Source organism: Gekko japonicus, unplaced genomic scaffold, assembly GCF_001447785.1.
Source record: "Gekko japonicus isolate JY-2015 unplaced genomic scaffold, Gekko_japonicus_V1.1 scaffold428, whole genome shotgun sequence".
Classification (NCBI taxonomy): Eukaryota; Metazoa; Chordata; class Lepidosauria; order Squamata; family Gekkonidae; genus Gekko; species Gekko japonicus.
In genome coordinates, this window is record NW_015165842.1 from 435473 (window position 1) to 506119 (window position 70647).

The 70647-nt window shown below is 47.5% G+C and overlaps 3 protein-coding genes across 3 annotated transcripts in view; 2 read left to right on the top strand and 1 right to left on the bottom strand.

The window, feature by feature from the left end:
- Positions 1–3905: 3905 nt before the first annotated feature.
- LHFP (lipoma HMGIC fusion partner) lies at positions 3906–36755 on the top strand. Its single transcript, XM_015411012.1, has 4 exons — positions 3906–4067; positions 6979–7596; positions 28531–28629; positions 35231–36755. Exons 2-4 carry the CDS (start codon positions 7200–7202, stop codon positions 35347–35349), a joined length of 615 nt encoding a protein of 204 aa, XP_015266498.1. The 5' UTR covers positions 3906–4067; positions 6979–7199; the 3' UTR covers positions 35350–36755.
- Positions 36756–44990: 8235 nt separating this feature from the next.
- Positions 44991–66530, bottom strand: NHLRC3 (NHL repeat containing 3). The gene is made up of 7 exons (XM_015411013.1): positions 66385–66530; positions 63256–63402; positions 59608–59755; positions 57216–57416; positions 54079–54170; positions 47810–47922; positions 44991–46339 (listed from the first exon to the last, which is right to left on the bottom strand). Exons 1-7 carry the CDS (start codon positions 66484–66486, stop codon positions 46111–46113), a joined length of 1032 nt encoding a protein of 343 aa, XP_015266499.1. The 5' UTR covers positions 66487–66530; the 3' UTR covers positions 44991–46110.
- Positions 66531–66728: 198 nt separating this feature from the next.
- The window catches only part of ESD (esterase D), a 16723-nt gene continuing 12804 nt past the window's right edge, over positions 66729–70647 (top strand). Inside the window, exon 1 of the mRNA XM_015411014.1 lies at positions 66729–66828. The gene's annotated coding sequence lies outside the window, so the exon portion shown is untranslated. The remainder of the gene's footprint in view (positions 66829–70647) is intronic.

Sequence of the window (70647 nt, forward strand, 5' to 3'; positions counted from 1 at the left end):
AAAATCGCGCGCAGCGGCCCCAGCCTGCCGCAGCAGCAGCAGGCAGGCTGTCTGCCCTCCCCTTTCCCAGATCCTTTCCTCCTGGAGTATTTCACAAATTCCTCCTTTGCCAACAGTTCAACAATCAATGGGAAATTTTCACTTTGAGGTTTGCCAGAGTTGTCTCTGCGGCTTCTAAATGACAAATTACTCCAAGCGAAATTAAAACCAACATTTGGTCTGCAAACTTATCTCTGGTTTTTGTTTTTCAGTCCCCGCCTGGACTGTGTCACTGGTGAAATTGGAAAGAATATCAGAACGATAATATTAATCAGTGCACTCTAAAATACATTTTAAGCACTTTTACTGAATTTGGTATGTTACCATGTTTTTATGGACTGAAGAAGGAAAGGAAGAAAACAGCATTGTTCCACAATAAACTTTTTTCCGTAGAAAGTAACACAATAATAATCAGCATTATTTGAAAGGCTAGTTTTGCAATTCTGGTATGGTGTTTTTCAGATAAGTATATCTTGCCGTTTGTTGGCACCATTTATATCCCCCCTTTCTTCCCAATGGTGACAAAAGGCAGCTTACATTGTTCTCCTCTCCTCCAATTTATAATAAATCTGTAAGGTAGGTTTGGCTGAGAGTGTGTGACGGGCCCAAGGTCACCCAGCAAGTTTCCATGGCAGGATAGGGATTTGAATCTGGGTCTCCCAGATGCTAGGGGTCGTGTTGGGTACCTTGGCAGTTTGAGACCCGAGTGCCGTGTGACGGAGTGAGCTCCCGTCTCTGGCCCCAGCTCCTGCCAACCTAGCAGTTCGAAAGCAAGAAATTGCTAGTAGATAAATGGGTACCACTTCGGTGGGAAGGTAACAGCATTCCGTGCGCCTTGGTGTTTAATCATGCCGGCCACATGACCACAGAGAAGTCTACGGACAGCGCCGGCAATCCGGCTTGGAAATGGAGATGAGCACTGCCCCCTAGAGTCGGATTTGAGTGGCTTTTGACCAAGGAAAACCTTTACCTTTACCTCTCAGATGCTACTCTGATACCGTAACTACACCACCGTCCTGGCTCTTACCTGTTTTCTTGCTTTTCATTCTGAAGGAAGGAACCTTTGCTCAGTACAACTCATTTTGATCTGGGAAACATGTAAGGAAGCATCGCATACAAGCCCATCAAAACTGATACAATCCATTGTGTGTGACTGCAGCCTTAAAGAATCAAAAAGGCAAATTGTGCCAGGGGAACTAAAATGCTGGCTGAGTTCTCAGGAGGGGAAGGATTCTCTTGGAAGTATGGGAACCCCTGTAGGGCATGTGTGGCTTGCCTTTCTGGTTTTAGAGAGGCTTGGGAAAGTAGAGATGACGAGTCTCTTGTGACCAGGCAGCCAGATAGTGGCAAGGTTGGCAGCTGTAGGGAGGTGTTCACCACCAATGCTCCCTCTAAGCTGTGGAGTCCTGTGAGCCAAAATTCTACTTTCTGAGCTAGGGGCATTAAAATCGTGAGCGCGTGATTTGGCTACTGCATAAATTAGTTTGCTCTGGAGCCATCCTTCCTGAGCTAAGACAAAAATTGTGAGCCCGAGGCTAAAAAAAACTGTGAGCTGGCTCACACTAACTCAGCTTAGAGGGGACACTGGACCACCCAGATTCACCGCCTGAGATGACCACGGCACCTCCCCTTGTGGATGACGTGACCCAATCACTGGCCGACAGACTTGTTCTTGGGCAAGGTGCTTGAGCAGGTGTAGCACAAGATCCCCCTGGATGTAATTGATTGTCTAGACCTATTTCAGTCTGACAAAACGGCTTCCGTCACTCTGATGGGTGATCTGTACCAAGAGAAGGAGGGGAGAGAGATCTTGAATCGCTTGGACCGTTCAATGCTGTCAACCATGGACTGACTACCAAGTCTTACTGCTTATTTACTACCATTCTGCAGGGCCTGTAAAACGGAGCTGTTCTGCCAGGTTTTTGGCTGAGGTGATGGGCATCCAATAAAATCTTTCTCCTCCTCCCCCACCCCCGCGCTGAAGTTCACCATCTCTATGTGGCCCGGATTAAGCAGAAGAAAATGGCACCGGCTTGAAATCGATGCCTATGAACAGTGTGACCGGTTTCAATCCATGCTGGTTTAAACTGTTTTAATTGTTTTGTAAATTATATTTGATATGGATGGAAATTTTTTATGATGTCTTAGATTTTGCTTTGTGATCCGCCCTGAGCCCGCTTGTGGGGAGGGTGGAATATACATTGCAATAAATAAATAAAATAAATAAACTGGAGGTTTCATGCTGCCTTACCCAGAAAGTGGTACTGGAGGACTGATTTGTCCCCCCTGACATTTATTCTATGGGGTTCCTCAAAGATCAGTTCTGTCCCCTGTACCATTAAATGTCTACACAAAACTGCTTAGGTGACTGAGTCCAGGGCTTTGGATTTCAGTGATACACTAATGACAACCAGCTCTCTGTTGATGCTGCTGCCGTCAAGTCACAGCTGACTTATGGCAATCCTGTAGCGTTTTCAAGGCAAGAGACTTCAGAGGCAGTTTGCCATTGTCCGGCTCCGCATCCCGACCCTGGACTTCCTTGATGGTCTCCCATCCAAATACTAACCAGGGCCGACCCTGCTTAGCTTCTGATGACATTGGGCTAGTCTGGGCTACCCAGGTCAGGACAACCAGCTCTAGTTGCACCGTAATCAGTTGAAGCATAGCCTTTGAGTTGCTTATGGGATGGATAAAGTGAATCTTAGTCCTGCAAGACGGAGAGATGCTCTCTGTTAAGTGATCAATCAACCCACAATAATGCTATTTCTCCTATTCTAGAGGGGGATCTGGTCACTGTCAGTTTGGAGATCCAGCTTTACAGCAGGATTGTCATATAGTATTTGTCGCCTTTCCCCACCTTTGGCAAGTACACCAGTGGCGTCCCCTTAAGAGTGCAGACTAATCTGGAAGAAGCGGGTTTGATTCCCCACTCCTCCACATGCAGCTGCTGCTGTGACCTTGGGTCAGTTATACATTCTTTCAGAGGTGTTCTCTCAAGGGCAGTTCTCTCAGAGCTCTCTCAGTGCCACCTACCTCACAGGGTGTCTGTTGTGGGGAGGGGGAAGGGAAAGGGATTGTAAGCCACTCCGAGACTCCTTTGGGTAGTGAAGGGCGAGGTATAAATAATAAATCCAGTCTCCTCCTCTTAAAACCAACGAAGCGTAATTCTGGGTATAAGCATGCACACAAAAGCTTATACCCAGAATTAAACTTTGTTGGTCTTAAAGGTGCCACTGGACTCCAACTTAGTTCAAGTGTTTCAGGGTATAAGCTTTCAAGAGTCATAGCTCCCTTGGTCAGACACAATAGAGTAGAAATGCAGATGTCAGAAGGCAGGAGGGTGTTGTACAGAATGCTCGTAAAAAATGCAAAGGTGCCAGGCACATTGTAATCAGCTTGGTCAGAGCAGAGGGGAAATGCCTGAGGGCAGAAAATTGGTCTCTGCAGCCAGATTTTTTTTTTTTAATGACGGCTAGTTTCCTCATTTTGGGGTTTTTTAAAATATATAATCTTAAAATCACACAATCGAAGGGTGAACATTATCTATTGGATGCTCACCCTTTGATTTGTGTACTTTTAAAGTGAAACAAAAGGAAAAGGCGGGCTATTCTTTTAAAAATGATTTCCCTTATCGTAAGAGACCCCTCAAAGCAAACCATCCCCCCCTCCCCCCTCGGCCGCGGCCCTGCGCGTCGAAGATGCGCTCCCCTCTGTTGTGTCTGCGCCTCTCCTTTCTTGCCTTACAAGGCTTCGCGCGAGGCGCCCCCTCCTCTCTCTCCCGGTCCGGCAGGGGGCGGAGCTCCCCACGCTGGGATTTTGGGACCCGCCTGGCCCTTCCCCCTTTTCTCTTCCTCCGGGTTAGAGAGCTGAGCGCCACGGCGGAGCAGCCCCGGCGGTGGCTGCAAAGGGGCGGGTAGCTGCTGGTGCTGCTGCTTCCCCGGGCAAGCCGCTGCCTCGCTTTGCCCAGCAGCTGGAGAAAGGCCGCTTCGCAGCTTCCATGCGTGGCCGGGCCGGATCCGAGACGGGAGGTGAGTAGGCGCCGGCAAGGGGGGGGCGTGCAGGGCGGATCCCGATCCCGGGCGCCGGTTTCCCGGGCCCCAGGAAAGCCAGGCTGCATGGCAGGGAGGGGCTGCGCTGCCCGCCTGAAGCGGGGAAAGGGGATGGGCTCGCTCCGTCCCCCCCTTCCTGCCAGGCTCCTCCAGCTTCACCCCCCCCTTTGTAGGATGGGGTGTGGGGGGACAGGCGGGGAGCAAACTTCCCACCAAGTCCGGCATGGCAGGCACGGCAGGTTGGCACCGCGTGTTGGCATCGGAGCGCGCCGGAGAAAGGCTGTGACTCATCGCTTTGGGGGTGTCTCTCCCCCCCCCCCCAACTCCGCGCATTGACAGCGCGCCCGCAAGACTTGCACTTGGGTTTCCTTACCGAGCGTTTCTTACAAATACGCTTTTCCCATTCTTCAGATCGCTTTGAAACGAGGGAGGAGGCGCTCAGAATCGGGGGTGGGGACTCGCAACCGACACCCCCTGACTGTGCGAGAGAGATTCTTCTTCATGGGATGGGCCCTTTGGCTTCATTTTAGGAGGAAAGCACTTAGCTTGGAGCAGTCACATTTTCCTACCAGTTTTGCCAGGCTCTGTCCTCTCAACTTCCTCACCGGGCTTTGGGTGAGGATCAATACATTGGACCCGTTTAATTGGTTTCCTGTTTGTGAAGAAATGCAGGAGCGTCTAAGACCTTTCTTTCCTGAATCGGCCTGCAAGACCAGGGCACCGCTTATTCCCCTGCCCATGATCCAGAGCAGCGCAACAAGGTGCATTACCAGCTGCCCAGACCATCTCTCTCTCCACTTCATTGTTTCCTAATTGTGCCAGCCGTGAGAAATACCCCTTAGCCATTAGCCTTTTATTTACATACAACCCAGAAATGTCTTTGTCTCTATAGCAGGCAGGCTCTCTGGAAGGTTCCCAACTTCTCGTGCTTGGTGTAGTAGTGGTTAAGGGTGGGGACTCTAACCTGGAGAACCAGGTTGATCCCCCATCCACATAAATGCCAGCTAGGTGACCTTGGGTCAGTCACAGTTCTCTCAGAGCTGTTCTCTTAAGAGCAGTTCTCTCAGAGCTCTCTCAGCCCCACCAACCTCACAGGGTGTCTGTTGTGGGGAGAGGAAGGGAAGGCAATTGTAAGCCGCTCCTTTGGGTAGTGAAGAGCCGGTGTATAAAACCAACTTTTCTTCTTCAACCGGCCACTTCACTTCTGCCTTTAACAGCCGCACAACGCACAGATGGGAGTAGGTGAGCTTGCTCATCATCTCTGTACTATGAAGGGCTTCACTGGCTGATTTCTGCACATCAGGCAGCTGCTAAAGACACAGGAACAGGCCAGTCTGGTTTTTGGGGTTATGTTTCCAGGTCAGTGGGCAGACCGCAGTGGGGGTATGCGGCAGCGGAGGGGGAGAGAGACTGTTCTGACTAATATTTCCCTGTCCCACTATTGGGACAGCAACATGCTGGATTTGGTTGGATTTGGTAACCCTGGCCTAACTCAGTCCGCAGTCTTCTTTCCTCCTGCCCTCGTCTTCATGTGAAGCTGCTTTTTACTGAGTCAGACCACTGGACTATCTGTCAAGGTCAGTGTTGTCTGCTCCAGCTGACAGCAGCCCCCCAGGGTCTCTGGAAGGTCTTCCGTACATGTCACCTTTTAACTGGAGATGGTGGGCCTTGAACCTGGAACCTTCTGCATGCAAAGCAGAAGCTTTACCACAGAGTCATGGCCTCTTCCTCAGCTCGGTGTGTGTGTGTGTGTGTGTGAGAAGTGCTGTCAAGTCGCTTCTGGCGGCCCTGCGAATTAATGTCCTCCAAGACGTCCTGTCATTAACAGGTTTGCTCAGGTCTTGCAAACTGAGGGCCGGGGCTTCCTTTACGGAGTCAATCCATCTCATGTTGGGTCTTCCTCTTTTCCTGCTACCTTCAGATTTTCCTAGTGTTATGGTCTTTTTCTAGTGACCCTTGCCTTCTCATAATGTGAGTACAATAGCCTCAGTTGAGTCATTTTAGCTTCTAGGGAGAGTTCAGCCTTGATTTGATCTAGGACCAGAGGTCATTTCGGGGGGGAACGCGGGGGAACGCAGTTCCCTCGGGTGAGGTGCAGGGGGGCGGGGCACATGATGAAGCCCCTCCCCCTGCTTCCGGCCGCCCCGCTTCCAGCCCTCATTCAGCCAGAAGGAGGCAGGAAAAGAGGGAGGGTAAGTTGCTTCCTCCCCATCTCTCCCCACCCCTGCCTGCCTGGGTCCAGGGAGGGCCTTGGCGGGGCTTCCTCGCACTCCCGCTGGCCTTGCAGGTCCACCACCGGGCCCCTGATATCAGGGGGTGTGGCATATGCTAATGAGTTATGCTAATGAGTTCCCCTAGCTCTTTTTCTACGAAATGACCCCTGTCTAGGACCCATTTATTTGTGTTTTTTTGGGCCAGTCCATGGTATCTGTAATACTGTCCTCCAGCGCCACATTTCAAATGGATTAACAATGCTCTCTCTAAGCTGTGGAGTCTTATGAGCAAAACCTCTATTTTGTGAGCCACTGGCATTAAAGCTGTGAGTGAGCCATTTGGCTATTGCAGAAATAAATTTGCGCTGGAGCCATCCTTCCTGAGCTAAGAAAAAAAATGTGTGAGCCAGAGGCTAAAAAACTGTGAGCTAGCTGACACTAACTCAGCTTAGGGGAAACAGTCAGCCCCCTTTGCTGGATTCTCTGCCCTACTGTATTCTGTACCTTACTGTAGAAGGTGCAGGTTGCATGTTTTTATTTTGTCGTGCTGCATTGTTGGCTAAACGGCTTTGTTTGCTGGGTTTGGGCCTCTGTGGAAAACTGTTTATGAGAGATCCTAAATAAAATGTAATGTGTTCTGCTCCCCCCCCCCCCCAATTCCTTCTGAATCTCTGCAGCTACCTTTCGGAAGGGACAAAAGACCGAGGAGAGCGAGAGAACTTTCTGCCACATTTTTAAGATCAATGATACAAGAATCAAACACAGTGGCTCTTAGGGAAGATTCTGTCGGACTGCGGCGTTATTGGGACTAAAGACCTCACCAGTCTTCTTCTAATCCAAGCAGCACACCAAGAATTAGGTCCCCCCCTCAGGCACCTCTTCACTGCCGTTAATAGCTATGACTGGGAAGATGGCCTCTAGTCTCACTTGTGCTGGAGTGATCTGGGCATTTTTTTCCTTCCTCTGCGCCGGTGTTTCCTGCGTGGGGTTCTTCATGCCTTACTGGCTGCTGGGATCTCAGCTGGAGAAGTCGGTGTCGTTCGGCACTTTCCGCAGATGCTCCTACCCGGTGCGAGACGAGAGCCGCCAGATCACCGTGATGGTGGAGCAGTGCGGACGCTACGCCTCTTTCCAGGCCATTCCAAGCGTGGAGTGGAGGATCTGCACGGTGGTGACGGGCTTGGGCTGTGGTCTTCTCCTCCTGGTGGCCCTGACTGCCCTCATGGGATGCTGTGTGACCGAGCTTATCTCCAGGGCTGTGGGCAGGGTTGCCGGAGGCATCCAATTCTTGGGAGGTGAGTAACTGCAAACTTTTGACCCTGTGGGGCCACTTCCTGCCCGCCTGGATGCACAGTACGTCTGTTGTTCTCTGTACACTTGCTCGCTTGTTTTTTTTTAGGGTCAAATTATACGCTCACGTTAATTTTTCTGCTAGATCTTGCACTTGCTGCACGTTAACAATGTTCCCTCTAAGCTGTGAAGTCCTGTGAGCAAGAATTCTACTTTGTGAGCTCCTGGCGTTAAAGTTATGAGCAGGTGATTTGGCTACTGCATAAACTTGTTTGCTCTGGAGCCATCCTTCCTGAGCTAAGACAAAATTGTGTGAGCCAGAGGCTAAAAAACTGTGAGCTAGCTCACACTAACTCAGCTTACAGGGAACAATGGTTACGAATATATTTAGGGAGGAAGATAACAGCGGAGGGGAAATGACTAGTCATGTCTAGAACAGTCAGTTTTGGTGTCAGCTTCATAAAGTGCTGGGATTTGATTTCTGAAAGTCCAAATGAACAAGTTTCTCCCGTTCCAGTACTCTCTTGCAGTGGTCATCACTTGGGCTGGGGCCCTCAGGTGGGCCATGAACCCCTGTCGAACTGCCACCTTTTTTTTTGCTTTTTGGGGGGGAGAAGGGGGAAGGTCTGTGTTGCTAGTGTCTGTGCACAGAGAGCCAGAGCGCGCCACATCTCCCGCTTCTCTTTGCATGCGCACTCAGAAGAGCAGCAGGACAGTGAGACAAGGTCACTCCGTAGAACAGAAGATTCTGCCATGGCTCTGACCTTTGGCTTGTTCCTCACCATGATACGCCTCCTGGTCTTCAGTTTTTGTTTCCTGTCCCCAGTTCTTTCTGTATTCTGCCCACAGTCCCAGCTTTGAAACCACTGAGGTCATAATCTCGGCTGGTTCTCTTCCTGTCACATGACTCTGGTGTTGTATACTTGCAGCTCCTTGTGTCTTGAAGGGCTTAAAAACTACTAGTCTGTTGTATGTTCCGTTGATAGTGTGGGAGGAAAAACTACTTCAGAGTTATAGCGTCCAGCTCTGTCGTATCCCCCCCCCCCCATTACATGCAGGGGAAAGCATTTGAGTCCCCATCCAGTTCTAATGTTTACCTGGAAGTAAGTCCAAATGATTTGGGTGAGACTCGTCCACTAATCAGTATATTCGGGACTGCAGTCCTTATACTTTGAGAGTGAATCCCACACAAATGGTTTCCCCCTCCTTTAAATTGCCACAAAGGCCTGTTAAGTCTTTTCAGCTCTGTACTCGTTTTACCATCCCTGACCATATGGTTTTAATTGTAGCTTTTCCAGTGTTGTGGCAGCAGTCCTCACTTCTTTGTGTTCTTCTCCCTTAAGTGCTCTCTTTTTTCACCCTCTGCAGCTGCTATTGAGGGAAGAAACACCAGATCTGTGAAAATGTCCATATTGTCTGTTCTTATGAAAGCGGGTCTTGTGCAGAAATCTTGAGGTGCATTAGGGATCATAGAACAGAGGAAATTGGCATTGGGTTGTCAAGAGTTGTGTTGTTGCCTGCTTTCTCAGGACACTTAAAATATACACACACACACCCAAGATCTCTGTATGGCAGCTTTGGTGGCGGCATAGCTAGCCACAGAGTTCTGGTAAATAAAGCTTCCATTCAGGAAGTATAGGTGCGTGTGCCTGTCTGTCACTGAAAATCCCCTCCCCAGCTGATTAAAGTGTGTGGGGAGGCCCTGTTGCTTCATTAGTTTTTTTCTTTGCTCTGTGCTTGAGTACTTCCCTCAGTTGTGCAGTAGATTTCATTACTGTTGGTAGATTTCATTACCGTTAGATGTAAAAGGGTACCATTTTGAGAGTTTCCTCTGGACTGCGTGTGTGTCAGATTTCAACTCTTTAGTTCACAGAAAGGTGCCCTAACATTTTTTTCTGCATCTGTGATTGACAGTCATTACAGTTATTAAAATTAGAGGTTAGAGTCAAGTTCTTACGGGACAGCAGCAGTGGCGTTGTAGTCTAATCCTACACTGTTGTACCAGTGGATCAGTATGTTGTGCCAGTATGACAGTTCTGAAGTTATGTTTTCTGGACAAACAGGAAGCCTCGGGACATGCTCTTTGGAAAGGCGCTGAAATTCAAAGGAAGTGGACTTTGTTAATGCAGCTGCGACCATATCACTAAATCATCCATTTTATTTTATTTTTATTTTTTTGAATTTTTATTTATTTATTATTGAAGCTTATATACATTATCTTACATTAAATCATTATACAATCATTTTACCCCCCCCTCCTTGTAGTATCTTCATATTTTTAACCATGTGTACAGATTTTTCATTCATATTTGGATATTTGGATTGGCTTCCCCCCCTTTCCACCCATTCCTTATATCCCACCCATTTATTTAATCATCCATTTTATTGCCTAATTCGTTTTGTTTCACAAGAATTAAGGGACTTGCAATTCTGGTTGGTCGATATAGTAGCTCATATATGAATCTAGCTTGTGGTTTGTTTCCTTTATGTGGACTTACACATTGTGGTAGGCATCCCCCCCCCCCCAGTTGCCCTGTTCACTAAATAGATGGGCAGCCCAGCCTTACGGCCCAGTTAAGATGGCTGCTGTTAAGTGCAATTATGCAAATTAGTCAGTATCCTGTGCTCTCTCTTTGGCAGGCTAACGGTGTCACAAGAATAACAAGTGCATCAGCTGTGACTGCTGGTCCCACTGAGATGCAGTTAAATGTACAGGTGCCCTCTGCTTGAGACACTGCCCACAGACCACACCAATAACGACAGTAGAATGAAAAGCACCAATCAGCACACAGCGTTGTAAAGATCCTGGCAAGATGATGCTTTATCCTTCACTCCCCTATGCATTAGGCAGAAGGAACAAAAAGCCCTATGGTAGTATTTGGGAAACACAGCTTTGAACCATGAGTCATTTTTCTGGCTTCACAACATGGAAAAGCGCAAAGAAATGAACATCGGTACAAAATGTATGCAAGTGTGATACACAAGATATGCACAGTCCCCAGTTGCATTGTACAAGTGGGAACTTGCAGAGAATTGTGCACAGTGTGGGGAAAGGAAGGGGATTTCTTCAGCATCTTGTGGAAGTGCTAACTAATTTTTTTTTTTAAAGGGGGAGGGATGGCACTAAAATAGCAGAATGTGTTGGTTTCCTGCTCTTTCATTTCCACTGATGCTGATGTATAAAGTACACTTTATATAGTTTTTTTCACAGTCATTCTGGAGAGAGAGAGAGGTGTGATTGAAATCAGGAAACTTGTATTGATGCTACTGATCTTTTATAATTTAAACGGGGTTGTTTAATCTAATCTAGGCGTAGCTTAATCGTTAGTGCATTCTAAAAGTAACCAGTCAAGATCCAGATTGAGTCCCTCTATCGTATAGTTAATATAACTAAAGAAGTTACTAAAAAGTACAGTCAATAATCTTTAGAAGTGAGCATTGTTCTGGTGCCTCCCTCTCTGCTTTTGATGATTGCTTGAGGCAGCGGCAGCAGGTAGGGACCATGGGAGCAGATCTGACGGTGACGTCTGTCAACCAGAAGAGTTAGCAGGTATTCCCACTAAAGGGGATTGTCCCTGTAGGTGTTTTCATGCATGGCGATTCCACTATTTTCCACCAATTACTGTACTTGTTTGATTCTGTATTAGCAAAAGCAGATCCTGTTTACTTTCTAGTGTGTCCTCTGCTCTGCTGCTGCATTGCTTGCCTGCCAGGGACAAAGGTTTGGGCTTACTCTAAGAAGGCAGGGACTGCAGACTGGGATAGAGGCAAAGGATACATTTTGCCCTCCTCCCCCCCTGTAGTAGGCAGCATGCCTGTAGGAAACATTAGGATGAATCCTGCTCCTCCGCTGAGCAAAGTTTGAGCCCTTGCCCCAGCAGGCTAATAAGCCTTTCTTCAGCTTAGAATCATAGAATGTTAGAGTTGGAAGGGACCTTGCAGGTCATCTAGTCCAAACCCCTGCACTCTGCAGGAGCATAGCCGAAAGATAGCCCTACAACATACCCAAAAGATGGTCGTCCAGCCTCCGCTTGAAAACGTCCAGTGAAAGAGCATCCACCACCTCCCGAGGCAGTCTGTTTCACTGCTCAACCACTCTTACAGTTAAGAAAGGTCTCCTGATATTTAGCCGGTATCGATTCCCTTGTAATTTCCACCCATTAGATCTAGTCTTGCAATTTGGATCAAGAGCAGAGGTCATTTCGGGGGGGAACGCGGGGGATCGCAGTTCCCCGGGTGAGGTGCGAGGGGGCGGGGCACACGATGAAGCCCCGCCCCCTGCTTCCGGCTGCCCGGCTTCCAGCCCTCATTCAGCCAGGAGGAGGCAGGAGAAGAGGGAGGGTAAGTTGCTTCCTCCCCACCTCTCCCCACCCCTGCCTGCCTGGGGCCAGGGAGGGCCTTGGCGGGGCTTCCTCGCACTCCCGCCGGCCTTGCAGGTCCACCACCGGGCCCTTGATGTCAGGGGGTGTGGCATATGCTAATGAGTTATGCTAATGAGTTCCCCTAGCTCTTTTTCTATGAAATGACCCCTGATCAAGAGAGAATAGACCTGCTCCATCTTATATATGACAGCTCTTCAAATACTTGAAGACTGCCATCATGTCTCCTCTAAGCCTTCTCTTTCCCAGGCTAAACATACCCAACTCTTTCAGCCTTTCCTCATAAGACTTGGATTCCAACCCTCTCACCATCTTGGTTGCCCTCTTCTGGACACGCTCGAGCTTGTCAACATGCTTCCTAAAGTGTGGTGCCCAAAAAGTGTGGTGATCAACCAGAACACCTAGATCCCTTTCACATGTGCTGCTGTCAAGCCAAGTCCCTCCCATTCTGTATCTTAAGCAGCTCTCCTTCCACGTGGGGTTGGATGCATGCCATTTTGTTCGTATTCCCTGGAAGGCAGGCACTGCAGGGATAGAGGCACAGAGGAGTCTGTGCTATGTTGCCCCTTCTCCTCTGCATGACTGGACATGCAGTTGTAGCAAAGAAAGGCAAATATTGCTTGGGATCTCTGGAAGGCAGGCAGACATGCTGCAGCGGGGCAAATTGGGAGGGATAATAGAACGGAGGCAAATACTTTCCAGCTGCTCCTCACCCATGAGAGGCAGGACCAAACCAGATAAAAAGTAAGAGATCTGGGATAAGGATGGATCTGTGTGGGAGAGATCAGAGATCTCTCTGTGTCTTTAATCCATGTAAGAGCGGTACATCGTTTCTCCAATACAGATCACCCACACCCACTGCTCCCACTGCTCCTGTTAGTCCCAGCAAAGAGAAACATGGCAAGTGGTTTCCCATTCACATGTAAAGAAAGCTGAAGGATTTGGGGGGGGGGGGGTAATATTAAAACAGTTGCATGAAGTTCAAAGAAACTAAATCCTTCTCTTTTCCATATCATACTCTGGTGCTTAAAGCATTTTTTTGGTGTGTGTGATACCAGAAGTCATCTGGGCAGAGAGGAAATAGTGAAATCAGCTGAGTGTAATGAGTCAAGACAGGAGTTTAGCTTTCTTTGCTTTTTTGCTTTCTGTTTTATTTAAAAACTAGGAAAAAGGCTCGTTGTGCAAATAAATACAACGAGCTCTAGAAAGAGGCTCTGGGCGGTTGCCCCGGCCTTGGACACTCAGTGTCAGTTTGCTGTGGCGACCTCAGCAGGGTATAATGACACTGAGTCTACCATTTTCTCCAGAGGAACTGATCTCTGCTATCTAAAGAACAGTCGTAATTTTGAGTGATCTCCAGCCCTCACCTGGAAATTGGCAGCGATGGTTCCCCAGAAGGGAATGGTTGGTTTGGAGGGTGGAGTCTATGGCTTTGTACTTGTCCGAGGTCCCACGCCTCCTGAAACCTCACCCTCTCCAGGCTCCATCCCTCACATCTCTAGGAATTTCCCACCTGGAGTTGGCAACCCTATCTCCTTCCCAGCCAATCATCAACCTACCTTTATTTCCCCCTCACTCTTCAGCTTTCCACCCCCCCCACACACACCTGCAGCCTCTCCCATGCTCTGAAGCCCTGACTGCTACGTCACATTGGCTGTCATACAGGGGCCACCTCAGCAGCATATAAGTATACAGAGCCCACCATTTTCTCCAGGGGGAGTGATCTCTGCCATCTGGAAAGCAGTTGTAATTCTGAGTGATCTCCACCCCTCACCTAGAGATTGGATACATTTTACCTCAGAACAGCAAACTGTTTAGAATGTTAGGGGCAAAAGCCAATCAAGTCGCATATGCAAACAACCTCTGTGTTCCGAGGCAAAGGCCATTGAGGCTGCATATGCAAATAACCTGTGTTCTGACTGGCTATGGGGGGGAGAGAAACAGCAAACTGTTTAGAATGTTGGAGGCGAGACTCAAGCAATGCAGCCAGTGGATAGGGACAGATTCTGAGTGACACACCAGGGCGCCAACCAATTCTGGAGCGTGTGGAATGTTTTAGAGAAGTGCCACCACCATTCGGCTTTTATATATAAGGGAGATGAACCCACCACCTGCTTCTGGTTCCCGGGAAGTAGGAAAAGTCACTTGCCAATACTGCCAAGTCTCCCTGTACCTGCTGTGCAAGTGAGAATTTTAATTATCTATAAAGCAGGAACATTTGTCTGCCTAAAATTTGGAGAAACCCTTAAGTGAGTTGTGGAATCCCTGATAATTTCATTCCAATGGTGAGGGAGACGAATTACCAGTTACCATCAGAAATGTGCTTTTAATTGAAACCAGTTGAATCAAACAAATTGAGTAAGAAATCTGAACAGGTATAATAAAGTTAATAAAGACTTTAAAAATTAAAGAGTTCAAAGAACAATTATGTCTATGAAGAGAAAACTTCTTATGTAGCACAAGTATAGCTCTGGTTATGTGCAGTTCTTTCCGCCGTGGGCGCATTGGTCTCAGGTGGTGGATTTCAACTTCCACAGGTACAGTGAGTAGTTTCAAAACAAATGAAGCAAGACTGTAAATATTTGAAAGTTTTTTTGTTGGCATGGACGTGGTTAATTGCTGGCTCACACTTCTTTTTCCCTTCTTCTGGTACAGTGTGCTGCCTTCAGTCTTCCAGTTGGTTTTCATGTCTGAAGGAGAGCGCTCTAAACAACTGCATTTCATTTCTTTCCCTGTAACTAGGATTTTTATCCGGGGATTCGTTGCCAGATGCCTTGAACGGTTCTCAGGAGAGGTGACCTATAAATTCCTTAAATAAAAATAAATGAAAAATTCCTAATACAGAGGAAAACAAAGACGTGGTTAGAAACCCTACAGTGCAGTTATAAGCACAGTTATAAACTCAGTGACTCCAATGGATATAGAAGGGGGTGACTCTGCTTAGGATTGTATTGTAGGGGCCAAACTACTTGATATAATTTAAAATGACCTGAGTCTCTTTCCATACAGCCACACAGCAGTGGGAGGGAACAGCTTTTTAAAAGTCTGTGGGGCCCAGTTCAGCTCAGAACCATGGTGCAAGGGGGGAGAGGGGCTTCTGCCTTCCTCGTGTGCTGTTTTTCCCAAGCTGAAGTGGTCCTGAGGGGGATTATTTGCCCCACTTTGGAGCTGTATGCATAGCATTCCATGCTTCAAAATGGGGCAAATAACTTCCCTCCCTGGGCTGTTTCAGCTAGGGAAAATGGCGTTGGGGGGGGGGAAGCAAGAGCCCCACCTCCCCCTGCACTGTGGTCTTCAGCCAAATTGCACCCCTTATACTTTTAAAAAGTTGTTCCCCACAGCTGCTGTTTGGCTGCAGGAAAAGCTAGTCAGGCCGACTTGTTAAAAATCATATCGCTCGTTGTGCCCCATAGTGACTTGGAAATAAGCTAACACCAGTTGAGCAAGGCACTTGTGTTCATGACAAATTAGAGTTAGGTTGAAGGCTCGACACCATGCAAGGCAAGGAGAGAGGGAGCCTGCGATTAACCAGGCTTGTGCCCATCTTGGGTTGCCATTCTCCAGTTGGGGGCGGGGGATTGCTTGGTTTTGCGGACTCCTGCCCACTGCTGGCCAGTTGGCTGGTGGGAGGACCCCCGCCAACAGCAATGTTGCACAGGGTGCCTGTGCCACTTTCAGGTGATGTACGCACGGCACATGATGTCACTTCCGGTGGTGTTGGCATGTCAGGGGTGCTGCTTCCGGCTCCCGGAACGTTCCCCCCCCCATCCCGCTGCCAGCACCTCCAGTGGACCTGGCAACCTTGTGCCCATCACAAGCAAAACCCAGTTTGGTTGTGATGTCTGAATTGTGCCACGAGTCTCTGTTTTGTCAAGCAAGACTTCCCGGAAGTTGCTTGGCTGTGTTGCCATCTTTCAAGGCCACGCTTTGTGCAGCTGTGGGAGTACACTGGCTGTGTGAACAAATAGCTGTGTTGTGGTTGGCTCCCATGGTAACCAACACCGCAGTCCCTTGTGAGGCATGGCCTTCTCTCACAAGCCCCTTCACCTCACGTAGGCTCTCTGGATCCCTGTCTGAGACCCCCGAGAGTCAGACAAGGAAAGCCTTTAATGTAGTTTGTTGAAAGGGGGAGTAGGAGGGTGCCAGAGAGAGAATATAAAAATATGGATGCCTTCCTACAAGCAGCTGCTGCCAACATGCTAGTTTTTTTGTATTCTCTTGATTTTTCCAGCCAAGGCAGTGCGGGTGGGCGGAGGGGACCTTTCAGAGTTGCTTCCCATGACCTCTTAGTGAAGCGTTTGAATTCCTTATTTATTCCACCTCTGTTCCTCGTACATGACCCGGTTCTCTCATTCCTTACCTCAGGGATGTGTGATCCTTACTCCCCAAATATGCCCTCCAGTTTGTCCCCTCCCTTCAAATCCATTGTTTCCCAAACCCTCTTTCATTCCAGTGTGTGCCCCCTTACCTTTCACCCCGTATGCACCCAACCTTTTCCCCATGTATCCCAGTCTTTGTGGTCTATTCTTCTTCCAATGTGCCTGCATGCTCCATTCCCCAAAGATACTTCTTATCCCAAGCCTGAATGGAAATAACAGCATGAGAAGAGTTGTAATGCAAGTTAGCAACAATGAATGTGAGACTGTGGCCCCTGCCACACGGCAGGGAAAACACGGGGGTGAAGCGCGGCTTTTAAACGCCGCGGCGGGATCCCACGGATCCCGTTAGCCGCGCTCCGTTGCTCCCCGGCACGATCAGATGCCGGGGAGGAAGAGACCAGTGGGAGGGGAAGGATGCCGAACTGCGCATGCTCGAGCATGCGCAGTACAGCAGGGGGCAGGGGATGCGCTGGTGAAAAGACGCGCCGGCGATTCCACGGCTGCATTTGCCGCGGCCCATTCAATTGAACCACCCAGGTAGGTGGTTCTTCTTTGATGCGCGTTTTGGGCGGTTGGGACGGATCGGGGACGGCCATGGCACGATTGCCAGATGTTGCTGTGTGATCGCGCCCGTTTGATGCGGGCCCGATCCGTCCCCCTCCCGGCCCAAAACGTCTCGTGTGAACAGGGCCTGTAAAGCAGTAGTTATCCTGAGGATTGAATGATATACTACATGGAAGAACTATGATACAATGTCTTTTGTCTTGACATTTTTTAGCGCTGCAAAAAAGTAAAGGGGGATTTGGATTTGAGCCACAGTGCAGGGGAAAGGTTTTCAGTCCTTTCCCCTCTGCTCTGTTTTCCTCATAGATGTTCCCCTCAGCTGTTCTTAGGGCCGGGTAGGAAAGGAAGACAGGCCAAGTTATTATGCCTGCTTTTCTTCCCTATGAGGGAGAATACAAGTTTCCCTCCCTCTTTCCCACACTCCCCTTGCTGCTTGTCATAGAAAAATAATGGGGGAAAGTAATTCATCTATTCCAGCTCTGAGAACTGAATCCACAGGTAAGCCACAAAAGCCCGTCCCCATGTGGAAAACACCAACAGTAGGTTGACTGGGGGATGAGAATGAGAGAAGGAAACAGGAAAGGGGAGAGGCTATTGGGGCTGCCAGGGAAGGGAAAATGAGACCCACCCCATACGTCCTTGTGGACCCCCCACTAGTATATATAGAAATACCAACCATTTTTATGAGGAAAACTGCATCCCAGGTATAAAGAGTTTTTCAATTTCTGGACTCCTCTGGTAATCTATATTTCTTACGCTGCTTGTATACTCAATTTTCAGCTTTCTGGATTACTTAGAAGCATCTTAATTATTTTGTGGTGCACTTTGTTTTCATGGTTTTGAGGTCTTTCCTTCGGCTTTAGTAATCAGGGTATCTTGGATTATGAAGTACCAAATTTCAGGGCTCTGGGTCATCAAGAAGTATACTAACAGTTTCAACGTAAATTAGTTATTCCCTAGTATCTTTATATAAAAATGCATTCACAGATTCATAAAGGTAAAGGTTCCCTTGCTCGAAAGCCAGTCGAGTCCGACTCTAGGGTTGCGGTGCTCATCTCCGTTTCAAAGCCAAAGAGCCAGCGCTGACCGAAGACATTTCCGTGGTCATGTGGCCGGCATGTCTAAACACCAAGGCGCACGGAACGCTGTTACCTTCCCACTGAAGTGGTACCTATTTATCTACTTGCAATTTCTTGCTTTCGAACTGCTAGGTTGGCAGGAGCTGGAACTAGAGACGGGAGCTCACTCCATCATGCGGCACCCGGGTCTCGAACTGCTGAACTACTGACCTTCCACAGCCTGCAGTTCAGTGTCTTAACCATTTTAGCCACTGCAGCTCCTTAAATTCATAGAGCCACATATATTTGGGTGCTATTGGACATCACCACCCCTTTCATTCACAGGTGCTAAGGACAATTGAACCGCCACAGCCCAACTTTCTGTCCTGTGTGGATTGTGGGTTTGTGTGTGTGACACTGGAGTACTTGTTGACTTTATAAAATACGCACCATTTTTGAAGTTGCGATTGCTCTATGTAAAAATGTCCTATTTTTAGGCTTTCCTCATAATCTGGCTGTCTTGGCCTACATAGGAACAAAATTCCAGCTTTTTAGCTAATGTGGGAGTGGCTTAACCATTCTGGAGTACAACTCATGCCCTCATTTTGAGAGAGTGATATATGAAAAAGGTATTCCTTGCAGTGTTTTTTAACCAGCCAGCTGTTTCAGGTTGTGTGTGTGCCCAATGTATTCATGATGTAAAAATATTATTTATCTTATTGTATACATTTCCTGCGGTGCAATCCAAAGCATGTTTACTCAGACATGAAGAACCATTGAGTTCAGCGGGGCTTACTCCCTACTACGTGTGCTTGCAATTGCAGCTTTAGCTGCTTTTCAATTAGAAGAGCTCTTAGAGCAAGTTGAGAAATAAAAACACGTGTTCATGTTAGTTAATATTATTTTTTTTAACAGCCTCAAGTGGAATGACTTTCCAGTAAATGGGCAAGGATTATTTTCTTTACTCAGATGAAGAAACACCATATTTGCTTTTCAGTCAGTGAAGGAAAGAACAGGCCGCTGCAGAAAAGTTGAATACACCATTCGGCAGGCGGAGGAAAGCCTTAAGCAATGTGTAACTGTGTGGGAGGAGGACCTCAGGAAACGATCCTTAGCTTGAGAACAGAGGTGCTACAGCTATGCCAGTGTTGTCCTCTGTTCAATGTTATGAAATATTTAATAATATTTTTATGTTCTAGGAAATTATATATGGTACACCACACTATAATGCCTTCTTGCAGTCAGTTGCTGTGCCTTGATATCAAAAGCTGAGATCCTTAAAAATAGAGAGGGGTTTCTAACACTCCAAGAAAAAACCCCGATTGTAGGCAATAGCCGTGTATACATTGTCCCCTCAATTTACCTGGGACTATTCCTGACTCAGAGGATGGCTTTAAGTGGAAGCCCTTGGCTCTCAAAAGCCTGTTGTTTGCTTGGCTGAAGTGGCTTGTTGTCATTGGAAAATTGCTTGTGGAAGTATTCCACAAGGGCTAAGATGCACTTGGTGTAGTCTTTCAGAGATCACACAAAGGCAGTGAGTATAGATTTATGAAGGGCTTTTTGGTTGCGTTTCCACTGTGGTGCTTCAGCGATGGTCTGCTGAGGTTAGGAAACCCCCACTTTGGGGACATCATGATTCAGAGATGAAATGCTGCTTGCATGGAGTTCTGTTTATTCCCCCCCCCCCCCGGTGATTTTGGCTGACTTTGTCAATAGGCTTTGTCACAGCTTTTTTAAATACTCATATATAGTCCTGACCTGGATGGCCTAGGCTGGCTGCCGTAAGTCAGCTACAACTTGATGGTACTTTACACCACTTCCACTTGTATATAAGGTAGCAACGATTTCCACCAGAGCTGGTTTGGTGTAGTAGTTAGGAACGCGGACCCTAATCTGGGAGAACCGGGTTTCATTCCCCACTCTTCCACATGCAGCTGCTAGTGTGACCTTGGGTCAGTCACGAGTTCTCTCAGAGCTGTTCTCTCAAGGGCAGTTCTCGAGAGAGCTCTCTCAGCCCCACCTACCTCACAGGGTGTCTGTTGTGGGGAGGGGGAAGGAAAGGAGATTGTAAGCTACTCTGAGACTCCTTTGGGTAGTGAAGGGCGGGGTATAAATCGAATCTCTTCTTCTCTTCAGGACTTGGGGGAAAGCCCCTGCAAAAGGTGCTGGTACTCAGTACCAGGGAGTGCCACCACAAAAAAAGTTCCCTGGGTTTTGCTGATGCTTATGGCCTAACTGGTTGCCTTGAGTCGGCTGGGACTTGACTGGGGGGGGACTCACGGGGGAGGCCTATCTGATAGTTGTATTTGGAATTTTTGCCCCAGATTGCGTTACAGATTGCAGAACAAAGAATCTCCCCCCACCCTTCTTTTATGTGCCTTGTTTGCTTGAGTTCATTCGTAGCTACTTGTTCTTCAGCCTTCTGTGATGCATCTGCTGGAGTAGGTGGGCAAAATGGGTGGAGAGCCAGTGTGGTTAGAGCATTAGATTAGGACCTGCGGCACAGACATCCCTCCTCTGCAGTGGAAGCTTGCTAGGTGGACCAGTCACTCTCTCTCAACCTAACTCATGTCACAAGGTTCTTGTTGTGAGGATCAGGGCTATTTTTGGGCAGGAACGCATAGGAACGGAGTTCCAGCTGGCTTCAGAGTTGGCCACACCCGCTACAGCCAAAACCTCTGTGTGTGTGGCTACAGAGGGAAGGCCTGGAGAGCGACCCCCCAGTGACTCCGAGGCGGGCGGGCCAGGGGGCCCCTGGAAGGATCGGGGAGGCATTTAAATGCCTCCCCATGCCTTCCCCGGCCTGTCCAAGGGCTGGCAGCCGCAGGGTGCCCAGACAAGCCAAGGGAAGGCAATTTAAACTGCCTTCCCTTTCCTTCAAGGGAAGGCCGCAGGGCGCCTGGGCAAGCTTAGGAAAGGCATGTGGGTGTGGCCTAATATGCCAATGAGTTTCTGCTGCTGGGTGTGGCCTATTATGCTAATGAGTTCCTGCTGCGCTTTTTCTACAAAAAAAGCCCTGGTGAGGATAATATGGGGGGGGGGGACAATGACAGAAAAGTGGTGTATAAATAAATATCTGAGATCCTGATGTGTGGATATTCCTACTTTTTGAAGTATTGTTTGGATTAGATGGTCTATGAACTGTCCTTTTTTAAATTTATTTGTTCAGGGTAAAAATAGCTAAACATTATTTTGACTTGCAGTCATGGTCCCTCACAGTTCAGAGCGGGTCTGGGAACAGGGGACTTTGTATGTACACAGTCTCATTGTATGTTTCCTAATCTCAAATCAGTTCTCTGATTTTCGGACACTTTTTTTTTCTTATTGTGTCTTCTTCCTCAACAGCACACCATTACCAAGCAGAAAGCTCTTGTATCTAGGAGTGTAGTTTAGAAACTGGCTAATTGGGTCACAAGATTCTTCCTCACAAGGTTTATTCCTCACACACAAGGAAGCTTATTATCTATGAAGTGAGACGCAGAACAGAATCCGTATCTCTTCTCCGGAGCTTTGTTTCTTCTCCGCTGTTTGGTGGAAGGGTGAGACTGAATCAGCAAGACAGCTGGTATGAAGAAATCACTTGAGAAGAAGTGTGCAGGGCAGAGTTTAATGCATTTGAAAACAAAAGTTTACAAGGAGCTGCAAACGTATATGATTCACCAGTCATTTAAAACGTATGGATAGTCATGGTGGATCGCAAATAGATTTTTACGAGTTCTTATTCTGGGCAACAGCATGAGTCATCTCTAAAACATACATGCTGCCAAAACTTTGAAAATGTGGGTGTCTTTGCTGAAAACCTGCATGTAACACATGGCATGTTTATCCTTGGCCAGAACATTTTAAGGCTTGCCATGATGTGTACGTGAGCAAGCACTATGTTATGGTTTTGCCATCAAGTCACAGCTGACGTACGGTGACCCTGTTGGGTTTTTCAAGGCAGGAGAAGTTCGGAGGTGGTTTGCCATTGCCTGCCTCTGCATAATGCCTCTGGACTTCCTTGATGGTCTCCCATCCAAATACTGACCAGGATCAGCCCTGCTTAGCTTCCGAGATCTGACGAGATCAGGCTAGCCTGGGTTATTTGGGTCACTATGTAGTCTCATGGTTATTTATGCCATTCCATGAACATTCAGGATGGGAGCCTGCATTCTTGTTCAGAGATGCAGGGTCACATATCCTCAGATGCCTCTTTATCTTAGGCTCTCTGTGTAGGCTGCCAAGTTGTTTCTGGTTTGGTTTTAACCTTTTAAATGGGCGGACTGCCTAGTTCCATATAAAACTACCACTACACTGAAAAACTTTATCAAGGGCTCTTTTAGTGTGCTCCAGAAGTATAGCGCAGGATATAGCCTTTTCAGTCCCGGATCCTTTCATAGCCAGGAGGAAGTTCCTCCTGCCTAAGGAGATGACCTCCAACTGTGGCTCTGCCTCCAGTGGAAGAGGCAGTTACCAGAGGAAAGCTTCAGACTAATTAGTGGTGTGGTATTATACAGGGAGCTGCAGTGGCTCAAGTGGTTAAGACGCTGAACTGCAGGCTGTCGAAGGTCGGTAGTTCAGCAGTTCGAGACCCGAGTGTGCCGTATGACGGAGTGAGCTCCCATCTCTAGTTCCAGCTCCTGCCAACCTAGCAGTTCGAAAGCAAGAAATTGCAAGTAGATAAATAGGTACCACTTTGGTGGGAAGGTAACAGTGTTCCGTGCGCCTTGGTGTTTAGTCATGCCAGCCACATGACCACGGAAAACTTCTTCGGACAGCGCTGGCTCTTCGGCTTTGAAACGGAGATGAGCACCGCAACCCTAGAGTTGGACTTGACTGGCTTTCGAGCAACGGAACCTTTACCTTTATTATACAGACCAGCCAGGAGGGAAAGGGGCACAGTGTCATATGGCCTGATCTTGGCATATCTCGGAAGCTAGCAGGGTCAATATTTGGATGGGAGACCACCAAGGAAGACACTGCAGAGGAAGCCACCTCTGCTTCTTGCTTGTCTTGAAAGCCTGGTCATGGGGTCACCATGAATCAGTTGCAACTTGATGGCACTTACATCAATATTGAGAGACTAGTAGTAATAAGACTTAGAAACCAAAGTCAACTTGGTTTGCTCTTTTCCATCTGGTGCTGAGGTACATTTTAGATAAATTCCTTTTGAAGCTATTGTTCTTCCTTCTCGTCCTTCAGTACTCCCGTGTGGATGGATTCATTACTCAAATCCTGTCCCCCCCCTCCCCTTTTTGTGTTTGAACCTTTCATTTGTATTTTACATCTGGGAATTTGATCACAAAAGATGAAATATAAATGTTGGGGTGGATCTCACCATCCTCCAAGTAGCGTTCCTCCAGCCTAAGAAGCGTTCCTCTAAGTTAAGTGGTTCTTTGTCCAATGGAAGAGCCACTTAATTTGGGAGAAGGCTTCAGACTTGAACCAGAAGGAAATGTGGGCTGTAAATGTTTTAATGAATGAATGAACAAACAGACAAATACATTTTGTTCAGTAGAGTGGTAGGCTGTGGGCAGGACCAACCCCATACATACAATATATAACTGAACGATGGCTTATGGTGGTTTAAAGACTGCAAAACCCATAATGCATTACAAACCCGAGTGGCTGCAAAACCATCTGGCGATGAGTTTTATCCTGTGTGTTCTCCAAGGAAATCAGGGCGGTTATGTGGTTCTCCCACCCTCCATTTTATCTTTACAACAACATTGTGAGGTTGGTTTGGCAGAGAAAGAGCATTTGGCTCAAGTGATCTTTGTGGCTGTGTAGGGATTTGAATTCAGGTCTTCCAAATTTAGTCCAGCACACTAACCTTCAACATCCACTATCTTTAAAATAAAAAACTGATTACTTAATCAATTGACATGCCATTTCCTGAATTTAAAACGGCAGGTGGCTCTTCTGTGGGAATCCACACTGTTCAGGATTAGGGAAACGGAAGAGAAGATGAAAATGCTCCTGTTTGTGTTACAAAGGCCTGGGTTTTATCTGTCTGCTATGCATGAGGAATGTGTGGATTAACTCCTGCAGACAACTACACATGAGCTGCCCTTCAGGACAGTGTTTATTCAGACGCAGCGACTACTGTAGAGTGCCATGGCCCATTTCCTGACGGAACTTATAAAACCTGTTTTGCAGCAATTGCATTAGCTCTCCAGTTTCCTGGCAGAATTCAAAGGGCCAGTATTGATTTATAAAGCTCTAAAAGGACTTGGGCTTGGTGCATCTGAGATAGTGCTCTCTCCTCGTATGAACCCTCTTGCCATTTACGAGGCTTCTTGAAGTCTTACATCAAGGTCTGGTCTGTTGTGTGACCTCTTTCAGGAGAGAGGTCCCCAACCCCTTTCGAGCTTGCCGACCCATTGGGAATTCTGACACAGTCTGACTGGTGCAGCTACAAAATGGCTGCCACAAAATGGGTGCCACAGCTTACCTGCAGTCACACACTGACTTCACTGCTATGAAGGCAGCTGCTGCCAAAGCAACATTTAAAAATGTGCATAGCCAACGAAATCTACAGTGGCCGATCTAGGGTTGCCAGGTCCCCCAGCGCGCGGGGGATTCCCCAGTTTCTGGAGCTCTCTCCAGCACTGGCCAGCAGGGGAGAGTAACCACCCCAAATGCTATGTGCCTGCGTCACCCAGAAATGATGTATGGACGTTGGGGATATTGGGGGGGGCGCTCTGGTTTTTGGGTAAAAGTCTATGGTAGAATTAGCTTCGAACCATAGAATTTTGCCCAAAAACCAGAGCATTGCCCCCAACATCACCAACGTGCCTATGTCACTTCCGGGTGATGTGTCGTGCTTCTTCCCTCCCTTCTCCTGGAGCGCCTTTGTAAGTCCATTGCTGGCTTCTTGTTTGGACCTGGCAACCCTAGGCCAATCAGAAGCCTTGCTGAGCAAACGCCCCACTTGGTCCCACCCACTTTCTAAGAACACCAGGAAAGGTGTTGGTGGGCATCACTGTGCCCATGGGGGCACCATGTTGGGGACCCCTGTGCTAGGCAGTGGGGCACAAAATGGCATCTTCATCTTTTATGGCCTTGTTCTTGTGGACTTCTGTTTGGACTTCCAGCATTTCAAGTTTTGAGAGAGTGGGGGTTTTTTCTTTCTAAAGAGGGATTTTGAATGAAATTATTCTGCTGCACTGTGACTGTTTTATTGGATTCTCAGGCTCCGTTGTTTAGTGCTGGCTTTTTGTACTTTCTACTGTACAGGAGATGTTTTAATTAGCCAAGTTGACTGTAATTTGAGAAAAGCAAGGTATTAAATGTAACCTTTATTATGGGTTTAATGAGTTGCCGGGGTCTGCAACAGCCACTTCTGTTGTAAAGCATCTTTATGAACAATGGTCACATGGGAAGTAATTATGAGCGATTGCGGAATCTTTAATCATCGCTTTGATATTCACTAAGCAAGGGTCTTTACGGGGTCCTAACATTCATTTTGCAGAAAGTACAACTCATTTAATAGTAGCTTTAGAGCCAGCGGGCCTTTTACAACATTTTCAATTCAGCAATTACTGGCACAGCCTTCGTCCTCCACTGGAGCCGCTTGTGTTATTTTCAAATTCATGAATGCATATTACTGAATTAATTCTTGCTTTCTTGGGCCCCCGCTGTTCAGAAATGATTGTTTCAATAATAAAGAGCTGTGATCTGATACATACAGCTGCATCGAAACAGCAGATCAGATAATAGCTGGGTCATTTCCCTTCCCTAGGCTAGAGATTCTTGCCAAGTACAGAGTGTGTGATGCCAATAGTGCTGGAAGTTTTCCCATCTAGATGGAACTAAATTTTTCATGAGGCTTCAGGCCAATTTGCCTAATGGAAAAAGAAACAATTCCTTGTTGTTTCCCAAGCTTGCAGGGGGTAATAAAAATAAAAATAGTGTTTAGCAGGATCGATCCGGAAAGATGGGCAGATCACCTCAGACATAAAAAGATGCCTGGGATGGGGAAATGGCTTGACCGTGAAAATTGCTTATGGTAAAGGTTCCAATCCTGACTTTGGAAATTCCTGGTGATTGGCAGGATGCTGCCTGCGGAGGGTGGAGTTTGCCAAGGGGAGGGAGTTCACTGGGGATGGGACGCCATAGAGACCGCCTTCTGAAGTTGCCATTGCCTCCAGAGGAACCAATCTCTGTGGGTTGCCAGCCATTGCAGGGAGAGTAAGGGGCAGGGATGGGGGAATTATAGAGTTTTGGGGGGACTCTAGAGTACCATGTTGTGGGCTCGCGCTGGAAGTGACATCACACTCCTTCTCCCGCCCCGAACTGCCATGCCAAGTGAGATCAGAGACAGCTGGAGATTTCCCACTGTGATGGGAGACCTGATCAGCCTACCCTGTAGTCTGGAGGTCAGTTGTAGTTCTGGGAGAAGTCCAGGCTCCACCTAGAGTTGCTAGACCACCCCCCAGGGGAGGCAGGGGTCCCCCACCCTCAGGCCCCATCGCCCTGCTGCCGATCAGCTGGCTGCTGGTGGGGGGGGGACTTACCTGGAAAAAGAATGAAGCCCAGTCAATGTTGCAACGATGTGTCTACATCACTTCTGACATGGCCCAGAAGTGACATCATCATGTTGGCAGTGTTGGGGTGATGTTCTCGTATTTGGGCAAAAACTCTATGGTAGAAGCCAAATTTACCATAGAGCTTTTGCTCAAATACCAGAGCGTCGCCCCAACATCACTGTGTGATGACGTCTCTTCCGGGTAACGTCGGAAGTGACGTAGACGCATCAATACAACGTTGGCTGGGCCTCCCTCCCGCTCCTGGTAGGTCCCTCCCCCATCCTGTCTGTTGCCCAGAAGGGACCTGACATCCCTAGCCCTACCTGGAGGTTGGCAACCGTCCATGCAACTGAGACAAGCAACATATGTTACCATTTGATTACAGAGCTCCAAATTTATAAAATACCTTTCAGTGTCTTGTGTATTTGCACAGGCTTACTCCTAGATTGTGTGGGCTGCGGTGGCTCAAGTGGTTAAGACGCTGAACTGCAGACCAGAAGGTTGGGAGTTCAGTAGTTTGAGACCTGAGTGCCGCATGATGGAGTGAGCTCCCGTCCCTGGCCCCAGCTCCTGCCAACCTAGGAGCTCGAAAGCAAGAAATTGCAAGTAGATAAATAGGTACTGCTTCGGTAGGAAGGTAACAGCGTTCCGTGCACCTCGGCGTCTAGTCATGCTGGCCACATGACCACGGAAACGTCTTTGGACAGCGCTGGCTCTTCGGCTTGGCTTTTGAGCAAGGGAAACCTTACTCCTAGATTACTACCAGATGTCCAAACCCTGTAATGCAGTAATCTGTTGTGAGGAATAATCTGTGGGTTTGTAATGCGAGTGGGATACACAGTTTATCCACTTCTAAGCTTCCACCTTGAAAACCCATCTAAACTGCCTAAATTCCTTGGCTGCTCAAAGACGCAGGCAGACTGCAAGACCTTTTCCCTGAGTGCGTTTTTCTGATTTTGCTTCTCAAAATTCTGCCCGACAAAGACAGAGCAGAGGGTTTAAGCCCTTGAATGCAAATGTCCAGTTCTTCCTCATTTCCTGAATCCGTACTTCTAAATTCAGTATCTTGTTTTGGAAAAAAGTAAATCCAGTTCACAGTTAATTCTCTCCCCTCTCCAGGTATCGAGTACCCTTCCTGAAATCCTTTGGGGATCTTTGTTATTATGCTTCTTTTTGGATTTCTAGCAAAAACGTTAAGCTCGTTGTGTTCTCCGTTCCATTACCATGACTTGTTAGCCCTTCACAAGTAAATAGTTGCATCAACAAGGAATGGGCATCTGGTAAACAGACTGTTCCCAATTTTGCAGGGACGCAGTCTGGAATCCCACATTTGTAGGCGTACCTCACGTTCTCCTCAAGCAGCCTTGACTGCCATGAAGCCCCAGTGGGAGAGCTGTGTCACAACTGTGTGTGCAGAATACCAAACAGACCTGTGACAGGGAAAGATCTGCATATTAATCTGTCTGCTAGTGAATCGGTAGGCTGTTAACATTTCTGGAATTTCTTGCAAGGATGGTGTGTATTATGCTCATTCTTTAAAAAAGACACACACAAAACCCAGTGGTGGCAAAATATGTACTAACAATTGACCACCAGTCATAAGAACATAAGAGAAGCCAATGTTGGATCAGGCCAAAGGCCCATCCAGTCCAACACTCTGTCACACAGTGGTCAAAAATACCAGGTGCCATCAGGAGGTCCAGCAGTGGGGCCAGGACACTAGGAGCCCTCACACTGCTGCCCCGCCCCCAAGCACCAAGAATACAGAGCATCACTTGCCTCAGACTGAGAGTTCCTATCTATACCTTGTGGCTAATAGCCACTGATGGACCCCTGCTCCATATGTTTATCCAATTCCCTCTTGAAGCCATCCATGCTTGTAGCCTCCACCACCTCCTGTGGCAGTGAATTCCATGTGTCAATCACTCTTTGGGTGAAGAAGTACTTCCTTTTATCCATTCGTACCCGACTGCTCAGCAATTTCATTGAGTGCCCAGGGAGACCCTGGTTTGTTTATGTGTCTGTTTTCTTTTGTTTTTATCTCTGCAGGCTTGTTAATTGGTTCTGGTTGTGCTCTTTATCCTCTGGGCTGGGACAGTGAAGAAGTCAGGCAGACCTGTGGCAACCTTTCCAACCAGTTTGAACTGGGTAAGAGACTGCTCCTGTTCTTCAGAGATCCTGTCAGAGTGGTTTGCAGATGGTCAAGGTGCTCTCACAGCACAGCTGGAAGTGGGGGAGGGACTTGTACGAGATTGTAAGCATCTGGAAGGATTTTGTCCTGCAGGTTTTTATATTGTAGAGGCCTTTAAAAATGCTTTAAAAATAGATGTGGTAAGTACCTCATCAACCACAACAGCCCATTCTGCCTTTCCAGAAGACTAGTCCTTTCTGCCCTGTCATTTGCCCGTTTAATTTTTTTTTAAAGAAGTTGTGTGTGCGTGTGTACTTTGTGTGACAGGAAGTCATGGTGACTTCTGGCGACCCCTACTGGGGCTTGGACGTTTTTCAAAGAGGTGGCTTGATGAGCCTGCCTCTGCCTCCCAGCCCTGGTATTCCTTGAAGGTCTTCCATCCAAGTACTTGCCAGGGTCGGCCCTGCTTCGCTTCCGAGATCCGACAGGATTGGGCTTGCCTGGGCTATCCTGGTCAGGGTGCCCTTGCTTAATTTAAAGCCTTACAAAGTGACCGCCTAAAGTGACGTGCTCGACAGGCCATACCACAAACACCTGCAGGGATTCTATCTACGGAAAGTAAATGGAACCTGGAACCCCCCACCCCACCCAATGCCCCAGACAGACACTGTTATAAAACTAGAGTTGATTCCTAGTTCCTCCTTTGTAGTTCTTTTTTGAAGAGATAAGATGCAGCCTCATAGACCTTTGAATCAGATCACGCCACAAGCCACTCTGGAGTGATACCTGCAGGGGTCATTTTGTAGAAAAAGAGGTGCAGGAGCTCATTAGCATAACACATTAACATAACTCATTTGCATATGCCACACCCCCTGACATCACCGGAAGTGTGTCAGAAGGCAACACCCACCGCTCAGCCTCCACTGGACTGTTTTGGATTCCTAGCTATTGGGAGGGGGGGGGCGTGCAGATCTGTCCTCGCAGAGGAGGGAGAGCTTGTACCTGAATAAAACTTGGTCTTAAAGGTGCCACTGGACTGTTTTGGATTGCTAGGGGGGGCTCTGCAACTTACCTGGCTGCTTCTTGCTCTGACTGAGGGCTGCTGGGAGAAGGGGGTGGGGCTTGTTGCATGTGCCCGCCCCCTGGTCTCTTTACTGCTGGAGCTCCGCTCCTGTGCGCTCCTGCAGGAAATGACCCCTGGATACCTGCATATTCTGAGGTAGACAGCTGGTTAACCCAGTTCCTTTGGGTTGCTGGTAGGATATAGTGGGGCTGTCTACTTGAAATTGCATTGTAGTACAGGGGTCCCCAGCCTTTCTGAGCCTAGGGGCACTTTTGGAATTCTGACACAGTGTGGTAGGCTCAGACACAAAATGATTACCGTAGAATAGCTGTCGCGGGAGGTGGAGCAAGCCTCAAAATGGCTGTCGCAGCTTACGTTCAGTCACCCAGTGAAGATCCTCGTGCTGTGGTGGCAGTTGCCGCCAAACAGTGTTAAAAAGTCTACATGGCCAATCAAATCTCCAGTGGCCAATCGGAAGCCTTGCTGGGCGGAAGTCCCACCTGCCCCTGCCCGGTTTCTAAAAACACTTGGCGGGCACCAGAAAAGGTGTTGGCGAGCACCATGGTTCCTGCGGGCGCCCTGCTGGGGACCTCTGTTGAAGTATGTAGCTGTTCTGATCCCATGAACTAGTGTTAGCCTTTTGCCTCAGTGCAGTTAGGATTACTTTGCTGCCTGGAGAAACAGTGCCCTGCCGCTTTAACAGAGGCTTAATAGGATGTTGTTTACCAGGTGATGCTATTTACCTGCAATGCCATGAAAAGCATGAACGGCCCATTTCCACACACGAAGTCCTTTGACAGAGGCTTCATTCCAGGCCAGTTGCCAACCCTAAGTACAGTTTAAAAAAGAGACTGTCTGTGGTTCTCCAAGGGGCTCTCTGGCGAAATAATGTTCAAGTCCTTTTTAACGCCTTAGATGCTCAGATTTCCCATCAAATGTCACCAAATAAGAGGAGATTCACTTCAGCTCACTACTTTGGCAAATAAAGATTGCCAAACAAAGTCAGTAGATGATGACTTCCACAGAGCCAGGGGTCTCCTGGGTTCCTTGTTGCTGCAGCAGCTACCAATTAAGTGCAGCAGTAATGGGGTTTCCACAGGGCGGCTTTCCCGCATTTTCCCTGACTCATTCCCCGCTGGTGGCTATTCTCTCTGCATACACCACCCTAGAGATTTTGGAGAATTGTTATCAGTAATTGACCAGGTGCTAGTAGTGTTATAACCCTACCATGATTTGTCAGTTATTGACATAACAAAACAAAAAACAAAAAAGCCCTCTGTGTTTGGGCAGCAGTGCCAGGCCTGCCATGGACAGAATTTTTCTAGCTTTAAGAGTCCTTCTGGAACCGACACGGCAGCGTTTTCCCGCCTAAACGGTCACATGCTCCAGGGGAACATCCCCTTCACCCTCAGTTCCTTTTCTGCCGCTGCGTGGATAGAATCGTTCTAGCTAGCGCTCCGTTTGCAGTCTTCGTATCTTCACATTCTGCTGAAGGTTTCGTTCTCTCACTGGATTGTTTTGTGGGGATTTGGAATCGTCACAGAACTTCTCCTCTAGGGTGGTGAGGTGGCTTTTGCCGACCCCCCCCCCCATTTTTTTCATGGAAGAACCTGGACCAAAATCCCTTATGTCTTCCAATGTGCTGTTCAAGAAATGCATATAATGTGCAACTAAAATGACTTGCAGTGACATGCATGATCTGTGCCTAACGTGTTTGGGAGAGGCCCATAATGTGATGGTGTGCAAAATTTGCCAAGGGTTTAACCCAAAAGCGCATTCTGACAGGGCATTCCACTTAAAGGTGGCTCTTTGGGGAAAGCCCTTACATCCGAACTGTCCAGGCCAGTTCAGGGATCAGATCCAGCGAAGGCGCCATCCCCAGTCAGGTTAGCCCCTTCAGTTCCCATTCTAGAGCCTGTTCCGCCCCCCTGTTGGTACGCTTGGTTCCAATGGTTCTGGTAGCCGTGAAGGCGCACTTGCATCTGAAGAGATCTATGTCTCTAGCTCCATCTTCGATGCAGATGCGCCTGACCTCGCCTTTGACCTTGGTTCTGGTGCACAGCTCTTCCAAGCCTCCTTTAAAGAAGGCAAAGAAAACTAAACATAAGGAGAAGATGGCTTCATCCTCCAAGCAATGGAAGAGATTGTCCTCATCACGTAGGTCCTCCGTGGATTTGGATGTCATTTTTGTGGCGCCTTGCACCCCATCACCGCATGTATCGTCTCCAGATAGGCGTCTCTCAGAAAGTGAAGGTGATGGCAACAGTCCTCCCCAAGGGGATCCTTTGCCACCTAAGTTAGAATTGACAGAGACCACCCCACCCCAGTGGCACCCTTACTATATGTCCCCTACTTATCTGCAGAAGTGGCCAGAATTTTATCCCCAACCTGAACCACCCATGCCAGGGTATAGCCATTCAGCAGAAGGCTTTGGTTGATACAAGTCTCAGCTGCCGATGATGCCCTCGTTGTCCCCGAGTCCGAACCAGAAGATGAAGGTACTGTTGTATCCTGTTTTAGTTCTGGGAGCCAGTCTGAACTTTCCCCAGATGACAGGATTTGGGGATCCCATGCCCATATGGCGAACAAATGTTGAGGATGGCTCAGGCAGTAGACATCGATGTCTCAGCCAGTGGATAACAAACCGAAAGATAACATTCTAAGTTGCCTCTACCTGGATTCCCCGGGCACTGTAGCCTTTCCAGTTTTGCAAGGCCTTGAAGATCTCAGGACTCAAGTGTGACAAAAACCAGCATCCACACTAGCAACTTCACAGAGGATTGAAATTCTGCTCTATAGAATCAAACAAGATTCCTGTGAATTCCTATCTCTGCATTCCCCACCTTCCTCCTCATCACTGAGGAGATGCAGTCACACCAGACACAGGACCAGCATTCATCTCCGTCTGATAGAGTCAGTGTCTTGATTTGCTTGGTCGCAAGATGTATTCTTCAACTGCCCTGAATTTCAAGATTTTGAATTATCGGGTGATTATGGGGGGCTATCAGCTTTTCCTGTGGGAGAAACTATCCCAATATCTAGATGAGCTGCCTGAGGATTCTAAATCTCTGGCTGAGCTTATTCAGGCAGAAGCCATAAAACTCTCTCCAAACAAGAAATAAATGCTGGCAGGCACACTGCAGAGGCATCTGCGAGATCCATGGCAGCCACCGTAGTAAGAAGGCGCTTGTAGTTGCGCAGGACTGCGCTCCCCTTGAGATATGTTGCCATGCGGAAGACCTGCCCTTTGAGGGTTCAAGTCTGTTTTCTCGGAACACCGACAAGTCCCTTTCCACAATTAAGAAGAACAAGCAAACGGCCAAGTCCCTGGGGGTTCTCCCTTCTGCAGCCCCAAGGCAGCGTTTTGCCTCACTTCAGCAGGGTTTTGCCACCCCCTTCTATTGCGGTCAGTGACATCAGCTTCATTAGAGTGCCCCCCCAGTATACTCATCGGCAATTCCAGTCTTCTCCCTTCCAAAAGAGGAGAAGCTCTACTTGACCCAGGTCGAGAAGCCACCAGGTTCCCCAAAGGGACCAGGATCAGTAAGGGGGAAAGTTCTAACTAGAAGCTCAACTCCAGGCTCCCTTTTTCAGGGACCGATTTGCCTCACACATCTTCTGCCCCCCCCCCTTTTGGGGCCCCCCCCCCCCCGGTGAGCCAGTGGCCTCACAGCCACTGGTTATACTATCCAAAAAGGTCGCCTTTTTGTACCACTCATATCTGCTAGGAGGATGAGTGAGCTACCAGCCCTTAGAGTGGAGTCCAGTGTTCCCTCACAGCTTTTTAGCCTCCAGCTCACTCATTTTTGTCTTAGCTCAGGAAGGAGGGCTCCAGAGCAAACTAATTTATACAGTAGCCAAATCACCTGCTCACAGACTCGTGTGTTTTTTTTCTGTCGGGGTTTGCAGCGAATTGGCAGGAACTGAGGGTGAAGGAGATGGCCTCCCTGGAGCATATGACTGTTTAGACAGGAAAGCACTGTTGTGTTGGCTCTGGAAGGGAGGGGCTGCCACATTTGGGTTCTTAAAGCTAGAAAAATTCTGTCTGTGTCAGGCCTGCGCAGGCACAGTCCCAATGCACAAAAGACATCGATGAACCTAAGTTACAAGCAGGGGTCATTTCCTGCAGGAGCGCACAGGAGCGGAGCTCCGGCAGTAAAGAACCCAGGGGGCGGGCACATGCAACAAGCCCCACCCCCTGCTCCCAGCAGCCCTCAGTCAGAGCAAGAAGCAGCCAGGTAAGCTGCAGAGCTCCCCCCGGCCCCCCAGTCCAAAACCGTCCAGTGGCACCTTTAAGTCCAAGTTTTATTCAGGTACAAGCTCTCCCTCCTCTGCAAGGACAGATCTGCACCCCCCCCCCCAATAGCTAGCAATCCAGAACAGTCCAGTGGCGCCTGAGCGGTGGGGGTTGCCTTCTGACACACTTCCGGTGATGTCAGGGTGTGTGGCATATGCAAATAAGTTATGCTTATGAGTTATGATAATGAGCTCCTGCACCTCTTTTTCTACAAAATGACCCCTGGTCAAGTAAGTGCATCTCTGTGTTCCTGTCTACATGGTAGCCACCCCAGCTTTGCTGCAGTCTCTGAAAAATATTGTAGTAAACCAGTCTTTGGAAAGGTTATAGGAAAGCTGGGGGAAAGCTGGACGGTGAATGAGAGTACACAATGCTGTGTGGGCGCAGGGGGGAAATGACCCGCTTCCCTTTAGCATCCAAGCCAGATCAAACGCCCAGTGTGGAAATGAGTGATGACCTGAGTTGTAAGTGTTGCTGAAAGACAGAATACTTTATTTTTACTCCGCTCCCTTGGCAGGGTTAACAATTTTATAAACATCTATCCCTGTCATGCGCAGGGGGCCAAAAAACCTTTCCCTTCCGCAAGAGTTTTCATCTTCTAGGAGGCAGAGAGGAACAAATATTTTTCTGAAACTACCTTTTGTTTGATGGTTGGAGTTTGAAGAAGCCCTACCTGAGATGCGAGAAAATATTTTGAACATTTCTGCAGGTGGGATGCTCAGTTCCGCACTGATCACAACCCTAACAGAAGTAGGAAGAATCTTTATATGGGAAAGAACTCAAGCATTTTTTTTTAAATTCTCCCTTTAGAGGTTAATGGGATTTCAAAGTCCTTAAATTTAGACTGTACCACACCCATTGTTTCAGACAAAATGACAGATGTTGGCATTTATTCCCAGCATTCCTCAAATGATGAGACACCTTATGGCTGACCCGGTGCTCTTCGGAACATTACAGAATTCGCCACTCGATAGTGCTTCACAGTGTTGCTCCAAATTATTACACGCAGCGCTACAAAAACACACACGTTTCCAGTGAAATAGGTGGTAGAAGAGAATGATCGTGTGTAATAGCTTTATTAAACTTGTTTCAACCCATTGTATCGATTACACCTTGTTTTAGAGATGTGTATATTTTGTTCGTCGTTTTCTTTTGCGTTAGCCATCCCAGGCACATTCCGGAGAGGGTGGGATACGTGTAACGTAAATAAAATCCACTAACAGCGTTGTCCTTTGATTGTTATTTGACTCGCCCACAGGCACTTGTGAAATCGGCTGGGCCTATTACTGCACCGGAGGAGGTGCTGCTGCGGCGATGCTGATCTGCACTTGGCTGGCCTGTTTTTCAGGCAAGAAACAGAAACAGTATCCTTACTGAGGCAAGAGCGAGGCCCAGACAGCAAGCAAACCAGTGTCGGGGAGAGCGACAAAGAAACGCGTGTGCCAGCCTCTCTCGGAGAGTTGCCTTCGCTCTTCCTTGTAGTTGGACCTAAGTAAAACGATGAAGTTGGAATTGATGTGTGACGCTGTGAATGGTGGTGGGGGCGTCTCCCTCTCTTAATGGAATAAACAGAATTTCATGCAAGGCGCAGAAACCTATTCCCAGCAGATTTTGGTCAAGTAGAACTACAGGACCTAACCCCTATCTGGAAAAAAAAAAGCAACTTCTTTGTTTGAGCAGATTAGCAATCGAAAGGGTTACGAAAATACCCTGTCGGAGGACCAGAATGTAGCCTTGTAAACGGCTGTTTCCACAGCTTTGTGAGTTGGGGGTGGATTAGGACGGTGTCTCTTGACAGCTGGTATTCATTTGGACGTAAGCACTGATTTCCTTGGAGCGATGAGCGAGACCACTTTGCGGCCGGAGCGGTTGCCGCGTTCAGCTAGAGGCAAGAGATTTGTAGGCCTTAAAAGTATTAGCCTTTTAGAGGTTTCCCAAGTTGATGTGTTGGCCCGATTTGGAGTTGAGACAAACTTAATGCAAAAGAGGGAAAAAACGCTCCCTTGTTGCGAGATTCCTGAAAAGCACACCTGCGTATTTTTGCACAGACACTTTCCCTTTCCCAACGTGTCACAGCCTCGCAGAGGAGTATGAAGACCAACCGGCTTACAAACAATTCGACTAGTCTTTGACGGTCTTGCCCAGTGCGCCGCTTCGGCTGTAACTAGCTGAAGCTCATTCCGGAAGGCGTTGTTACTCAGGCAAAAGGGTCACGGCCAAGAGAGTCTTTTCATCCTCCATTTAGAAGCACAGAAACCCACACAGACAGTCTTCCGTTCCCATCCACACACACCAACTCGCTCCTTTCTTAACACAAAGCATCCAGGGTTGGCATTATGCACAAACGCGCGTCAGTGGTCACCCGCCAACCACTTTGTTTTGCACAAAAAGAACCGTTTTGGGAAGAGGCACTGGGGAGTGGCGAAGGAGGAGGCCAGGGTGCCTATCCCGCCTTCCCCGTCTCCCCTTTCTGAACAGCGGGAGGGCTCAAGCTACCCTTCCGCACACTTGTGTGAAACATGTAGTTTGGCCCACATTTCTTTGCAGTCTCGTAACACACGACTCAGGCTTCTTCGCTCAGAGATTCATTCTACTCTTCTCCCCCCACTGGCCTACACAGACAGTTCCCCCTCAAAACACACTTCCTCCCTCCATACAAATGCAGCGCAGTATGCAGATTTCTCACTGCCCCTTTCCTACGCCTCTCCCCTTCCACCACAGTCTCCGCCCTGCTCTCTCTCTGGGCGATTTCTCACTAGAGCTGCCTCGCAGCACAGCGCCGTTTGCCCCGACACAAACATGTCAATTTCACACCCGAAGCTCTGGGGCTGCATTTTTACTCGGGGCTTCACCCGATTTCCTCCGCAGTTTCGTGATCCTGGTTTTTGAGGATCATGAAACTGCGGAGGAAATCGGGCGAAGCCCGAGTCAAATGCAGCCCTGCAGCCTCAGGTGTGAAATTGACATGTTTGTGTCGAGGCAAATGGCGCTGTGCTGTGAGGCAGCTCTAGTGAGAAATCGCCCTCTCTGTCCCTTGTAAACTTTTCCTCTTCGATCTTTACATTCACACCAGGGAGAAGCCCCTTAGTGTGTCTTGCTTCCCATTTTCTTCCTTCATCGTGTGGCTTCGGGCATTTCACCTGAATCCGTGACAGAAGAAATACTTCTGTTGATTTCTAGAGTTGCCAACCTCCAGGTGGTGGCTGGAGATCTCTTGGGATTACAGAGGACAGATCAACCCCCCTGGAGGAAATGGAAGCTTTGAAGGCTGGACTCTCTGGCATGATACCCTGCTAAGGTCCCGCCTCTCTCCAAACCACAGGCTCCACCCACCAGATCTCCAGGCATTCCCCAAGTGGGTGTTGGCAACCGTAGTTGATTTCTCAGATGCCACTTTCTGGGTCTCCTGTGAAGGGGAGAGGAAGTGGGCGCTATCGCTCACAGGAAGTTCTCCTTTGCGTGGATAGACTATCCGTCTTCTCATTGCACAGGACCCAAGAACGGCCACAGAGGATGTGTGAGCCGCTCCTATTTATTCTGTCTCTGCTGCAGGTGAACACCTGAAGAGTCCCATCCACACGAGCACTGTGGAGCAGAGCAATTGCAGTGAAAACTCCATGCACTTCTTTATTTTTGTTATTGTTTTTGTTATTTGCTAGAAGATTTGAAACGCAGTATTAAACCACGTTTTTAAAACTAACGGGCCACTTTTTTCCCAGTATTTTGTATAATCCGTGTACACACGTTCTCAAATTTTATTATTGCCCTTTTCAGACCTATATAAATTTTTATTAACTTCAATGTTTTTTCAAGGTTATTACAAAAAAAAATGCAATATTTTATTCAGCATATGTAGCCTTTTTAGATAGAGTGCTCCTGTGAAGGGCAGTTGTGTCCGCTGAAACTTCTTATATGTGCGGTACGGTAGAATATTAGTATTTATGCAAGAGCGACGACAAAGATCTTCCAGATTTTGTTACTAATACCATTTGGTCATTGTTGTTGTATTGTGCTGTAATGTCTTTTGTTGTTTTTAAATATTCATCTTTATATCGCAGTATAAACGGTATACTATTGTTTGTATCTTAGAATCAGTATAAATGTCTTTATGATACTTCTGGTGTACTGTTTTTCATCATTTTTAACAATGTTCATAGCTGGTGGTTTTCTCTTTCCCCAAGTGTGTCTGTCTTCAAAGTGGAGTGTCCCCAGGCAGATGGAGAAGCTCCCACAGGAATGGGAGTCCCAGTTGGAGAAATCACCTTTGCAAAAAAATGGGGACTGACCTGCACCACTTGCACCCCACGTTTGTTCCCAGTGAGGACCCAAAACAGCTTACGTTGTTCTCCTCTCCTCTGTTGTATCGGCAGGATAGGCAGAGAGAATGTGATTGAGCCCAAGGTCACCCAGCAGGCTTCCATGGCAGAGTGGGGGTTCAAATCTGGGTCTCTCTGATTCTAGACCGACATGCTAACCACTATGTCTGCACTGGATTTGCAAGTATTTGGAAAGCTGTCCCTTAGAGGAAGGCAGGGACCTGTTCCTGTTGGCGGCAGAGGATAAAGGTAAAGGTTTCCCTTGCTCGAAAGCTATTCAAATCCGACTGTAGGGGGCAGTGCTCATCTCCGTTTCCAAGCTGAAGAGCCAGCGCTGTCCGGCATGACTGAACGCCAAGGCGCACGGAACACTGTTACCTTCCCACCGAATCTACTTGCAATTTATCTACTTGGGAATTTCTTGCTTTTGAACTGCTAGGTTGGCAGGAACTTGGGCCAGAGACGGGAGCGCACTCCGTCATGTGGCACTTGGGTCTTGAACTGCCGAACTACAGACCTTCCGGTTTGCAGCTCAGCATCTTAACCTCTGAGCCACCGCGGCTCCCCAGCAGAGGACAGGAATCGCAATAATGGGTTTAAATTAAGGCTGGAAAGGTACTGGCTGGATATTGTGAAAAAAAAATTACAGTAGGAGTAGCTCAGCAGTGGATGTGGCTGCCTGAGGAGGTCTGAGCTCCCCCTCACTGGCAGTCTTTGGCTGGACGAACACTTGTCAGGGATTCTTCAGGCTGACCCTGGATACAGGTGTCCTGTATGGCCCTTTCCAACTCTACGAGTCCGTGACTGAAAAAAAGCCCACCTCTCTGCCAGTAGAAGTTGCCAAGGTGCACTGCCTACAAGTCCCTGGCAGCAGAAAGTGTAACACACAAGCCACAGTGTTTACCTGAGAGGGCAGGGGACTGACCGCTGCAGTATATTTCAGGGTTGTAAATCACTGTGGCTGGTTGATGTGCTGTTCACCAAAACAGCTAGACTGGGCCACCCACGGACAAGGCAGGGGGCTCCAAGGAAGTTTTCCAGATTTGGGTATAATAAAGCCGATTTTTTCCGGGATTCCCGAATATACCCGAATACCAATACAGGTATTTTATTGGTACCTGAAAATGTTCAGTATTCCCTAAAAATTTCAGTTCCATTATATCCTATGGGGGCATTGTAGTCAATGGCAAACAAGTATTCGGGTGGAGGGGTTTGAGGTAGAGGCACCAAATTTGTACTGTAGCTGCTGGAGCCTCTCCCCAAAAGATCCCCCAAGTTTGGAAAAGATTGGACCAGGGGGTCCAATTCTAAGGGTGTCCAAAGAGGGTGCCCCCAATCCTCCATTTTTTTCTATGAGGATGGGGAAAAGGTAGGCAGCAGTGTCTCCCCGAGAAAGCCAAAAAAAAAAAACCCTGAAAATTTTTGGGGCTTTTTCGGCATTCAGTATTTGGCAGCTGAATCAGCTCAGGGGTTTGTTTATTTTTGTATGTGGGGTTTCCTGTTTGGTTTTACCAAATACACCTAATTACAAGGAAAAAAGGGGTGGGAAGGAGAAGGATTTGGATTTTCAAGTTTAGGCTTGACAACCTCCAGGCGGCTATGGAAAAATATATGACAGAGTGTCATATGTTTTTCCATATCTTCCAAACACTGTGACCCTCAGTTCTTGTATTATAACCTCCAGGTGGGGCCTGGAGATCTCCCAGAATTAGAACTGATCTCCAGGCAACAGAGATCAGTTTCCATGGAGAAAAGGGCTGCTTTGAAAGGCATTATACTCCTCTGAGGCCCCACACCTTTTCACCCTCCCCCCAAATCTCCAGGTGTTTCCCAACTCAGAGTTGGCATTTGGCAACCCTATCGGAGCCCTCCCTGATTCCGTGGAGGAGGAGCAACTTATTGTTAGCATGGTCCTGGTCTGACTTTCCCCCTTGGGAATTAACAGTTCCTAAATCTCTCTTGCATTTTAAATTTCAACGTCTTGGTACTTAAAGGGATGAACAGGAAGGTGGAGAACATGGAATCCAGAAGAAAGCCATACACGAAATCCTCACCGTGTATTGATACCTTTTAGTATTCTAACTGTATGCGAAACTGGCTGCTTGCCTTTTGCAGAGCCATTGTGAAACAGAGGCAGTAGGGCAACTTTCGTAGTGTCTACAGTACCGAGGTCAAAGACTTCCCAAGTGGTGGATGCTCAGCAAGTCACAGAAGTCAACATACCTTGGAGAATGTGAAGTCTGTGTCCATGACCTGGGCTTGCCTGACCTGTGGATAGCCTAGATCAAGGGTGTCAAATATATGGCCCGGTGGCTAGAATTGGCCCATCCAGGGTTCTTATCTGGCCTGCAAGCAACAAGTACAAGAGGAAAGCAAGAGGCTGGTACGGCATCGCTTCGAAAAAAACTAGTCTTGCATATGATTAAATACATCTATGGAGGATTTTGTGGATTCCCCAGTAAAACAATTGCTTTTGTATTTTGAGTAAAAAAATAATACCATTAACTGGGTTTGCCTGTGTCCTTTACAAAGTCTGTCTCTCCAGTACCTGGCATTACATTTTATGGCAGACATGGCCTGCCCTGACAAAGTAACCTTTATTTGTAATGAATGAGTTTGACACCTCTGGCCTAGATGACTCTCGACCTCCTCTCTAAACACAATCAACCACAGAGCTTTGTAGCTCAGAAGGGGCCTAGGTAAATTAACTGGAAGAGCGCACTGTTTAAACATGGGTGGCACTGTTTTCATCACAGTGGGAGTTCTTGAAAGAGAACTGTGGGGCCAGGTGGTAGAAGAAGTCAAGAAACTGAACAAAGCAGTGAAGCCACACAAAGAGGGGATCAGATATGTATGGTGGGGGAGTGGTGGGTTCTTGCATTCCCCACCCCTGTGCTTAGCCACCGTGGCTTAGCGCCTGCACAGATACACATCTCTAAGCTTGTAAGGCCCAGTTTGCAAATGCTTTATTATCTTAGCAAAGGGGCAAAAGCATAAATCTGGCTTTATGGCTGTACGGATTATCCACAAGGGGCTCACACTCCATGCTACCGTTTACATCCATACCAGCCACGCTGTACCACCAACCAGATACAGGTATAAATAAGCTCTTAAAGAGCTATCCTGTGATGCAAAACACATAAAACAATGCAATTTCGATACAATATGATCTGGTTGTTGTGCTGCAAGTTTTTTGCACCTTATGGTTAACAGCATTCCCCCCCCCCCCTTTGCACTGTTGGAATACACTTTTTTTTAAAAAAAGTGTGAACTCTTTACTAAATATGGCCCATAATGGCAAGTGGAAGATTTTGTCTCTTTGGTGTTTCAGCAGTATCTATTTTGCTTGCATAAGAAATGGTAAAAAGATTTTGTTCCACTTTTTTTTTTGCCCTCCAAGTTACATTTTTCATGTCTGAATCTGGTTACTGACACATCCAGTAATCCCATGAACCTAATTTAGATGCTCACTAGTGCTTCTAGGTCTATTTAATGCACACTGCCTTTTTTTAAGGCAATTTTAATGCATAACTCAAAGGTAGAATGTAGTAAGCTTTTATACACAAACCAGCTACTGATGTGTAACAGTATAGCAAATAAAGCATTTGACTTAGGGTGGAGATACATGGGTTTAAATCCATATACACTGCACCTTTCCCCTTATAACTCTGCAACAGAAAGGGCTAGAGGCCCAACTATTTGAAAAATGAAAGCTGGGAACTCGTAGATCATGGGCATAGTGATAGAATGATTCCTGATTATTATTATTTTTAAAAGCCCTTGTGCAGCAGGAGAGGAAATGCGGGTTACACGAGATTCAGGCAAGGAAAGTATAGTGAAAGCAACTGTGTCACTCTGCATTTGCAGTGAAAACGACGACACAGAGAACTGCCTCTGGGGGAAGCTGCCCTAGTTAACATGCATCAGCATCGCGAAACCTTCATGTTATTTTTATCTCCGTGAAATAGTTCCAAGGAGCAATTTGGAACGGAGTTAAAGAAACTGAGGCTATAAGGTTGTGCTTCAATGAAGGCAATACGTTCATACAGATCTTTGCCTCACAGTATGCAAGAGGTCGTCAAGATAGTAAACTACTGTTTCAGAACAATAAGGCCAGCGCATTTGCATTCCCCACCAGGCGCTTCATTCCCATGACTACTTCTTATGGTGAGGTACGGGTTTCTACCTCACTGTGTGAAACTCTCCAGACAGAGGACAGGCAGTAATTAGAGGCAGTGGGAAAGCAAAGGGCCACCTTGGAACCTGCCCTGCTGTCAACAAAGAATTCAACAATGTGCACTCTCTCTAGCACAAAGTACAATGTTGGTAGGGCCATTCAGTTGGGTGTGGTTTTCCCCCCCCTGCCCTGAACCCTGAACGGAAACAACAAACAGGGCACCAACATGAATGGGGAGCCAAATCGGCTGCCAAGATTGTAGAACGCCCAGGATGCCTGCTTGGCCCCCGTTCCCTTCTGCATTTTAGGAGCCGTGCGAGAGCTGTCCCTTTTTAAAAGAAGCATTTGGAACGGCCCCAGTCTCTCTGCCCGCCATGCTGTTTCCCTGGATTTCACTGGAGTTATCCGGTGCTACACTGACACATGCTGCTGATACCGCTTTATTTACAACTGCCTAAGAACATAAGAGAAGCCAATGTTGGATCAGGCCAGTGGCCCATCCAGTCCAACACTCTGTGTCACACAGTGGCCAAAAATAACAGGCGCCATCAGGAGGTTCACCAGTGGGGCCAGGACACTAGAAGCCCTCCCACTGTTGCCCCCCCCCCAAGCACCAAGGATACAGAGCATCACCTGCCCCTGTTTGTTGTGGCCCTGACCTGCAGGGCCTAAGCTAGCCCAATCTTTTTTTTTTTTGAGCTTCCGGTCTCAAAGGCACCAATCAGAGTCCTTCAGCCTTTACTTCTTCTTTTCCCTTCTCTTCCGCAACGTATAGGGACTTTTCGGGGCTTCTGCCCCCTGCTCAGACAAAGAGTCCTCGCCAGAAGAACCAGTCTCCAGCTCGCCACTGGATCTACTGTCCTCTTCTTGTTTCCCTTCCTCTGACCTTCCCAGCTGTTCCTTTAGGAATTCTTGAGCTTTCAGAACAGAGTCAATCTTTTCCTTCTTCTCTTTAATCTTAAACGTTACACCTTCTGGAAATAGCCATTCATATCCAATTGAGTTTGTTTGAAGAAAGAGTACAAGTTCTTTATATTTCTTTCTGTGTTGCCTTACTTCAAATGGAATATCCTTTAGCGTTCTAACAGCATTCTCCCCTGCCTTCAGGGGTGTTGCAGCCACTGCTTTCAGGATAGCATCCCTGACGTGCCTCTTCGAGAATCTTATTACAATTTCCCCAGGCAGATTATTTTTCTTTATATATCCTGAATATGACCTATAGGCCACATCCATATCGTTGAGTAACAACTCATAAGTTCTTTAAGATTCTCTCCTCTGTTCTCTGGCACACCCTGGAAGCGCAGGACCATGTTGGCCTTATCCATTTGTACTTGAAGCATTTGATCTTCCAAATAAGTTTTCTTTTCCAATTTTTGTACTTTCTTCTTCACTTTCTGCATTGATTCGGCCACTTCTTTTACTTTCTCAGCATCCTGCTTCATTACTTGAATCAAATCAGTTATTTGCGTTTGTTGCGCAGTAATGCTTTGTGTTACCACGGACACCTGCTCTTTGAAGTTATTCAGCTGTTCCAGTAGAGGGCGCATGAACTCAGCTACAGCCTTTGCCATCTCACTGGTCGTTTCCGGCTTTGGGGACTCTAGTTTCGTTTTCTTAAGTCTTTCTTTGTCTTTGTCCCTCTTCCCCGCCATCTTTTTCCTGTTTGTTTACTTTCGGAAAGTTTTTTAAAGTCTCTGAATGTGCGTTTAACTGCTTAGCTCACTTGGGTAAGTTTTTCTGGGCAATCCGATCGCGTTTTCTTCTGCTCCCCCCCCTTTCGCTCAACAGTTTATACGCATGGGAGGCGTCCCCCCCGCTCGCTTTTCCCATTCCGCGGAGTAGGGTAGGGAGCGGCTTTTCTTTTAAAAATAGTTTCCCAGTTGACTCACATTCATAACTGGCCATCCAACCACGCTTCTTTCATCAGTTTCAACGCCTGATCTCCTGCGCTTGACCCGGTTAGCTTCACTTATACCATTCGGTCTCTCGGCTGGAAGGACCACTGGAGCAAAGGGGTGCCTCGATTCTCTGGCATTCCGCCATCGAAGAGGCTACCCCCTCAAAGCTCCTTGGCCAGGGCCCCTTCACCGGGCCTCTGGGGGGGGGTTACGAGCCTGCTCACCCCCTCCTTCCGCCGGAGCATGGAGACACCCCCGGGAGGTCCAGGAGGTGAGTCTGCAAGCGTGCCACCATCAACCGGAAGTCAGCTAGCCCAATCTTTTCAGATCTCGGAAGCTAAGCAGGGTCGGCCTTGGTTAGTGTTTGAACGGGAGACCACTAAGGAAGTCCAGGGTTGCTACGCAGAGGCAGGCAAAGGCAAAACCACCCTCTGTTTGTGTCTCTTGCCTTGAAAACCCGGTGGGATCACCATAAGTCAGCCGCGACTTGACAGCGCTTTCCACCGCCACCGACTATCGCTGCCTTTTAAATTTCCCCTCTTCTACTTACTAGTATGATTTTCAACGACTGGATTATGAGCAGGAGTGAACACAAAGGAAAATTCACCAGGTAAGCCAATTTTCCGTTAGTCTCCATCCTTGCATATTTATCGGCAAACTCCCATATTTATTGGCTAACCCCCATAACCCCCCTGCCTTTGCATACTGATAGGCTAACCCCCATTGTTCAGACACTTGCTTTCTATTCTGTGGTTCTTTCGCCGCTCTTTCTCTGGCCGCCTTCTAGCTTCCTGCTCCCCTCCCGAATGTTTAATGAACCTTGTCCTTCTTAGGAACGGCTATCGTGCCATTTCTGACAAACGAGAGACAAAATCATGGGCTCAAGCTGTTTATTTCTGAGAAACGAAGGCTTCCAGGTCATCCGACACTGGTTCAGCTCCCAGCCCAAGGCGTTCCTGCAAGATGAACTGCTTGTCGCCTTGAATGTATACCCAAAGACCGAGTGTACACGCTTTCCTGTGCTCGTCTGTTCCTGCAGCTCCTTCTAACCCTTCCAAGGTTTACAGCCTGCCTCTCCATACGTGACCAGCACCGTCTTAATAAAAGCATACAGTCTAAAAAGAATGTACATATAATAACATACACTACATTCCTCTCACAGATCCGTAACAGCCACCATGTAAGAGTCTGGTTTGGTAGGACACAGACCTGAATTCCTTGGCCATTCTTCAGACCACCAGGAAGCTGTGTTGTCTGAAGTGCACACACGCAGCACAATCATTCCTACAGCCTTGGTGCTCCAACCAGATGATCCATGTACCTTCTCCCACTTGAACACTAAATCAAGTACTGCCACTTAACTGGGCATGTCCAGCTACCAAGTAACTGCCAGTGACACATGCAGACATAACCTTTTCCAGATATTGACTGACTCATGGAGCTGTACTCGACTAGAACTCCTTTTGGGGCAGCCATGAGTGTCAACCACCATGTTGGGATTTACCCTTGTATGGTTTGAAAGTAGCGATATACCCCTTGAAAACAGCAGTATACCCTTTCGACACATCCTGGGGGGGAAAGCCCAGTTTTTAAAAACTACAAAGAATCAGTCTCTGAAACAGGCACAGAAAAAGTGCAATTCAAGTATTCTCACGCTGCAATCCATTGATTTTTTCCCACCCCCCCAATGGCGATCCCAGAGAAGCAAGCGTGTCCAGAAGCCCCCTGTGCAGCGTGAAAGAAGTTGTTAGTCCAAAGGCACGTATTTCTGGACTTGCTGAGCCCCGATTTCTGCCACGTAGACCGCTCCGCTTTTCATGCTGATATCCAGAAGGTGGGGCCTGACTCTCGCTGCCAGCTGAATCGTGTCCACCACCACACAATCTCCGATTGAACCTACAGGTGGGGCAGCCAAGATTAACACTCTGTCGATGTTCAGTTGAGCTGTGATCATATACTTCTCGTCGGCAGTTAACCTAGCAGGGGGGAAAAAGAAAGAGAAACCATTTAAAGAATGGGGGGGGGGGAAGAGAGTGATATAATTCATCTTGGATACAAAGATCCCACTGTATTTAGCAGAAAGGCAAGTCTGTTTGTATGCAGGGGAGGACGCTGGTTTTCTCCTGCACCTGTCGGAGCTGTTCTGGAGGCGCACCCCCCCTCCCCCCGTAATAATCCTAACAGTTGCCCCAAGTCAAGAGACAGCGCATCTGGAGGATCTCCCAGCACTCTGAAGGCACTCTGGAGGGAGATATAGACAGGAGATGAAGCTGACAATAGCATTTTCTACTCACAAACGACTGTTATGGGATCTGAGCCTTTCTCGTAAACATTTTCAGCTCGCTCTCTCATGAAAAAACCGTACACACAGATAGAAACACTCTCACCTAAGACAAATGGCCTACATCCTGATGAGTAGGGCCTGACATCATTGTGAATCTGCTAGCCCCACAGTTTGCTCCTAGGTACAACAGTCTCAATGACTTAGTAGGAAAGAGCATCACAATGGAAAGCAGGCACACGGGTGAGACCGTTCATAAGGTTCTAGGACAACAGTGAATTGCAGAGCCAGGATGCACCTTCCATGCAGCTGTGTGGGACCACCGGCATGCTTAAACAACTTTAGTTCAGTCATCCAATCGGGCAGGTCTATCTCACACAACAGGTTTTAGACAGGGAAAAAAATCCAACTACTAAAACGTTAGAACGAAGAGCTGCAGACAAGAGCTCAAAAATGATGGACGCACACGCAATGACACACCTATATACCAGGCAACAATTTTTTTTAATCCTTTTTTTTCTTTTACAGATTTAAGCCCCATTTGAACAGTTGAATCAGACCTTTATCATGCAAATATTCTACTTGATAATGAAAGGATCAAGGTCGATCTCGTTATTTGGCATCCTATTGTTGTGTCCTTAATGGCCAGGCATCGAAACAAGGAGGCAGCACACATAGTTTCAAACAGGAGTACAGTTTAGGAAGTCCGGTTCTTTCCCTGTCTGGAGCTGCAGTGACAACGTCCTTTCTCCTGTTTCCTGCCCACACCAAGTCCTAGAGTGGGCCAGGGCTGTCTAAAATACTGGCCCGGATTAAAGGAACCGGGTTATCAAAACACACACACCCATATTCACATAAAGGGCAGTTGTTATGAAAAAATATGTGAATTATCTTGGTGGATGTGCTAGGTAAGTCTTCCTATAAAATACCAGGAAGAGTTCTTTGTATTTCGCATGACCGTGTGTCAACAATAGTGTCAGCTCAATATGGCATGTGTTCTTCAGTGTTTGGAGACAGGTGTGCCCAGCAAAAAAAAAGAATGAATCAAACATGGGCTCCCAATTGCCCACATTACAAATAAATTCTTCATGCTCGGTGGTAGCCTGATTAAGTGAGAAGATTCCCCTCCACAGCTGCCCACAATTGAATGGGACAGATACAATACCTGACGGAATAAGGGCCATCTTCTACAAAACAGTCGCTCCAAGATCCCAGCCATTCCCCTGTGGTTTTGTCAAACGCCTGGATCCTCTGATTGCCTCTGTCGGCGACCCATACCTATTCACACAAACCAAATACCTTAAAAAATACCTTGGCAGGTCTACATATACAAAACTACTTTACGAATATGTCTATAGTGGATTGTATCAGCTGAGTATTAAACAGGTTGGTGTAAATTATCACAACTTGTTACAGATAACAGGCAAGTATTAATTTATATATTTCATTCTGAACATGTTCCACCCTGAGCATGCAAGGAAATCATAAAGGGCAGTCACCCATAGATGGGGAGGGACTTTTCCATAAACTCTGCAGAATCCCCAGGTTTACAGGAATATCAGAGCATGAAAGAAAAGGGTGGGGAGCTTTTAAAAATGCCTCAGGCTGCCAGAGCAAAGCCTGAGCATTTTTAAAAGCTCCCCACCCTTTTCTTTCATGCTCTGATATTCCTGTAAACCTGGGGATTCTGTTCTTACAGAGCTCCTGGCTGCCATTTTGGAGGTTGCCTAGTAACCACCATAAACATTGTACAGCAGCTGGAAACAGAGCACGGAGATGGTAGGAGGGTGGAGGAAGTGCAGAGGCTGGGGAGGAAGACGGAAAAGTGGAAGGAGGGGGCAGCAGGAGAGGAGGAGGGAATCTACACTCATGGCAAGTGGGGGGAGAAAGGAGACAATGCAAGAGTGGGGGGGGGCAAGTGGAGGTTGGTATTTCCTTCCAGCTGGTCCCCCTGAAAAGTACTGGGTTCGCCGCATGGAGGACTCGGACAACGACATACTGTAGCACGCGTTTATTGTACTTCACACAAACAAAGACTAACTCTAACGGCCAACAGGGCCAACTATATACATATCCACCAACACACACACCCCCAATCCCATTGGAGGGTTTGAATGTCCCGCCAAGGTGGCTATTGGTTGGGGCTGGGGAATCCAGGATCCGAAGTTTCCATTGTTCTCGGATCCAAGCTCTGGCTTTTCCGTGGACCCCTGGTGGTGGTCCACGTACATAACACCCCCAACTGTTTTTCTCTGCATCAACCCCAGCATCACACAGATAACAAGGAGAAAGGAGGACTGCCTATTCCCTGCTAAGGTCACCTTCTGAGGCCCTGCTTGGAGTGTCCCTTCCTGTTAAGGGCCTTCTCAGTTGTGGCACGGCAACAGGACTCTTCCCCAGGGAGATCGGTCTCCATCCCCTTCTGTCACTGCTTCCAACCAGCAGGTGAAAACTTTTTTTGTCCCGTCCTGTGACCCCTGCTTCCTGCTCTGCATTTTAACTAATGTGTTCCCAGCATATGTATTTTAGTTTTGGTTTTATTGTGTTGTTACTTATTTAATAAGATTTTTTTTACCCTGCTTTTCTGCCCTCACGGGGCCACCGAGGTGGCGAACAGATTAAAAACAAATTAAAACCTCATCTTAAACGCCATTAAAACCAACCCAGAAACAGATCATTAAAACAATTTAAAATCAGAACTTAAAATAGACCCAGAAGTTAAAAACAATGTTCATTATCATTATTACTTATTGCATTTTGTGTGTGTGCATGTATGCATGCCTGGAAGTCATGGCAACCTCTGGCAATTCCTACTGGGGCCTGGAGGGCGTTCAGAGAAGTGGCTTGATCGCCTGCCTCTGCTTCCCAGCCCCGGTATTCTGTGGAGGTCTCCCATCCATAAATATTTGCCAGGGTCGGCCCTGCTTAACTTCCGATATCTGACAAGATTGGACTTTCCTGGGCTACCCAGGTCAGGGCCAACATCCACTGTTTTTAAGATGTGTTCTTATTATACATTGTTTTAACTCTTAGTGGCCTTGGTGGCCGTGAATGGATAGAAAGGCAACATTTATTTATTTATTTCATTGCATTTATACCCCACCCTTCCCACAAACGGGCTCAGGGCGGCTTACACAAGGCACACGTGCATACAGTATATAAAATAGATAAAAACAGCTAAAAATTCAATTCCATCAGGATGCAAGGATAAAAACTCCCACTGTTCCAGAGCAAAAGGCATATTTTCCTTGGGGGAGCAGAGGAGGCTGAAGTACTTGTGTGTCATAGCAGGCATTGTCATCTGGAGGCATTCTCTCCTTTCAAGATGTGTTTGCTTGCGGAGACTCAAGACAGATCACATAGTGTCAACGTAATTTTATTCATATATGTATTATAATATTTTTAAAAGTTGCTGAATTCAGGAGGGGTGTTTTTAATTATCAAAATGTATTAAGCACAGCAGTTATGTTATGCCTTCAATGCTTAAGTGTTCTTTTATTTCCCAAGTGTTATTTTTCCCTACCAAGTACAAAAGCCTTATAGAGTTACTGCTTCAGGTGGCTGTGGCCACCCATCTTTCATTCTGCAAGACAGAGTGTGCTTATGCAAACGTATGTGTGTAAAATGTATGTAATAATGATGTGTGTAAAATACAATGAAATTGCATAGCTATAACATGAAATAAACAAGTGGCTAAAGGAGGCCTCCAGCTATGCATTTCTGTGCAAATTAGAATAAGAACATGTGTTAAGAGGTCTGTGCCCTCCCAATCTTTTACTTCTTTACACTCAAACGGGCTCAGGGCGGCTTACACAAGGCACAAGTGCATACAGTATATAAAATAGATAAAAACAGTTAAACATTCAATTCCATCAGGATGCAAGGATAAAAACTCCCACTATCTTGATTTGACAGCAAACCCAGACTTGCAGTGCAATGCATGTTCTCTGAGGTGCAGCAGTCAATCCTCCTGGCTGAATGAGCACACATTTGCAAACATGTGATTTATTACATACGCAGACACAAAATGCAGTGTCAGGGACCGGCGTAAAACTGATGCAATATTAATATCTACTTCCAAGGCCGGTGTGTCTGAAACCGGATTTTTTCTTTGTAGACCCCCAAGATAAGCACATTTGGAAAAACAAAGGATGTACTGTAATTTCACTGAAACATTAAATGCTCATTTAGTGAGTTCACCTTCAAAAAGTAATGCAAAAAAAAAAAGAGAGTTCCTACAGTCCTACACACAATGCTAAGAGTTTACTTCCTTGTCATCTTCTCATTAGGAATGCCCGTACTTTACAGTCACTGGATCCTTTGCAGTTAATGCTAGGCGATTCACCAGTCGCGTTTTACCTATGTCTGCAATTCAGAGACCACATTAAATCAAACGATTCCCTCTCAGTTTCCAAGCTCTGAGTTGGATGGCCCAGGCTAGCCCGATCACGTCAAATCTCAGAAGCTAAGCAGGGTTGGCTCTGGTTAGTATTTGGAGGGGAGACTGCCAAAGAAGTCCAGGCAGTGTTGCTAGGCAGAGGCAGGCAATGGGAAACCACCTCTCCATTGCCTCTTGCCTTGAAAACCTCATGGGCACTTTCCACCACCTAGTTTCCCAAAGCAAATTAAAACTGCTGTAAAGGAGCTGCGGTGGCTCAAGTGGTTAAGATGCTGAACTGCAGGCTGTGGAAGGTCGGTAGTTCAGCAATTCGAGACCCGGGTGTGCCGCATGACAAAGTGAGCTCCCGTCTCTAGTTCCAGCTCCTGCCAACCTAGCAGTTCGAAAGCAAGAAATTGCAAGTAGATAAATAGGTACCACTTTGGTGGGAAGGTAACAGCGTTCCGTGCGCCTTGGTGTTTAGTCATGCCGGCCACATGACCACGGAAACATCTTCGGACAGCGCTGGTTCTTCGGCTTGGAAACCCTAGAGTCGGATTCGACTGGCTTTCGAGCAAGGGCACCTTTACCTTTAAAGAACCATATGCATTCACTCTGAAGCACGTTAACACAGCAAGCTTATAGCTAAAATTAGGTGGAAATTAGATGTTTTTAAAAATACAAGGATGGAGTTGGAAATGTTAGGATAACCAGCATCTGTGCCAATGTAAATAGGTCGAAAGCAATGATTAAAGCTCGGATTTATTTATTTATCATTATGTCTGATTTATTGGCCGCCCTTCCCTGCTAGCAGGGCCCAGGGTGGCTTGCATCAAAGGCAAATACGATATAATTGAATTGAAACAGCATCAAGATAATTAAAAACAATCATACGAACAACACTAAATCCATGATGATGGGAAAACTCTAGTTTCCACCAGCCCCCCTGGGTGGAGGGGATATGTAGGAATAAAAGGGGAGGTGGGAGTATAAGAGTGCCAAACCCTCACTGTCCTCAGCTAAATGCCTGGTGGGACATCTCTGCCTTACAAGCCCTACGGAAAGGTAGCTAAGTCCCGTAGGGCATGGATGTTCTCTGGCAGAGAGTTCCACTCTAGTCGAAGACAGCTGGATCTCTCTCAGGCAGGGGACAAACCAGGAGATTAACTGCAAACCTAAATCTGGCCCCACCAACCATTCAGAACTGTTTGCTGACACTCGCATACATGCAAATAGGAGTGACCCAGAAAAAAAAAAGATGGGTGACCCGTGAATGGGAGGAATTCAGACATTTTCCCCACCTTCTCAGCTGCCACGTTCCCCAAAAAGGTGAAGAAGGGAAAAGAAGAAGTAAAGGCTGAAGGACTCTGAATTGTGCCTCTGAGAACTTTGGTTCTTGGGGATGACTGGGGGTACTGTTACTAGACAGTTAAATTTAAACTCTAAGGGTAAAAGGCTATAAATGTTTGACGCTTGTACTTCTGGCAGTTCTCTATCCACGTACTGTTGAAGCCTAGCTTGTAGGATCTTGAGCATGACCTTGCTAGCCTGTGATATGAGTGCAATTGTGCGAATTGTGCAAATGGGAGTGACCCAGAAAAAAAATGATGGGTGACCTGTGAATGGGAGGAATTCAGACATTTCCCCCACCTTCTCAGCTGCCAAGTTCCCCAAAAAGGTGAAGCTGGGTGTTGGCCCAGCCTTATGCCACAGGGCACAGAGGGCAGCAGTGGGGGGGGGGGGAGGAATTGCACAAAATCGCTCCACTATCACCCTCATCTGCCAACTGCTTATTCTCATCCCAATCGCTCCCTGCCTCAGGACACATCTTTGGCATCTACCTCAAGTAGGCGCACAGCCCAAACGCCGTCCTTCCTCCTGTAATAACTGTGCTACGGTTTGGGACTCGTGGGCCAGCTTCAAGGCATTTGTGCCTGCCAAGGATCACAACGGGAGTCTGCTGCACTAACCTCGGTGGGGGGCCCCTTTTGCAAACTGCCCCCCTCCTTTAAAAGAACCACAAGGAGACCAGCATCTAGCCGCCAACACCCACAGCCCTTCATGGAAGGCTCCCTTTGTGTGGGCTGGCGCAGAAACTGCTGCCTTTTATCCATTTCGCCTGGTGCAAAACCATAAGCCGAGTTTACTTTTCTATGTATGCACGGTCCTTAACGTGTAAGTGCACGTCTCTGTGTGACCTGCAGCACAGTCTGACGCGGAGTTACTCCATTGAAATCAGCGGCCCTTGCCAGGAATAACTCTGCGTGCCGTCTTCAGAGGCAGCAAAGCTCTTGAGACCCAGTGCTGGGAGGCAACGTGAGGGGAGGCCCTGGGGCTCTCTGCTCTGTTTGTTGACCTGCCCAGGCAGCTGGTTGGCCACTGTGCAAAACAGGATGCTGGATCACTGGTCTGATCCAACAGGGGTCTTCCAGGCATGCAAAAATAATAATAATAAATTAAAATGGAATGCAAAGATTACAGACAATGAATAAGAACCACGTCAGGAAAATCTGGGGACACACTTTTTAAACAAAGGCTAACCCATTGAGGCATATACAGAGGGTTACTGTACAACAACAGAAGAACAGGCAGAACCCCAGCTATTCAAACACAGGTCAAAACCTATGACCCAACAAAGAAATTGGAGGAGGAGGAGGAGGAGGAAGGGGAGACTACGTTCATACCCTGCCCTTCACTTGGAGTCTCAGAGCGGCTTACAATCTCCTTTCCCTTCCCCTCCCCACAACAGACACTCTGTGAGGTAGGTGGGGCTGAGAGAGCTCTTTCGAGGACTGCTCTTGAGGGAACAGCTCTGAGAACTTGTGACTGACCCAAGGTCACACCAGCAGCTGCATTTGGAGGAGTGGGGAATGAAACCCGGTTCTCCCAGATTAGAGTCCGCTCTCCTAACCACTACACCAAACTGGCTCTCCGCAGAGAATAGAACTTATACTATAGAAAGCTCCAATTCACAGCGCTTGGTTAAAAATTCCAGTTGTGTGAGTGATTCTGGGTGATTCTATCAAACTCTATCACAGATCTCATTGGTACTTTACCCGTCCAAAAGAATCCACTGTTACGCTGTGTGGAATCCTGAACTGGGCTGTGCCAGAACCATTCTCCCCACGCAACCATAGAGTCTTCAAGTCTGTGAAGAGACAGCGATCGATAAAACACCACACCAACCTCCGTGTTTACAATTAAAGAAGAGTATGAAAACAGACAACTTTCTTGTCTTAATCTTTTTTTAGAAGCATTTCAAACTGGACGCAAGTTCATCATCAACAGGGCTCCTCCTGCTATCTGAGAAAGGTTTGCCAGTGAAAGACGGTTTAATTCTAATTTTAAGCCCACTCTTATTATTTTGTGCACGTTATACTTGTTTTATTGTACGTCAGCTACAGAATAAGCACTCAGACACATGGAAGTATTTCGTTCAAGGAAACTATGAAGGTGGTGTAATAGTAGGGGGGGAAATTAATTCATGTGGCTTTTAAAACAAAACCAAGCTTTGTTCTTTTTAGATGCGTTCACCCACACAGCACATCTGAAGGTCTAGATTTCTGCTGAATAATTCTCCCTGCATTACTGCCATAGCCAGCGCAATCAGATTACGGCAAACACTCTGAAAGCTGTTTGAATAAGCATTTTAATCTTTCTGTTTCAAGATCCAGAGATTATGGTCCACAGCTACCATGTAGAAAGTATTATTTAAGCTCTATGGCCACTTAACATTTGTCAATAACCCCCACAAATCAATAGTTCTCTTCGTATTTGGGAGATTGCATCAGGACATAAAGCATGTGGCAGAGAGATCAACAAATCAGCTAGACTTCAGGCAGACGAGCTTAACAGCTTTGCAGAACCAGCTAGAAGTACCCCAAAGCCAGGCAATGAAGAGAATCCCTACAGAACTGGAAACGGGGGGGAAGCGCTCTGTTCCGAATAAAACTGCGCTTTCCCCCTACTTCTCCTTATAAGCAGAGTGGTTCGACTTACTTTTGTAAAACCAGGAGACTAGATCTCAGCAACAGGCTCCATCCTAAGAGCAGTAACTTCCCTTAGCAGAATGGATTTTGCTGCCTCCTCCTTCCTGCTGCAGCCCACTCATCACCCCAAAACATTGCTCCTGGGGGACAGGGGACTACAGGAATAGCACGAGGGGCAATTTGGACATCTGCAGCAGAAGAGAACTGGCAAAAATACCCCTGGGGCCCTTTCTGTCAGCAGAAACAACCCCATTAAGAAAATGTTTTCTCCTCCTCATTATTAACAAAAAGTTGTGCAGGATTCAATTTAGGAGCCTCTACTTTGGGGGGGGGGTATTACCCCTCTTCAAAGATTTCTCTGACAGAAGCCACAATTACCACGCCATCCTGTTATCATCTCGGGGGGGGGGGGGAGGGGAGATTGGAACACAGGCCTCTCCTATTCCTCTTTGAAGGCCGCACGGAACAATTTCAACAGGAGGCTGGACAAGATGAGTCACTGGTGTGATCCAGCAGGGCCCGTCTTCTGTTCTTAATAGGCAAATAGCAGGGAAGGATGAAATGAAACGCCACTCCCCCCTCCCTGTCTGATCCGGATCAGGGCAGTGAGCCCCTGAAGGTTACCATTAAAGGATCCCCAGCCTCATTCAGCTTGACCATTGTAGAGAGGAAATAATACAGAAATGACCACTCTTTTGGGGGCATTTTTGCATTTGAGTGTGAGTGTGTGCATTTGTGTGTGTGCCTGGAAGTCATGGCATGGAGTCTGGCGACTCCTACTGGGGCATGGAGGACGTTCAGAGAAATGGCTTGATAGTCTGCCTCTCGGCCCTGGTATTCCTTGGAGGTCTCCCATCCAAATACTTGCCAGGGTCGGCCCTGCTTAGCTTCCAAGATCTTACGAGATCGGGCTTGCCCGGGCTACCCAGGTCAGGGCAAATAATGCCCACTCTTGCTCACCAGCAGTGCGACTCTAAGCAGAGTCACACCCCTCTTGTGGTCAGCCTGTGCTCAAAATGACTTAAATGACCCATGAATGAATTCTGGGTTGAACTTCTAACTTCTGTAACTCCATGTCTAGGCAGAAGAATGAATGGCAGGTCAAGTGACTGTGAGAGATCCAAAAAGGCCCCTGAAAGAGGATAAGAGGAAGTAGCAGAGATAAGAAGAGACGGAAGTCTGAGAAGAACAGCTACAAGATGAAGCAACAAGAAGAAGAAGAAGAAGAGAAGAGATTGGATTTATACCCCGCCCTTCGCTTGGAGTCTCAGAGCGGCTTACAAACTCTTTTCCCTTCCCCTCCCCACAACAGACACCCTGTGAGGTGGGTGGGGCTGAGAGAACTCTGACAGAGACTGCTCTTTTTCAAGGACAGCTGTGCCAGAGCTTGTGACTGACCCAAGGTCACATCAGCAGGTGCAAGTGGAGGAGTGGGGAATCAAACCCGGTTCTCCCAGAGTAGAGTCCGCACACTTAACCACTACACCAAACTGGCTCTCTAGAGTCGAAGTGCGAAGGCCACCAGCAAAGAAGACCAGGCAACAGGATGGGAAAGGCAGAGTCAGCACTCCAGATAATGAAAGATGGAGTCAGCAAAAATGGGAAGACACACGTCTCTGATGAGTCAGCAAAAAAGAGACAGAGTTTGAAGATTGCCGTCTGACTGGTTTCAAATGTATTCTGCTAATATGCCAGCTCCTAGAAGAAGGGAGTCCTGCAGGACCCTATAGAGAGAGACCAGGACTGAATCGAGTTGAAGAGAGAGATCACCCAGGAACGTGATGTCAACCTGACATGGTGGTGTGCACACTGTTACTTTCTTCCATAACTATTTATGTTGGACCGGCCACCCAACATGGCAATGAGTATGAGAGCGTCACTGGGAAATCCTTCTGCTATTTGTTCAAATTTCATTCCTAATTCTAACAGAAGCTAAAAACATGGTGGATCAGCAAATAAATCATCTGTTTTCTTGCTCATTCTCACTTCCTACAAGATCCCAACTTTGTTGCACCGTAAGCCTTGCTGACTTCAGCGGGCTTAGAAGGGTGGAACTCTATTAGGACTGCACTGTGGGTCAGCTAGAACCGAAAGCAGCTGAACATCACTACTGAGTTTTATATTTCTAAGGAAGCCAAAAATATGCTACAAGCCTGAGGCAGTTTGAAAGATTATATATGCCACATTTACACTCCCCTTCTCACCTTCTGTCAGTTTGAGCAGGCGATTATTCATCCCCCCATCGCCGTCCACAACATAGATATCTCCAGTGTGTTCCACATAAATCTCTGCTGGCTGATCGAACTGGACGGGGTTCGTCCCTGAACCCGCTACTCCTGGGATACCTAGGACTTGAAGGAGTTTGCCTGAAGGACTGTACTGCTTAATTGTGTGTCCGTACTCACCTGCATTCAGAAAAAGGCAAAGACATTTCAGTAAAATGGCATTTCCGCTGTGCAGGATGTCATTCAGAGTGCGCTCATCTGCAACGGGACAGGAACTAGAGAGGGCACTGACAGGGATTTCTGCATCCAAAGTACACATTGAAGCTCTGTCTCACATTGCATTCTGTTAGGGCTGCCAGCTCAGGGTTGGGAAATACCTGGAGATTCTGCGAGTGGAGCTGGGAAGTTAGGGTTGCCAGACTGCTCCCCCCCCAATGGAGGCAGGGTTGCTGGACACCCCCCCCCCAGGGGAGGCAGGGGTCCCCTGCTGCCGACCCCACTGCCCCCGCCACCAATCAGCTGGCTGGTGGGGGGGAACTTACCCCCCAAAAGAGTGAGATCCAGCCAATGTACAGCAACACGTCTACAACACTGCCTATGTGACCCGGAAGAGACATTGTCACGTTGGGAACGTTGGGGTGATGCTCTGGTATTTGGGCAAAAATTCTATGGAAGAAGCCAAATGTACCATTGAGTTTTTGCCCATATACCAGAGCATCATCCCCATCGTCCACAACATGATGATGTCACTTCCAGGTACCATGGACAGTGACTTAGGCACATCACTGCACATTGGCTGGACCTCCCTCCTGCTCCCGGTAAGCCCCCCCCTCCATCTCCTGTCGGTTGCCAGGAGAGAGCCAGCAACCCAATGGGGAGGGCAAGGTTTGGAGAGGGGAGGGACCTCAGCAGGGAATAATGCCATAGGTTTCTCTTTTCCTTTAACATCGCCCTGTATCAAAGGATCACGAGATGAGTTAGGGAGAGCACAAAGATCCCTAACTTATCTAATGCTCCTTTGGTAGAGGGAGATGTTAAAGTAAACGTGAAACCTTGGACAGTAGGCCTAGAAAAGGAGGTGAGGGTTACCATGGTTTCAGTTCTTGGGATAATGCCATAGAGTCCACCCTCCAAAGCAGCCATCAGGGGAACTGATCTTGGTTGTCTGGCGGTCACGTGCAAAAGCAGGCAATCTCCAGGTACCCCCTGGGGGTTGGCAGCCTTACACGGGGTGCCACCTATTCCCCCCACCCCCCACTAATCTTTGTACCTGCCACCTCCGAAAGCATTTGGAAAATAAGGCTGTCAGGATCAGAATTATAATGCATTTGCAACCAATATTAAATAGTTAAAGGCCATACCCTAGTTTCGACTAGGGCCTGTCCAGTTCCCAGGCATCGGGCTGCATATGGCACACAATGCGGCATTCCCAGAATTCTGCAAAGAAAATTGGCTTGGGTACGTTTCAAGGAACAATCAAAAGTGCCAATTCATAATGGGATACCATGTAACAATTGGGCACCTACTTTGGCGTTAAAAACTTTCAGAGCAGCGGGGACTAATTGATTCCCTTTGTGATTAAAAAAAACATCCGCTGAATGCAGTGGATGGTTAACTGTGTAAGTCTCTCTTCTTTACTTTTCTTATTTTGACAATGTTGTGATCTGTCCTAGTTTATTCTGTATGCCATCGAAGGATTTTGGAAATCTGAATACCTGCCACCTCTCCGACATCTTCCAACATTTTTATGAACATCTAAAGAATCTGAATTAATACAGTGCATAGTTGTTGCTTAAAAGCTGAAAGTCAGCAAGCCGCATAAACCTGGGAGACTACATTCTGAAACATTACATATGAGAAAACATTTCCAAGGAAATGCAGAGGGCCTGGTCATAGTTATCTACCCATCACGATGGAAAAATGTTTTCCTAGCTGAGTACCACACTTCCTTTGTCTTTTCCCCTGTCCAAAAAACCAACAAATGTTTGCTGCCCAATTTAACCATTGGTGTTTTCCATCTAAACGTTCGGGCATAAAATTGCTTTTTCAAAGCTGAATGCAGTGGATGGTTGATTGAGTTGTAGGTGGGCACTCTGGGTGAACCGTACTGAAGTTACACTGAACCCGCAACTGGATATTATAAAATCACTGGCATGGATCCATTAGGGGATTTCAACGAATGGAAAAGGAAGCCGACTTTTACTGATTCCACGGTATAGACCTCTGACTGCTCCTAATGCTGTTGGGGGAGGCTCCCCTGTCCTCCCCCGGAGCAACATTTTGGGAAGCATTTGGAGCCGCAGAGGGCAGGGGAGGCAGTAACGCAAAGACACAAGCCACGGTTTTGTTCCACGGTAACATTTCTACCTACCTGTTCCAACATCTGTGATCCACACTGAACTATCATTGGCTGTGTTCAGTGCAAAGATGCCATGGGGCATTTCGAGGGTAGTATTCCATGCTTGTAAGAGATAGCCTTCCTCCGAAAACACTAGGACCTTTGGCACATGATCGCCCCTCTGGAGATACACAGACATAACGAAAGATGACCAGTCATGTTCAGCTATTGCAGTGGGAAATCCTAGGCATTTCTCAACCCCTTATAGGAACACAATATATTCTCATTTCCCTTAACGACCCTGGAAAGTAGTTCTTTCCCACCATTTCTATTTGTCAAGGTGTGTGTGGGGGGGAGCTGTAAAGGTAAAGATTCCCTTGCTTGAAAGCCAGTCGAATCCGACTCTAGGGTTGCGGTGCTCATCTCCGTTTCAAAGCCGAAGAGCCAGCGCTGTCCGAAGACGTTTCCGTGGTCATGTGGCCGGCAATGACTAAGCACACACATGACTAAACACCAAGGCGCACGGAACGCTGTTACCTTCCCACCGAAGTGGTACCTATTTATCTACTTGCACTTTCTTGCTTTCGAACTGCTAGGTTGGCAGGAGCTGGAACTAGAGATGGGAACTCACTCCGTCATGCGGCACACTCGGGTCTCGAACTGCTGAACTACCGACCTTCCACAGCCTGCAGTTCAGCGTATTAACCACTTGAGCCACCGCAGCTCCTGATCAAATCCTTCTCACTGCCCATTTTACCGGGATGCTTACTGAAAACCTGCTATAAGCAAACTGTTGGTAAGCCCGACTACCTGGAACAGTGCATAACAGCCAGCGTTCAGTATTGCAGTTCTTTGCTGAGAACTGGCTGACAGGATCCCTCTCTAATCTGAAACTGCTTCTGTCAAAAGCAGATACCTCTGAGAAAAGCGCAAGCCAAGAATAGAGGCGTCCACCTTCCTCTCTTCATTTATACCTGGGCTGATTTCGCACTAGAGCTGCCTCGCTGTTGTGCCGCCGTTTGCCCCGGTTCTATTGGTCAATTTCACACCCGAAGCCACGCGGCTGATTTTGACCCACGGCTTTGCCCAAGTTCCCCCACAGTTTCGTGAGCCTGTTTTTTGAGGATCAACGAAACTGCGGAGGAAATCGGGCGAAGCTGCGGGTCAAAATCAGCCGCGCAGCTTCGGGTGTGAAATTGACCAATAGAACCAGGGCAAATGGCGATACCACAGCGAGGCAGCCCTAGTGTGAAATCAGCCCTGGAGAAATACTGCTGAAGTTCAAGCAGCCTGACCCAGATATACATAAACAGAAAGCTAAATCCTAAACCTCCAACGTTGGGACAGCCTCGTTTCGGGAAATGTAACGTTAGCCGAAGCACCATCTCTATGAAGACGAAGCCTCATATTTCCTAGGCCAGGAAGACAACCTAGGTTATGGGTGGAACCACCGGTGGTGGATTGCTAGCTTCTTCCAGTTTCACCTTTGTTATGCCGAGCAGCCCTATTCGGCAAGTGGACTGAAAAGGAGGTGAGAGAGAGAGAGAGGGAGAAAAGAAGTCCAATAAAATTTAGAAAAGAACAGGGGAGGGGCCATGGCTCAGTGGCAAAGCATCTGCTCGGCATGCAGAAGGTCCCTGGTTCAATTCCCCCGCAACTCCACTAAGGATCTGGCAGAAGGGGATGGGAAAGGCCTCCATTTGACACCCTGCAGACCCGCTCCCAGTCTGAGCAGACAATACTGGCTGTGATGGATCAGTATAAGGCGGCTTCATGTGTTCAATGCACTGCCCCAAACCTCCTTTTTCTGCCAGAGAATGTGTCCGTAAGGAATATCTCTCCTTTGGGCGACTAAAAGGCTTTCCGTAGATAAAGGGAACTGGCAGAGGTTACACCGAGGTGCCCTGACTGCCGGGTCTCCCCCCCCACACACACAAATGCATTGTCTGCGACACGATGGAATGGCAACTGGCTCTCGCACCTGGCTTCTAGATTCTGCGATGAGAATGTTCAGAATGAGCCATCACGTTCAGAGTTTGTCAGCAGCTGAAGCAGCAAGAAACCCAAAGAACACCATTACAACAGTCTCGGCTGCTGTGATGATAATGTCCTTTTCAGCAACTCTTGCCATTCTGGAAGTTCTCCCAAACTTGCCAAAAACTCTGGCCCCTGCTTTCCACTTCACATTTCCTCTAGACATCAGTATGCTGGTGATTCCTGGCCCCAAAGATATCTGGCTGTCCTCAACCAGAGCCAGGGCCTTTTTGGTCCTGGCTCCGACCTGGTGGAACTCTCTACAAAACACCACCAGGGCCCTGCGGGACTTGATGCAATTCCGCAGGGCCTGTAAGGCAGAGACGTTCCGCCAGGCTTTTTGGCGGAGGGCAGTAACGTTTTTTCCATCACAGCCGGCACCCTCCCCAGTTCTACCATCTTTTTCGTTTTTCCCTCCTCGTGCTTCACCTCGTGACATGGTCCAGAATGGGTTTTTAAGGATGAAAAGTATGCAGGCGGAGAGTGATTTCAGCTAAGCATACCTTTATTTAGTCCGGAACAAAAGACACCTTGGCCGGCTCGCAGGCCGGTTTATATTCCCTTGGAAACCCACCACCCAAACACACCCCACTCCCCGATAGGCTATTTACAGTAACCGAGAGACCTATTGGCCTCACGGTTTGGGACCTAGCCATCTGATAGGGCCGGCTAGGATCCTTCTGGCCCATTGTCTTTAGATACGAAGCTTGAGGTTTTGTCCCTGGGCAAGTCCGGACATGCCCGGCCTTGTCAGGGCATGATACACTACAAAGGATCAGACTAAAACATCTTGAGACTATTTTAAGAATTTATTGACTCTATGAATTTTAACTCGTGGTATTTGATTTTAACTTTGTTGTACATCGCCCAGAGCCGTGTCTACACAGGGATTGGGTGATTTATAAATCTAAAATATAAATAAATACATAAACACATACAAAAATAAATAGGGAAAGGACACCCATCCTGGAGAGAAGCATGTCTGCTCTCCCCCCACTGCCCCCTGCATACAATGTGAGCTCTTCCCAACACAGACATAGGAAACGTTCCTCTTACATGAATTGGGGGGGGGGGCTCTAACAGTTCAAAGAACTGGGGATTTCTATGCTCAGGGCTGACCGACCCCCCTTCTGGTATTCTGGTACCCAGGGCTATTTTGGGGCAGGAACGCACAGGAACGGAGTTCCAGCTGGCTCCCAAGTTGGCCACGCCCAGCAGGAACTCATTAGCATAATAGGCCACACCCAACGGCAGAAACTCATTAGGATTGGCCACATTAGGGGTGTGTGGCCTAACATGCAAAGGGGTTCCTGCTACAAAAAAAGGCCCTGGGTTTTGACAACAAACAAGGTCAACAGAATAACAAGCAAAAGGTGGGTGTGGCTGGATGACCACACTTCTGGTAACATGGAGGTGCGGCGTAATGTGCTAATGAGCTGTGCTGTCAGGGGTGTGGCCCAATATGCTAATGAGTCCCTGCTGTTGGGTGTGGCCTATTATGCTAATGAGTTCCTGCTGGGCTTTTTCTACAAAAAGAGCCCCGCTGGTACCAGATAGGATCACTGCAGCTACGACAACTGTTAGCAGCCAACGCTATCCCTGGATCCCCTCTCCTAGAGAGGACGAAGGAGCACTGCCTTTCCTTACCTGTCCCACATAAACTAATCCATGGATGTGGTCAACAGCAACACAAAACGTTTGACCCGTGAACAGCTCTGGGAATTTAGGCCAGCTGAGATCAAGCTTGTAGAGCTGCTTCTCGATCCTCCAGGGAGAAAAGAACAGCACCAAAGGCTTTAAAACAAATGATGGATTGTTAAAACAGGTCCTTTTCAGAGAGTAGCATTCATCTTTTAGCACCCCCCACCTGCCAGGAGTGGAGGGAAATACAGGTGGGGTCTCCCACCTCCAACGAGCGTGTGTGTGAGGGATTACATTAAGCCGGGGGTCCTCAACTTGGTGCCTGCGTACATACATGTGCCTGCCAGCCCCTTTCCTAGTGCCTGCCAAGTGTTTTTAAAAAGTGAGCAAGGCCAAGTGGGGAGTTTGCCCAGCAAGGCTTCTGATTGACTGTGCAGATTTTTAAAAACATTGCTTCGGCGGCAGCGGCTATCACAGCACCAGGATCTTCACTGTGTGACTGAAGGTAAGCCGCAGCAGCCCTTTTGTGGATGACTCTGCCTTCAGCAGCAGCCATTTTATGTCTGTGGCCACCACGCTGTGCCAGAATTCCAAAGGCGCCACAGGCTCAAAAAGGCCGGGGACCCCTGAATTAAGTAATTACGACTGGGATATGTAAACTTAGAGAGGTGCTGCGACTAAGTGATAGAGCACGTTTTACGCGCTGGGGATCTCTGGTTTCTATGGCCATCAGTTCCATTATGGCCCTAGCCCTCCCCTTCTGTTATGCAAGATGTTGGGAGCTTTTAGCCGTGCTCCGATGGAATTGCATTTTTACTGGTTTATCTATATTGAATTTTAACTGTTTTACATATTGTATGCACTTTGTGCCTGTGTAAGCCGCCCTGAGCCCGTTCGCGGGGAGGGCGGGGTATAAATACAGTAAAATAAATCAAATAAATAAAGGATCTTAGAAAGCAAGCACTGATAAAAATAATTCTCTGCCTGGAGAGTCGCTACCATCAGAGCTAGGTGGACCACCAGAGTGACTCAAGATCAGGCAGTTTTTACATGTGTCAGGGATCTGAACCCAAGTCTCCCAGTTCAAGCCCAATATTACACAAGTTATGTAGCAAAAGAGCAACAACAGACACAGAACGTTGAGGGTCAGAGGCAGTATGACTTTAAGGACATAACAGGAGGCCCACTGGATCAGATCAGTGGTCCGACTAGTCCAGCATCCTGTTTTACACAGCAGCCAACCAACCAACTGTTCTGGAGAACCAACAGGGCATAGGGGCCAAGGCCTTCCTCTGATGTTGACTCCTAGGTTAACCATTTCAGAATGTGGAGGTTCCTTCTTTTTTACCTTGGCTAGTAGCCATTGATGGACTTCTCTGTGGATCTGTCTAACCAGGGCCCCTCAACCTTTCTGAACATGTGGCAACATTTAGAATTCTGACACGGGGCAGTGGGCACAACTACAAAATGGCTGCTGCAGGAGGCGAAGCTAACCACAAAACGTCTGGGAGCGAGGTTATGCTTAACTCTCACAGTAACTCTTCAACATTTAAGGCAGAAGCACTGTTTAGCAGGGTGTCTTTTAATCTGCAAAGCCTATAAGAAGCACTGCTGGACACAAGCTATACCAGGCACTGCTCACATTCTATAAAAACACTTAGTGGGATCCAGGAAAAGTGTTGGCGGGCACCGAGTTGCCCATGGGCACCATGTTGGGCACTCCTGGTCTAAACCCTTTCAAAGCCATCTACGCTAATGGATTGATTGTTGAACAACAGAAAAAAAACATTTTGCCCCTGGCAGTGAATTCCCCATGTTAATTATTCTTCCAGTGAAGAAATACTTCCTTCTGGCTGCAAGTTAATTTTGACGCTGAATTCTACTTGCTGGAAATATACAATGGGAGAAAGCAGTCATCTTCAAGCCCTGCTTATAGGCTTCCTGGAAACATCTGGCTAGTCACTACCAGAAGAAGGAAGCTGGAACAAACAGATGACCACATTCAATCAGGTTCAATTTATTTATTTTGAAATATGTATATCCCTTTCTCTTGGTAAATTAATCCTGATGGGGCTTACCAACACAAACCATACAAAAGCAATAGCACTAAGCAGATATACCACAAACACTGGGGAAGGCATTCCAAAACCTTGGGGCCACAGAAGAAAAGGCTCTGTCCCTGGGACTCACCAACCTTGCTTCTTGACAGTGGTAGAATACAAAGCAGGACTGAATCTTACATCTGCCATATATGTGTGTGTGTGTGTGTGTACTGGTAATTTCCACTTCATCGTATCTGAAGAAGTGTGCCTGCACACAAAAGCTTATAGAGTAAGCCTTTGTTGGTCTTAAAGGCCACTGGACTTAAACTTTGTTCTCTTTTTGAAGTCAATTTTAACCAAAACGCTACTGAGCTATCAATCAGGCAGTACCCCCCCCCCTCAAATGCCATCTCTCACTTCAAGCAAGGCTCTCTTCACGTCAGACTCACACTGGCCATTCCGACCTACCTTACAGGGTCATTGTACAGATGACAAGAGCAGCGCATGTAAAAATATTCTGAACACTACAGAAATAAGGGTTACAGGTTATACTTAAGATTCATACTAATCAGTTCTGTCAGATCCATTATAGTCACAACCCAAACTCTTCCTCACTTTTGAAACAGCACTATCTGCCTCTTAGAATCTACAGCGTCTCCAGAGGCAACAACCTGCCCCATAACTGGCTGATGATTCTTCAAAAAAAATAAAAATAAACCTGCAGCTAGGCTTCCCCACTAGCTAAAGAAATATTAGCAAGCTCACCTCTTAGAATCTACAGCGTCTCCAGAGGAAACAACCTGCCCCATAACTGGCTAATGATTCTTCCAAAAAAATAAAAAATAAACCTACAGCTAGGCTTCCCCACTAGCTAAAGAACTATTAGCAAGCTTATCATATGAGTTTTCATACGTGAACTTATTAAACCCACGCAAATTCACAGGTGAATAAGACAAAAAAAAAATCTTTTAAGAAAGCAGACCCTGGTGCAAAACGCGAAAGCCCTTTATTAGGACCAATAATAATAATACCAATGATGATAATTACCGTCACTGTTGTTAGTTTATGATAACTATTATACTGGCCAACCCACCTGCGACCCACGCCCGGGCCCATACAGAGCTGCCAGCACCAAAACCGAGGCAACCCCTCCCAGCAAAAGCAACCGAGCGCGGCCAAACTGGCGCAGCCCCATCAGGGCGCTTTAACGCCCCACTTCTTCAGGACAGAGGAGACATCACCGCCTCCGCGTGATGTGCGCATGCCCACGCCAGAGAACGCCCCCACAGAGATTAAAGCAAAGCATCTCGGGAGATGTGGTTCTCCCGTTCTATCAAAGCATGGAAAATTATGGACGCAGTTACTACAACTCCCATGAACTCACTGAAAGGGGTGAGGTCGGGGAGCCTATCAGAAGTCACGAAGAAGACTTCAAGGGAGGCCATGTGAGCAGGACCTCTCCCCCTCCAAGGCTTGTTTTGTCCTGCTGGACTGACGTGCTCGGAGCCGTATTAGGGTTAAAAAACTAGCTGAAGAGGTAGGTGTGGAAACAAATTTCGTTTTTAATTTTTCAGGTATTCTCAAGGAGTCTGGAATCTGCTGGGGCTTCTCTCGCTGCCACTGAAATGTAGATTATCAGTAATCTCTTTCCAGGTTTGCACAGTCTATGTACACTTTGCTGCCATCGCGGGTTTCAGAACAAAGCAATGGCAATAAAGGAAACGGGCGTTGAATGGTAATCTTTTAAGTCCAGAGTGAAAGTGCAGCGTTTCAATTACCTGAGGCTGTGACTAATCGAGCGCCAGCGACATCACTGCTAGAAGTAAAAGTTCTGCCTCTGGCTCTGGGCCAGAGATCCCAGGCTCTGACAACTGCCTGGGTGTCTTGCTTATCAACTGTGTCCAATAAGAAATTTGTCATTTTGGTTCTCCCAGCATTCACTGTGCCCTGTTCAGAAACTGTGTCTCAGGTCATCTAGGCCTTTTGATTTCTTTTTAAATGTTTTTAATTGATTGCTTCTCCCCAGTTTCAATCAGTCACTTTTCCCTTTTACCGTCTGTTCTTTCACCATTTTACTTTGGTCCTTCAGCTGAAGAATGACAGAAACTGCTTGCCCGTTACAGCTTGTTTAAAACCTAATCTGTTCTGTCAACCCAATCCTCTTGCATTCTGTCTTTCTGTCCAAACTGCCTCGTCAAGCCACAATATTCCTTATAACCTATGGAACGTGTTTTAGGGGTGGGCAATCAAAATGCAATTTGATATCTTGTTTTGTTTGCATTTTGGTCCTGCCCCCTTCTTTTGTATTGTGACATTTTTGAACATAGTGCCTCTTCTGTTGGCAGGGGTTCTTCTTCTGATTTATTTATTTTTTTAGTACGGCCATGTACTAGCATTAGAAGTGAGACTGGCCCTCTTAACAGACTGGGGATATTGCCTCCTTAGCCAGCTGTGCTCTTTCATGTCTTTTTCATCCATCCATGCCTAGCATTGTGTTTTCTACTTCAGTGTTCTGTTACCACAACTGCTGCTGGTACTGCACAGTTTCCATCCTTGCTGTGTTTTGGGGATTTTGGGTACAGCTCTGTCTTCATAGTGGCCTTTTCCACCAGGAGTGAACTGCTGAGGTGAAAATAATTTTCAAGAACAAAGAACTCTTCAGGCACAAAAGCAGCCAAAGCTACTCCAGAAATTTAGAGATCGGTATTGTTTACAAAGGGATTCTCTGCCAGGCTTAAATAGGTGACCTATTAAGGGATTTCCCAACTGTCTGCTATGATCCTAAAATTAACTGAATGTAAGGAATAGAAGAGGTTTGGGTGTCACTTTTTCTTTATCACTACATGAAAAGGCGTATCTTCCCAAAATTTCCTCTTCTGCCCAACTACTAAAGGTACGGGGGCCCTGCATTGCATTGCCTCTGGTTTCCCTGTTTCTAGCACTTCGGCAAATGGGTACCTGTCCATGAATTCCAACTGCTATCTGCCCATCTGGCTAGGCATACGTGTTTCCTTTGTCCTCATTTTATGCTCACAACACTCCTATGAGGTAGGTTAGGCAGAGAGAGAGAGAGCACACACAACTGGCCCCGGGTCACCAGTGAGCTTCATGGGAGAGCAGAGATTTGAACCCAGGTCTCCCAGATCCTAGTCTAACCCAGGGGTGTCAAACATGAGGCCCAGGGGTTGGAAGCGGCCTGCCCAGGGTTCTTATGCAGCTTGCAAGCAACTACTGCAAGGGAGGGAACAGGAGACTGCTGAGGGGGAGGGGGAGGAGCCACTCCTGTTGTTGCTTCAGCATGGCGGAACAACCTCATCTGCAGCAGTCAAACAGCATGGGAGCGTCTGCCCAGTGCTGCACCGCTGGCTCTCCAGTCCACCCGTTTGGGTTTCCCTCTGCACCCTCCTCCCACCCCAGGGGGGCCTTGCAGTGAGGATACGCCATCTCGGAGCTTACCAGCTGCTGTCCTTTATACAGTTTATATCTCTGGTACCTGGCATTACGTTTTATGGCACACATCGCCTGGCCCAACAAAGAGACAGTTATGTCCGATCTGGCCCTTGTAACAAATGAGTTTGACACCTCTGGTCTAACCAAGCTTTTCAGATTGGCTTGCCGAAAAAAGAAAATAAAAAAATCTGAAAGTGAAGAGTAAAGGTAAAGGTTCCCTTGCTCGAAAGCCAGTCGAGTCCGACTCTAGGGTTGCGGTGCTCATCTCCGTTTCAAAGCCGAAGAGCCAGCGCTGTCCGAAGACGTTTCCGTGGTCATGTGGCCGGCATGACTAAACACCAAGGTGCACGGAACGCTGTTACCTTCCCACTGAAGTGGTGCCTATTTATCTACTTGCAATTTCTTGCTTTCGAACTGCTAGGTTGGCAGGAGCTGGAACTAGAAATGGGAGCTCACTCCATCATGTGGCACCTGGGTCTTGAACTGCTGACCTACTGACCTTCCACAGCCTGCAGTTCAGCGTCTTAACCACTTGAGCCACCGCAGCTCCTTGAAAGTGAAGAACAAGTAAATAAATCTAAAATCTCCTCTTTGTGTTTCCTATTTGATTACTGAGTCCCTGGTGGAAGGTCCCAGGTTTAATCCCGGGCATCTCCCGTTGAAAGGATCAGGTTGTAGCCTGTATCAGCGTTAACAGTTTTAGCCTCTAACACTTGCACCTTGGCCATGGTAGAAGGAGAAGGACAACCTTAGCCCACTTCTTTTCAGAACTGAGAATGCGGCTGGAGACTGTCAAGAAGGGATGGGGAAGATTTTTGCTAGCGTCTCAGTCAGTAACCGGAGCTTTGAGCAGTTTGTTGTTGTTCAGTCCCACAGTCAAGTCTGACTCTTTGCGACCCCGTGGACCACATCACGCCAGGCCCGGAGCAGTAAGGAACTTTTAATTCACTTCTTGTTGCAGCTGTTGTGATGTTTCTGGGTCACTTTCAGCCTCAAGATGTAGGTTTCCAATTGCTGGTGCCTGAACAGGCTCCTTTTTGCTCACTCCAGGCTTCCTCTTCTTTATACTAATCTACTGGTTCATTCTTCTCCCTCAGATTACCAGAAATAGAATCCAAGAGTCCTGCAGAAATTTGTTAAGCTACAGAAGGCCTTTAGTTTGGTGTAGTGGTTAAGTGTGTGCAGGGCTTTTTTTGTAGAAAAAGCCCAGCAGGAACTCATTAGCATAATAGGCCACACCCAATGGCAGAAACATATTAGCATATTAGGCCACACCCCCATGTTACCAGAAGTGTAGTCATCCAACCACACCCACCTTTTGCTTCTTATTCTGTTTATCTTGTTTGCTGTCAAAACCCAGGGCTTTTTTTGTAGCAGGAACTTCTTTGCATGTTAGGCCACACATCCTTATTTAGCCAATCCTAATGAGTGTCTGCTGTTAGGTGTGGCCTATTATGCTAATGAGTTCCTGCTGTGCGTGGCCAACTCAGGAGCCAGCCGGAACTCCGTTCCTGTGCGTTCCTGCCCAAAAATAACTCTGAGTGTGTGGACTCTAATCTGGGAGAACCGGGTGTGATTCCCCACTCTTCCACTTGCACCTGCTGATGTGACCTTGAGTCAGTCACAAGCTGTGGCACAGCTGTCCTTGAAAAAGAGCAGTTTGTGTCAGAGTTCTCTCAGCCCCACCCACCCCACAGGGTGTCTGTTGTGGGGAGGGGAAGGGAAAGGAGTTTGTAAGCCGCTCTGAGACTCCAAGTGAAGGGCGGGGTATAAATCCAATCTCCTCTTCTTCTTCTAAACCATCTGACATGGCAGAAATCCGTTACTGTTTGTTAGTCTGAGAAAAGTATTACCTATAGAATCCTGTTCTGAGGAAAACAGGTCATCTCGCTAGGTGAAGGCGTCC

Excerpts from the sequence above, each read along its gene's own strand:
- LHFP (XM_015411012.1), top strand. The coding sequence starts at position 7,200 with ATGACTGGGAAGATGGCCTCTAGTCTCACTTGTGCTGGAGTGATCTGG. Across the intron at positions 7,597-28,530 it reads AGGCATCCAATTCTTGGGAG|GCTTGTTAATTGGTTCTGGT; the intron begins GTGAGTAACTGC and ends TTATCTCTGCAG. Across the intron at positions 28,630-35,230 it reads TTCCAACCAGTTTGAACTGG|GCACTTGTGAAATCGGCTGG; the intron begins GTAAGAGACTGC and ends ACTCGCCCACAG.
- NHLRC3 (XM_015411013.1), bottom strand. The coding sequence starts at position 66,486 with ATGGGGCTGCGCCAGTTTGGCCGCGCTCGGTTGCTTTTGCTGGGAGGG. Across the intron at positions 63,403-66,384 it reads GGCCCGGGCGTGGGTCGCAG|CCTTTGGTGCTGTTCTTTTC; the intron begins GTGGGTTGGCCA and ends TTTGTTTTAAAG. Across the intron at positions 57,417-59,607 it reads GATCACAGATGTTGGAACAG|GTGAGTACGGACACACAATT; the intron begins GTAGGTAGAAAT and ends TTCTGAATGCAG.